Here is a 72,089-nt window from a genome sequence, read left to right as displayed (position 1 = left end):
CTGCAAAGAGGAGTGGGACAAAATCCCTCCTGAGATGTGTACAAACCTGGTGGCCAACTACAAGAAACATCTGACCTCTGTGTTTGCCAACAAGGGTTTTGCCACCAAGTACTAAGTCATGTTTTGCAGAGGGGTCAAATACTTATTTCCCTCATTAAAATGCAAATCATTTTATAACATTTTTGACATGCGTTTTTCTGGATATTTTTGTTGTTATTCTGCCTCTCACTGTTCAAATAAACCCACCATTAAAATTATAGACTGATCCTTTCTTTGTCAGTGGGCAAACGTACAAAATCAGCAGGGGATCAAATACTTTCCCCCCCCACTGTATATACTGTATTTTATACTAACTATTGCATCTTGCCTGTGCCTCTCCGCCACTGCTCATCCATATATTTATATGTACATATTCTTATTCCATCCCTTTACATGTGTGTGTATTATGTAGTTATTGTTAAATTGTAGATTACTTGTTAGATATTACTGCACTGTCGGAACTAGAAGCACAAGCATTTCACTACACTCGCAATAACAGCTGTTAACCATGTGTATGCGACCAATAAAATGTGTTTTGATTTGACCCCAGATCACCCGCACACACAGTTCACTTTCATAGCCGACACTTACAGCATCATCACTTTGCTTGTTGCATAATTTCTTCCCGCATCTACGCGCTCTACTCCTCTCACCTTTTCCCTTTGCTTGTGGACTTCAGTGCACAACGCAACAGTTGTCTGTGACTAGGCGCAAAAACTTATCCAGGACAAACCTTTATACCATAACCGCTAATCGCTACACAGCCTACACCGTTGTCTGCCTATTAATGTTATAGCCAACAATCTAGAACTAACGAGTTAGTAAACCTGCAATCCAATCCATGTGTACAATCACGCAGTACAGTGTACCGCTAGCAGTTAGCACCGGGGGACCCCGGTGGCAATAAATTAATAAAACCAAAAGCTACTTTGACTTGGAAGAGTTGCAGTGTTGGATAGCCCTAGTCAGGTAGCTAACATAAATAGCATTCCTCTCTGTTTCAGTCAGGTTGTTGAGTAGGCTAAATTAGCTGCGTTAGCTAAATAAGTGAAAAGTAAACTAAGAACAAAAAAATACAACAATATATCTCTCACCTCTGCTGCCTCTCCTTTACTTGTTCAAAACTGTTCAACTATTGTATTTCTTTCTCTCTGCTTGAGTCAACTACTTACCACTTTATGCACTGCAGTGCTAGCTAGCTGTAGCTAATGCTAATGTACTACACTACTAAAAAAGGGTTCCAAACGGGTTCTTTGGCTGTCCCCATTGGAGAACCCTTTTTGGTTCCAGGTAGAACTATTTTGGCTTCCATGTAGAACCCTCTGTAAAAAGGGTTCTACCTGCAACCAAAAATAATTGCTCAATGGGTTCTCCTATGGGGACAGCAGAAGAAACCTTTCAAGGTTCTAGATAGCACCTTTTTTCCCCCTAAGAGTGTAGTCATTATCTGATCCTTTGATTGGATGGACAAGATGTTAGTTCATACTGCAAAAGCTTTGATAGGTTGGAGGACATCCTCCGGAAGCTGTCATAATTACTGTATAAGTCTATGGAAGGGGGTGAGAACCATAAGCCTCCTAGGTTTAGTACTAAAGTCAATGTACCCATAGGAGGATGAAAACCTCCCTGTAGCTCAGTTGGTAGAGCATGGTGTTTGCAACGCCAGAGTTGTGGGTTCGATTCCCACGGGGGGCCAGCACAGAAAAAAAAAAAAAATGTATGAAATTGTATGAAATGTATGCATTCACTACTGTAAGTCGCTCTGGATAAGAGCGTCTGCTAAATGACTAAAATGTAAATGTAAATGTAAAAATAGCTGTCCTTCATGGTGCTAACCTAGAGGGTGCTGTTGAGGCTACTGTAGACCTTCATCGCAAAACATTTTGTTTTAATCAGTTATTTGGTGACGAGGGAATATATTTAGTATAGTTTTATATAAAAATGATAACTTTTTAAAAGTTTCACTATTTTCTTTTTTTTTATTAAATTCACTGAGTAGGATGGTCCTCCCCCTCCCACTGGTCTGAATACAGTGACCCTCTTCTCCAACGGATGCTCTTAACTTACTATGAACTATATGGGGATTTGCAAGATAATTTAAATATACAATAAACACTTAAAGACATGTGTTTACTACTCACACAAATAACACAACAGCATTTTTCTGCATTTAGTTGTTATTTTCTGTTCCCAGCTCTATGACATGTTTCCCAGGCTGATGAAGTTTCTTCCAGGGCCACATTATATAACAGGATCATCAGGAACTATCAGGAGCGCTCTGGCTACTTAAGAGAGGAGACCGAGAAACACAGAGAGACCAAAGACCAATCTGAGCCAAGGGATTTGACCTGGAGGAATTCCAAAAAGTACACAATATTATTTTTTTTATACCCCAATCAATTGAGTCTTCTCTCTTAATTATCAGTATTTTTTAATAAAAGAATGTAGGATGTGTGTATCACCTTTACCTATACTGTACATCCTCCATTCATTGATAGTGTATGTTCCCCCAGGGCACAAGAGGAGCCTGCAGCTAGGTTCCAGGAGGCTAACCTGGTCCTCTGTGTAATATTGACTCTCTTTCGCTTCAGTAATAGGTGACTACAAATCAAACCCCATTCCTGAATCCTAGCTCTAAACCTGACTTTAGCCGTAATATCAAGACTTTCAGTTTGATTGACACAAGTTATCCCCACGACTGTGTGGCCACATCATCAAGTCTGCTGAGGACACGACGGTGGTAGGCCTAATCACAGCCTACAGGGAGGTCAGTGACTTCAAGTTCCTCAGACTCCAAATCACTAAGGACTTAAAATGGTCCACACACACAAGCACAGTCGTGAAGAAGGCTCGACAACACCTCTTCCCCCTTAGGAGGTTGAAAAGCTTTGGAATGGGCCCTCAAATCCTCAAAAAGTTCTACAGCTGCACCATTGAGAGCATCTTGACTGGCTACATCACTGCTTGGTATGGCAACAGCCCCGCCCTCGATCCCATGGCCCTGCAGATGGTGGTACATCACTGCGGATGAGATCCCTGACATCTATATAAGATGGTGTGAAAGGAAGGCCCGGAAATTCTTTAAAGACTCCAGCCACCCAAGCCATAGACTGTTCTCTCTGCTTTCTCACGGCAAGCGGTAACAGCAAGCAGCACCGGTCTGACACCAAAAGGTTCCTGAACAGCTTCTATCCCAATGCCATAAGATTGCTAAATAGCTAACAATATGGCTACATTGGCTATCTGAGTTGACCCTTGTATTTTATTTATTCTCTATACACATTCACAGGTGTCTTCACACTCACGCACACTGACACTCCAACACATGATGTCCGGGGGCCACCTAACCAGTGGAGCCATTACCACGAGCACGTCTTTTCCAATTAAGGTGCCGCCAACCTTCTGTGGTACTAATGACACATTTTTATTTGCAAGGACGTTTCCTTGGGACTATCACCCAACATCCTAATGTCTAGTAAAATTAAAGTTCTGAGAACGTCCTCCAAAAATCATGACATGGTTCTGACATGGTCCTCAGTAATGTCCTGGTAACTGAAAGGGAACTAGACAAAGATGCCCTAGAGAACGTTCCCTTGGAACCATTTTTAAATGATTTTTTTTACCTTTATTTAACTAGGCAAGTCATGCGACGTCGCATTGACCATCATGAAACGTCCCCTTGTGGTCATTGAATGTGCTATGGATAACGTCCTATCAGAATGAAAAAGAAACCTATTCATAATGTTCCATAATGCGTGGCGCAGCGGTCTAAGGCACTGCATCTCAGTGCTAGGGGTATCACAACAGACCCTGGTTTGATTCCAGGCTGTATAACACCTGGCTGTGATTAGGAGTCCCATAGGGCGGCGCACAATTGTCCCAGCATCGTCCGGGTTAGGGTTTGGCCGGGGTAGGCCGTCATTGTAAATAAGAATTTGTTCTTAACTGATTTGCAGAGTTAAATAAAAAAAATGATGGACATAAAAAATACCTTATCCTAACATTATACCTCGACCAAACCTAGACGTGTACTGAACGTCCTTTTATGGTCCTGAGGTTAACTTCATGTTTTAATGTTCCTAGACTGGGATAACGTCTCACTGAAACCCTTGAAGGGACCTAATGGGAACGTCACTCAATGTCCTTAGGACATCCCCTGTTTGCAGGGAATTCAGTTGTAGACTGAACTCAAACATACCATAGAGAGGGAGGCGAAGCGAGAGCCATTTCTTTGCCCAAAATCTGTCCACAAGCAGATCATTAATTATTAAGTAGGTGAAGAGTTTTTGTATGGGGGGGCAATGAGAGACTGTCAAATTGAGTCATCTAACAGAAGTTCCTTAATGCTTAGGTTGTTACGATGGTACTGATATAAGCATGATATCCCGGCAACTTTGAGAAAAAACACTTTATATTGGAGTTGTCCACGTTGAAATTCAAGACGGGTTATGCATATTCATGAGGTCGATGAATTTGAAATACTTTCGCCATTGAATTCAGGCGGTTGACAACATCACATATTTAACACCCCTCATCTTTATATCAGAGTTGTGCCTTTTGTTCTGCTAGAATGGTTCCACCTGGTAACTCGACCATCTTGTCAATACAATAGATCATCTTGACCATACCCTTCTGTGATGGTCATAAGGGTAGTGTTGGTTTGGATACATCAGGCAGTGTGGGCGGGGCTATGCACAAGGGTGGGGGGGGGGGGGGGGGGTTGACATTGACATGAGTGTCTGGTTCCATCAGGCTCCTGTTGAATATTTTTGTGATCATTATAATTTGGCTAATCAGATGACTACAAGCTGTGTAGGCCATGTTGGCTCTGAACCTGGGCTGTTAAGGTGACTGTATTACTGCCACACAGGCGGTCACGAGTCATGACAGCAGTCTAATTCCACATGACCGTTTCGTCACGGTAACTAAGCTTCTCCAAGCGCTGATGCTGTTGATGGTCATTAGTAGCCTACAAACATTGCTAACTGCCTGGTACTCAACACTCTATTGTCCTAATCACTCTGGCATCAATGCAAATGTCATCGAAAATATATTCAAACACTTCGTGAGAGCCCATGAGGTTATGTTGCGCAACATTTCTACAGGCTATGCAATAGAGTGAGAAAAAAAGGTTTTATGGCCTCTAATAAAAAGAGGAGGCTCCCATCAGCTTTCTATAGGCTAGGCCTACTATATTTTTTTCTCAACTTTCCTAATATTAAGCACATTGCTTTTCTTTACAACAAGAGTATAGCCTACCAGGCTGGCATGAAAAGGAACCACGGGAAAAGTGTCCCACAAAAAATCTTAATATTAAGCACATTAATCCGCTTTTCATCCGGTGTAGAGCCTAACTGGAATACATAGGCTGCGCTTGAGTTTCAAGTTTGGGGAAGATAATTTTCACCATAAAAATGCACTTTTATAATAATGCATTACATGCATAATCGCATTTGTGGTCACTTTTAGAAATGGTGTTTTCCCACTAATTGATTGCATTTTGAAACATTTGCACTTATAGCCTACTTCCGTGTATGCATTGTTGTGCTTATAATGTGAAGAAATAGCCTAATATTTTAAGCTAAACATTCTGATCTGTTGAATCAGCCTCATTGCTTTTAAACGTTTTTTTGATGCTAGAGGTTGTATTCATTTTAATCTATCGCGTCCCACAACTGTCCCAGACTATGTTTGCAATATTTTTTCTTGCACAGAATAACAAGTTGACCAACAGAATAGGTCAACTTTTGTACAATGGGGGATAGTAGATTGACATAGACTAGTGTCTTTGCTGTTTTTTAGGCCTATTCATCTTGTTGGCTGACGTAAATGCGGACAGTTCTTCTAACATCTTCAATATGCACCTTGAAATTCAATAAGGACTTGCGCAGTTGCGTCCCTGATGTCTCTGTTTTCACTTGTAGCCTGTAAGAAGGACCTGAGATACCTGTGAGAAGGAATCGATCGCGTGACGGCCATTGGCTAATAAGAATTTAGATATCTGAGAGAGCCATGTGAGTGAGAGGGGCTTCGCATGCAGCCGGGAGAAGGGAATTATAATGAATATATTCAGCCCAAGGGCACAACGGCCCCTGGCCGTAAAAGGCATGGATTTCTTTTAGGGGGCATTACGGCCACGCAAAGGGAATGCTTTTGGGAAATTTGAGGCATGATCAAGTGCTTGTCAAATGAGAGACTTATAAAGTGTGTGCAGCCTGACCAAAAGACAAAGCAGACCTCATGCCTTTCATGCTACATTTTTCAACTCATCACTATTGTTTCGTCATGCAGCCTTAGAATGTAAAAAAAAATCTAACATATAGCCCAACGTTTGTATCACAACTAATGTTGCATATATAACTCTAAATTAAGCACATAGGAGGAAGACCTGTTTCTTTGTTAATGCTCAACACAGAATAGGGGTGCACTCCCTCAGAATGTGTGCACTCCCTCAGAATGTGTGCACTCCCTCAGAATGTGTGCACTCCCTCAGAATGTGTGCACTCCCTCAGAATGTGTGCACTCCCTCAGAATGTGTGCGCTCCCTCAAATAATTTGGAGAAAACATCCTTTCTATTTTATTCAGCTATGTTCAATTGTATTCTTCATACTATATAAAATAATGCCACGGAATTCTAAGCAAATCTTGTCTGCTAAATTAACTAGTGTAGCCCACAGCCAAATGCTATAGACAGATCAAGCAGGGACTAACATAAGGACAACTCAGAGTATGCTATTCTGTTCTTCTGAAATAAACTACATTTTCTTCATTTAATTTTTCTTTAGACCGGTCTAAAATATATAATGGATTTATTGTGATGGTGTAGGCTATACAGTTGAAGTCGGAAGTTTACATACACCTTAGCCAAATACATTTAAACTCAGTTTTTCACAATTCCTGACATTTAATCCTAGTAAAAATGCCCTGTCTTAGGTCCGTTAGGAAAATCACTTTATTTTAAGAATGTGAAATGTCAGAAAAATAGTAGAGAGAATGATTTATTTCAGCTTTTCATTCGTCACATTCCCAGTGGGTCAGAAGTTTACATACACTCAATTAGTATTTGGTAGAGTTGCCTTTAAGTTGTTTAACTTGGGTCAAATGTTTAGGGTAGCCATCCACAAGGTTCCCACAATAAGTTGGGGGAATTTTGGCCCATTCGTCCTGACAGAGCTAGTGGTACTGAGTCAGGTTTGTAGGCCTCCTTGCTCACACACACTTTTTCAGTTCTGCCGACAAATGTTCTATAGGATTGAGGTCAGGGCTTTGTGATGGACACTCCAATACCGTGACTTTGTTGTCCTTAAGCCATTTTGCCACAACTTTGGAAGTATGCTTGGGGTCATTGTCCATTTGGTAGACCCATTAGTGACCAAGCTTTAACTTCCTGACTGATGTCTTGAGATGTTGCTTCAATGTATCCACATAATTTTCCTACTTCATGATGCCATCTGTTTTGTGAATTGCACCAGTCCCTCCTGCTGCAAAGCACACCCACAACATGATGCTGCCACCCCGTGCTTCACGGTTGGGATGGTGTTCTTCGGCTTGCAAGCCTACCTCTTTTCCCACCAAACATAACGATGGCCATTATGGCCAAACAGTTCTATTTTTGTTTCATCAGACTAGCGGACATTTCTCCAAAAAGTACGATCTTTGTCCCCATGTGCAGTTGCAAACCGTAGTCTGGCTTTTTTATGGTGGCTTTGGAGCAGTTGCTTCTTCCTTGCTGAGCGGCATTTCAGGTTATGTCGATATAGGACTCGTTTTACTGTGGATATAGATACTTTTGTACCTGTTTCCTCCAGCATCTTCACAAGGTCCTTTGCTGCTGTTCTGGGATTGATTTGCACTTTTCGCACCAAAGTACATTCATCTCTAGGAGACAGAACGCGTCTCCTTCCTGAGCGGCATGATGGCTGCGTGGTCCCATGGTGTTTATACTTGCATACTATTGTTTGTACAGATGAACGTGGTACCTTCAGGCATTTGGAAATTGCTCCCAAGGATGAAACAGTCTTGTGGCGGTCTACAATTTCTTTTCTGAGGTCTTGGCCTATTTCTTTTGATTCTCCCATGATGTCAAGCAAAGAGGCACTGAGTTTGAAGGTAGGCCTTGAAATACATCCACAGGTTCATCTCCAATTGACTCAAATGATGTCAATTAGCCTATCAGAAGCTTCTAAAGCCATGACATAATTTTCTGGAATTTTCCAAGCTGTTTAAAGGCACAGTCAACTTAGTGTATGTAAACTTCTGACCCACTGGAATTATGATATAGTGAGTTATAAGTGAAATAATCTGTCTGTAAACAATTGTTGGAAAAATTACTTGTGTCATGCAGAAAGTAGATGTCCTAACTGACTTGCCAAAACTATAGTTTGTTAACAAGAAATTTGTGGAGTGGTTGAAAAACTAAGTGTATGTAAACTTCCGACTTCAACTGTATATATTAAATGGATTTATCAGACTTTTTAAAATGTAGATTTTCCAAAGGTCTGCATCAGTGGCGAATAGGCTATGTGTGGAAGCCAGGAGATGCGAAATGTGTTTATGTGAATTGTATGGTAAATTCCCGTGAGAGAGTCAGTTATTTGCTTGACAATAACCAGCTGACAAAATGTCATGACCACCACAGCCCTACTCTGAACATGCCCTGTAGGGCATGTTGTCTCTGTCAGCCATGGTGGGCTGGTGCGTCCCCCTCACCATTCTGTCTATCTCCTGTGTAGGGCCTACACTGATGCTGTGGTCCACGAGGACAAGAGGATGGGAAATGTTGCTCCTCTGAGTCTACCACACATGTCCACCAGGGACACAGCGCTGAGAGTGTACTCCGTTCCCAAGGTAGCAAAAAACAATTTTGTTTCCTCTCCTCTGTATTGGCTGATCAGAATTAATAGAAAACACAAGACAGCTTCAACCCTGAGAGCTTCCTGGAGGCTGATGTTCCCTTTTAGTTTTAGCATGAGGAGGCTTTCATTCCCTTTGCTGCAGGTACCTACTGTATACAGTAGGGTCTGGTTTTCCAGACATAAATTAAGCCTTTTTTCTGAACTAAAAACCGTGCTCAATAGAGTTTTTCTTTCTCCAGCGATATGTCCGACCACAAGGCGCTACAGAGGTTTTAGGTTTTATTTATTTGCACCAAAGAAAATAAGTGAAAAACACAAAACAGTACAGATAAAAAGAGGTATAAACAGTGTGCAGTTGAGGTTGGAAGGCCATAACGGCTTATTTGAAAACCACACCATAAATATAAGTTAAAAAAAGTTTGTTCGATCAGTTAAACAAAGCATATGAATTAAAATTGTACATGAAATACTCAGCATACAAGAAGTAGTGTGTATGGCCCAGTACATCACTGGGGCTGAGCTCTATGACATCCAGGACCTCTATACCAGGCGGTGTCAAAGGAAGGCCCTAAAAATGGTCATAGACTGTTTTCTCTGTTAGTCCATGGCAAGTGGTATCGATGCACCAGGTCCGGAACCAACAGGACCATGAACAACTTCTACCCCCAAGCCATAAGACTGATAAGTAGTTAGTCCAGGTAGCTATTGGTTTAACTATCTGCAGTAATCTTTTTTGGACTAACTTTTTTGACTCATCACAGCTGCTGCTACTGTTTATTATCAATTTCCCTACCTATATCTACATATCAACCTCATTTATCTTGTACCCCATGCACATCGACTCGGTACTGGTATCCTGTGTATATAGCCAAGTTATCATTACTCATTGTGTATTTATTCCTTGTGTTATTATTTTTCTATTATTTCTCCTTTTTTCTCTCTGTATTGTTGGCAAGGACCTATAAGTAAGCATTTCACTGTTGGTCTACACCTATTGTTTATGAAGCATGGGGCAAATTCAATTTGATTTGACACACAAACACACACACGCAAGCTGGCTGTAAACTGATAGATTTGTGAAGAAGTGTTGTATTGCTTCTTTTTTCTGTTGCCGCTTTTTTATTAACCCTATTTAAACCCTATTTAAAGGGGTTAGTCAGTGATACATGTTTAATATTACAAATGTGCCATGACCTCATTAGTTTTTTTCCCCTTCCGTCAGATAAAGGTAAAGGAACTTGATTCTTCTTACATCTCCTACTGTAGTTAAAAAAAAGCATTGGATTGGCGTAAACAATTTCCTTCCACCATATTTCTTGCACCAGTCTAGGTGCTTATCCTTTAAATCCAAGTCACATTGATTTATAATTTGAACCTAACCAAACCTATGTCCTGGCCATGGAGTTGAAGCTGCCACCCAAACCTTGGTGTTGTAGTATTGTTGTTTTGTATTGCATATTTTAACATTGTATTATATTAAGTGTTTTGCTAGTTTAGGATTTTACTACTTGATAATTATATATAATTGATGTTGTAAATTGGTGTACAATTCAATCTATGACTGTGAGAAATCGATAAAGCCTACTACTCTTACTACTATTACTACTACTATTACTACTACTATTACTCCTACTACTATTACTACTATTATTACTACTACTCCTACTACTATTACTACTACAGCTACTATTACTACTACTACTACTACTACTACTACTATTACTACTACTACTACTACTCCTACTACTACTCCTACTACTACTCCTACTACAACTACTCCTATTACTACTACTCCTACTACTATTACTACTACTACTACTACTATCACTACTACTATTACTATTACTTCTACTTCTACTACTACTCCTACTACTATTACCACTACTACTACTCCTACTACTATTACTGCTACTATTACTACTACTCCTACTACTATTACTACTACTATCATTATGATGGTTATTTTTTGCAATAGCCTAAAGTTAAACTGTGGCTGCATTCCCATTTTTCTTCTCAGGAACGATTTCTCATGACATACGCCACTTGGCCGTTGAGCAGCGCTTAAACCACAGAGTTTCTAGACTGTAGTCTTTGGTTTTAAAACTCTTCTTTATTAAATGCCCACACCAGTAGAAATCCAATTTTCAAGCTGAAAGACAATGGCCAGAGCTTACCCATGATGCTGCACAACGATGTAAGTCAATAAGTCATCGTTTTAGTCAAAGTATGATATATTTGGGCTTGAAGTGACAAAACCGAACTTCCCGCTTCATGCAAATTTGTGCCAATGATGTGTTTTTTGCTATATTTCATTCCAGGGCTGGGTTTATTTCAATGGTACCACCCACCAGCATGGCATTGTTTATTAATCAGAAACACCTGCAAAGTTTGCGAGTCGCGAAAAAGCTGAGCAATATAATAGATCATATTTGGCTACAGCAAAGATGATGGATAAATGAAGATAGTTCACTCAGGCCGTTTACCATTGAAAAAAAATCTCAGTTCAGTGTACTTTTTATATAACTAGCCAAGTCAGTTAAGAACAAATTCTTATTTACAATGACGGCCTACACCGGCCAAACCCCTACATTTTGTTGAGACATTTTCGTTGACTAAGTTATGTTCTGTCTTTTTAATTTTGTGCTTCGTATTTCATTTACAAACCAGTTCTTTAAATATGCAACAAGTGTTTTATTTAATTCTGTTGAGCCATTTTCTTTGGCCAAATTAAGTTCCAACTGTAATGTTGTGTTTGCCGCAATATAATAGAACTACCGGTAGGCCTAGGGCTACTCTCACTCAAACCATGAAAAGGAAAAACCAAAGAGGGAAACGTGCAAAACTTAATTGAATGCCACAATATAATAACCCGTTTGTATTTTCCCTATAAACAATGACTTGGCTTACTTTTGATATTACCGTAATAAAGTTAATAAACTTTGTGAAGGTTTGGTGTGGTATGGTTATTATTAGGCTTAGCTACTGCAGGCCTATGAAGGCAGTGCACACTAGCGACAGTTGAACTTGTGGTGAGGAAGAATGTTTTTGGCCTACCAGAGTTACTCCTTTAATCTAACAACATAATGCTTAAATATTCGGATCGAAAATTCACGAATTAGCCTCCTTCTGTACATCAATATCTGTATCGCAGTAGTGGCCTATCTGACAACTACAAAGAGGCATGTCGGTGTTGGGAACATGGCGCCAGCATATCTCTGTCTTTCTCTCGCTCTCTCTAGGCTGGCCTAAGCTTCTCTTCCTTTACATTTTTTAAAATATGAATATCATACGGTGGATGCCTGCGCCTATAGGCGTATGCAATGCCCTGCTGCATTAGCGCTCAAATCTCCGACAACTGAACCGTGAGGTGGACAATTATTGTTTTAGGAAAGTAAAAACCAATAAAACAATAGGCTATAAACTTTTGAATATGCTGCACATCGAAACACATTATTATAATAAAAAAAAATGATCAGCAGTTTTTAAGGACACCTAACGGTTGATCATTTAGCTAATATCGCTCTGAACGTGTCTCTCGTATCCAAACCAGCAAGGGTCTGTTTGGGTCTGTTTTTTCACAAACCTTTTTGGAAAGGGTCTGACTGTCCTCTGGTCCATTTGGAACGGGTCTCCGTCATAAGAATGATAATTGATGCATATCAGGTCGGGTTGGAAAGCCATGGATCCATTTCGGAAAAGGTCCAATTTTTTGGACCCGTGAAGACCTCTAGTGGAACCTAAAGGGCATCTTCTGCTTTAGGACAGGAATTAAGTCGAAATAGGGGCGACATTGGCCTCTGGTGGGGGCCTTTAACTCTGTGTCTATCGCAGTCCAGTGGTCATCACTAGTTAACACAACCACAATGTCCGAAGGCCCATCTACTCAACCAATTAGATGAGGGAGAGTGATGAGTGTGATGCCAGTTTACTGTTTGTGGGATACTACCAATCAGATGAGGGAGTGTATGCCGACCAGCTTGCAGGGGCAGATGAGACCCATGCATTTCTTTTATCTATTGATCCATCAATGATTTGGTTACTTATTAGATATAGTGAAACCAACTGTTATAAATACAAAGTGTTAAATCTGATGTCTTATTCAAACTCCGCTTGTAAACTTGTCATGATTTTTGCCCTTACTCATACACAAGTTGCTTTTATTTACATTGTGAAAATAGTCAATGTAACTAGTTAGCTAGAGTTGTGCTAGCTCGTAGCTTATTGACTTCATAAATCTTAGTAAAATAACCAGTGGTGTCTAGTGGAAGCCATATGCAACCCAAATCAACTTTATTACTCGTTATTTCAACTCACAAGATAGAATGAACACACACGTCAACCATCAAGAATTGAACCTCAGTGATTCTTGAGCTTGGACGCTGCCATTGGACGTGACACAATGTGAGCGCAACATGGTCAGTGAAGCAGCTTTCATTGATTTCATAGGAAGCATTTATTCAATGGCTGATGGCAATGCCGGCCGCCCGATGGCTATAGCGTAGCAGGGCCGTTAGGTACTTCATTGTTCAGACCGAACAGCACCTCAGAGAAGTGCTCCGTCAGACAGAGGGGAGACTGGCCTCCAACTGCCTGGTGATGACACACACAAAGGGAGAGAAAGACGTAAACATACAAGGATCCCAAGGGTGAGCACTGACTGCGCTACAGACGGCTATATCGGTCCGCTAACACAGGACTAGTGAATTATAATGAGCATTTTTTCATACTTGACATTGTATATATATTTTTTTCAGATTTTGCTGGGGGTGCTGCAGCACCCCTACTTCCTGTGGCTATGATGTACAGTACATATTGCGATGGAAATTCAGATGCATTTACATTTGTTTATTTATTTGTCATTTTTATTTAACCTTTATTTGACTAGGCAAGTCAGTTAAGAACAAATTCTTATTTACAATGACGGCCTACCAAAAGGCAAAAGGCTTCCTGCGGGGGTTGGGATTAAAAATGAAAATATAGGACAAAACACACATCTCGACAAGAGACAACACAACACTACATAAAGAGAGACCTAAGACAAGAACATAGCATGGCAGCAACACATGAAAACACAGCATGGTAAAAACACAACATGGCAGCAGCACAACCTGGTAGCAGCACAAAACATGGTACAAACATTATTGGGCACAGATAACAGCAAGAAGGTAGAGACAACGATACATCACGCGAAGCAGCCACAACTGTCAGTAAGCGTGTCCATGATTGAGTCTTTGAATGAAGAGATGGAGATAAAACGGTCCAGTTTGAGTGTTTTTTGCAGCTCGTTCCAATCACTAGCTGCAGCGAACTGAAAAGAGGAGTGACCCAGGGATTTGTGTGCTTTGGGGACCTTTAACAGAATGTGACTGGCAGAACGGGTGTTGTATGTGGAGGATGGCAGCTGCAGTAGGTTTTGTAACATTCTCATGCACATAGTGTGTAAAGTACTTACTTTCTGAGTCACTGAGCCACTTACTGAGGATGGTCTCGATCAATGTGAACACCTGCTGTAAGACCAACACCACCTGACAGAGCACAGACAAAGTCAACAAGATGACAATAGTTCTGGGTAGTGAGAGAGGTTCCGAGACAGAGAATGGGAGAAAGTGGGAGAGTGTAAGATAGAGGGCAAAAGAAAGTGAGGAAGACAGAGTTGGGAGGAAACTCACAGGGTTGGGTCTGGCCTGGGCTGGGGTGGTGCCCACTGACCCCTGGTCCTGCCTGCTGATGTCCAGCGTAGTGAACAAACTGGACAGCATGCCCAGCATGCGGATGATACATAGCTTCGTAGTGGGGCTGGGCTACAGAAAGGGCAAAGGAGAGTTGTAGATCAGGACAAAATGAATATAGAGATACAGTGGGAGAAAAGGTTACAGTAAGAGTAGGTGGAAGGATAAAACAGGCAGGGAAGAGACACAGTATGCAACCTATTTGCATTGCATTTTACTGTACTGTAAGTCTGTGTCCAACACATATTTTATGTGGTTGTATGGAAAAAGGGCACTGTATGAGCACCATTTCCTTGTTCTTACCTCCTGATGTGCCAGTGTGTCTAGTCTCTGGATGTGAGGGTTGATGAGGGAGGTCAGGCTGGTCAGGATCTCCTCTACTAGGAGGACAGAGAAGAGGAAGTGCAGGCCCCGCATCTGCACACACACATGGACACACAAATGTTCATGAATTCCATCCCTACACAGTAAATCAACAGTCAATCACCAGCAACAGTCTAACTTGATTATTTTCAAGACAAGGAATTTATACTGACCTTGTGGATTTGTTTGACCAGTACATCCTGTGCAGTGGCGAAATTCCCCCCCAAATTTTAGATGCATGCCAGCAAAGACACTACACAACACAACACTAAACAATACATTCATTGAACTATAACGGCGACAAGCGGTGCCAACAAACTGTTAGGGCCTACATAAAGCTGTCCCAACAGCAGAGATCTCTTTCCAGCACAATGGAGTGAATCCTTACCACCACTACACCTGGCTATCAGCGGAGCCTTGTCTGGCAGCAAAACAGTTAATTCAGCCTCGTTTACTGCCTTTAAAAAAAATATAGCTGATATGGCTGACTTGCTTAAACAAATGTGGTTTCTACTGACAATTGAGATGTACAAACTATGGCATAAGGGAACGATGAGCAGATAAGAGGCATTCCGTAATTTTATTAAGACATTAATGAGCGAGCTACAGTAATACGGATGTAGTCAATATAACTATGTGTTCAGCACTTTGAAATGTACAGCGACAGAATGCAGAACATGGGCTGCTCTTACAGTATTTTCCCTGTAGACCAAGTTAGAATCGTAGGATAAATAAAGGGGGGCATAAAAGCAGAAAATGAAATCACTTACAATATTAGATGATGACATTTCTCAAAAACAGGTTATAGGCAACATGCAGCACCACCGAGTCAGAACAGTAACGTTAGGTGAAATTAAGAGGTGAAAATAGACCAAATTATTAGGGTAAGGCACATGGGCTAGTAACAGTTTACAACACAACATTCACTTAGTATTACTTTCTTAGCTACAGTATACATATCTCCCTTGCATATTACATAATTTATGCAGCAGCATACAAGACATTTGTGGACTCACCTTGGCTTGTGATGTGCTCACTTAAACATGAAGGGGGTGCGGCGGTCCTTTGTGGGCCAATTTTGTCATCAAACTTTTTCATCAAAGTCTGGCATTCTATGGATTTTTGGTGGGAACTTGGGGAAAAAAACACACAGCCAGCCCGGCGGAGCAAAACTATGACATGGGGGACCGGGAGCTGTTGGCTGTCATCAAGGCCTTGAAGGCGTGGAGACATTGGCTTGAGGGGGCTAAACATCCCTTTCTCATCTGGACTGACCACCGCAATCTGGAGTACATCCGGGCAGCGAGGAGACTGAACCCTCGCCAGGCAAGGTGGGCCATGTTTTTCACCCGTTTTGTTTTCACCCTATCGTACAGACCAGGTTCGCAGAATGTTAAGGCAGACGCATTGTCCCAGCAGTATGACACAGAGGAGCGGCCCATGGATTCCACTCCCATACTCCCCGCCTCTTGCTTGGTGGCGCCGGTAGTGTGGGACCTGGACGCGGACATTGAGCAGGCGTCACGTGCAGAGCCCGCTCCCCCTCAGTGTCCAGTTGGGCGTCTGTACGTTCCGTCTGCTGTCCGCGACCGGCTGATCTATTGGGCCCACACGTCATCCTCCTCTGGTCATCCTGGGATTGGTCGGACGGTGCGCTGTCTTAGTGGGAAGTACTGGTGGCCCACTTTGGCTAAGGACGTGAGGGTTTATGTTTCCTCCTGCTCGGTGTGCGCCCAGTGTAAGTTACAACCCTTACCCGTTCCACAACGGCCGTGGTCGCACCTGTCGGTGGATTTTAAAACCGATCTTCCACCTTCACAGGGTAACACCACGATCCTGGTCGTTGTGGATAATTTTTCTAAGTCCTGTCATCTCCTCCCTTTGCCCGGTCTCCCTACGGCCCTACAGACTGCGGAGGCCCTGTTTACTCACGTCTTCCGGCACTATGGGGTGCCTGAGGATATAGTGTCTGATCGGGGTCCCCAGTTCACGTCGTGGGTCTGGAGGGCGTTCATGGAATGTTTGGGGGTCTCGGTCAGCCCTACCCCAGGTTTTCACCCCGAGAGTAACGGGCAGGTGGAGAGAGTTAACCAGGATGTGGGTAGGTTTCTGAGGTCTTATTGCCAGGCCCGGCTGGCGGAGTGGGCAGCGTTCATGCCCTGGGCAGAGATGGCCCAGAACTCGCTCCGCCACTCCTCCACTAACCTCTCTCCTTTCCAGTGTGTATTGGGGTATCAGCCGGTTCTGGCTCCTTGGCATCAGAGTCAGACCGAGGCTCCTGCGGTGGATGACTGGTTCCGGAACGCGGAGGAAACATGGAACGCCGCCCATGCCGTTGATAAGGGAATCTATATGCATAAAGGTAATGATTAAACGTAACTATTAGTGATTATTAGTTTATGTAACATGTGTAATGAATTAGAATGGTAAACTTTAGTGTGACTAAGGAGAGACCGAGAACCATTGAACTATGCATGACCCGACCTGGCTAGAACTCTGAGAAACCTACGATAGGACAGGGAGTCCTTTCAAGGTTCCTCTAATCTCGGGGGAATGAAACTGTCGGCTTGGTAGTGATAAACAGTGGATACAACTCACCTACTGTTCGTGTGTATGTATGTGCATAGGATATCTACTGTTTGTGTGGAGGTATGTGCGTAAGTAGGGAGTGAATTATAAAATGAATGTCTTTGTATAATGGACTTCAGAACATTCTCGTGAATAAACTGTACGAACCTTTTGCATAAGCTGAGTCTTTGCCTAATTATTATTAAACCCAGGGTCTTACAAACCTCGGGGATTGGTCAAAGCTTATTGATTGTTAGTTATTATCATTGGGATTGAAAATTCTCGTGACAGCCGTGCTGCGCCAGAAAGTCACTGCAGTGAGGCCCTGGTGTTCGCACTGGCGGGACCGGGTCTGGCTCTCGACCCGAAACCTGCCCCCCCGGGTCGTCCCCGAGGCCGGTGTCGGCGCGCTGCTGGAGCCGCGCGTCAAGGGGGGGGTACTGTCACGACTTCTGCCGAAGTCGGTTCCTCTCTTTGTTCGGGCGGTGTTCGGCGGTCGACGTCACCGGTCTTCTAGCCATCGCCGATCCATTTTTCATGTTCCATTTGTTTTGTCTTGTTTTCACACACAGCTGGTTTCAATTCCCTAATTACATGTTGTATATTTTCCCTCTGTTTCCCCCATGTTCTTGTTGGGAATTGTTTATTTGTAAGTACTCATGCTATGTGTTACTGGTGCGCTATGGGTTTTGTACCCATGTGTTTGTTGTTTTGTATGCCGTTAGTTTTATATATTAAACTGCTCCGGCTATTCACCAAGTTCTGCTCTCCTGCGTTTGACTTCCCTGCCACCAGTTACGCACCCCTTATAGTTCTATAGAAAGTATTTGACTCTGATGTGTGCCACAGAAAGTACTTGACTCTAGCTACAAAAGTAAGGAAATTAGAAGGGGGGAGGATTTCTGCAAGGCTATTTTCTTGCCTGCCAAAATACCCCCCCCCCCCTTCTATCTTGGGACTGCAAGGCCTGGCACACTTCTGAATCATTTTGGTAGCTCATGTTGACCAGTAGTGTGTACCACAGAAAGTATTTGAATCTAGCCACAAAATTAAGGATATTAGAGGGGGGGGAGGATTTCGGCAAGGCAATTTTGTTGCCTGCTGAAATTCTGGCCCCCCCTTCTATCTTGGGACTGCAAGGCCTAGCACACTTCTGAACAATTTTGGTAGCTCATGTTGACCAGTAGTGTGTGCAACAGAAATTATTTGACTAGCCACAAAATTAAGTCAATTAGAAGGGGGGCGGGGGGGGGGGGAGGATTTCGGCAAGGAGATTTTCTTAGTCTGGTTGAGATATAGTATCTGACGATATATACTGCTCAAAAAAATAAAGGGAACACTTAAACAACACAATGTAACTCCAAGTCAATCACACTTCTGTGAAATCAAACTGTCCACTTAGGAAGCAACACTGATTGACAATACATTTCACATGCTGTTGTGCAAATGGAATAGACAACAGGTGGAAATTATAGGCAATTAGCAAGACACCCCCAATAAAGGAGTGGTTCTGCAGGTGGTAACCACAGACCACTTCTCAGTTCCTATGCTTCCTGGCTGATGTTTTGGTCACTTTTGAATGCTTGCGGTGCTTTCACTCTAGTGGTAGCATGAGACGGAGTCTACAACCCACACAAGTGGCTCAGGTAGTGCAGCTCATCCAGGATGGCACATCAATGCGAGCTGTGGCAAGAAGGTTTGCTGTGTCTGTCAGCGTAGTGTCCAGAGCATGGAGGCGCTACCAGGTGACAGGCCAGTACATCAGGAGACGTGGAGGAGGCCGTAGGAGGGCAACAACCCAGCAGCAGGACCGCTACCTCCACCTTTGTGCAATGAGGAGCAGGAGGAGCACTGTCAGAGCCCTGCAAAATGACCTCCAGCAGGCCACAAATGTGCGTGTGTCTGCTCAAACGGTCAGAAACAGACTCCATGAGGGTGGTATGAGGGCTCGACATCCACAGGTGGGGGTTGTGCTTACAGCCCAACACCGTGCAGGACGTTTGGCATTTGCCAGAGAACACCAAGATTGGCAAATTCGCCACTGGCGCCCTGTGCTCTTCACAGATGAAAGCAGGTTCACAGTGAGCACATGTGACAGACGTGACAGTCTGGAGATGCCGTGGAGAACGTTCTGCTGCCTGCAACATCCTCCAGCATGACTGGTTTGGCGGTGGGTCAGTCATGGTGTGGGGTGGCATTTCTTTGGGGGGCCGCACAGCCCTCCATGTGCTCGCCAGAGGTAGCCTGACTGCCATTAGGTACCGAGATGAGATCCTCAGACCCCTTGTGAGACCATATGCTGGTGCGGTTGGCCCTGGGTTCCTCCTAATGCAAGACAATGCTAGACTTCATGTGGCTGGAGTGTGTCAGCAGTTCCTGCAAGAGGAAGGAATTGATGCTATGGACTGGCCCGCCCGTTCCCCAGACCTGAATCCAATTGAGCACATCTGGGACATCATGTCTCGCTCCATCCACCAACGCCACGTTGCACCACAGACTGTCCAGGAGTTGGCGGATGCTTTAGTCCAGGTCTGGGAGGAGATCCCTCAGGAGACCATCCGCCACCTCATCAGGAGCATGCCCAGGTGTTGTAGGGAGATCATACAGGCACGTGGAGCCTCATTTTGACTTGTTTTAAGGACATTACATCAAAGTTGGATCAGCCTGTAGTGTGGTTTTCCACTTTAATTTTGAGTATGACTCCAAATCCAGACCTCCATGGGTTGATAAATTGGATTTCCATTGATTATTTTTGTGTGATTTTGTTGTCAGCACATTCAACTATGTAAAGAAAAAAGTATTTAATAAGATTATTTCATTCATTCAGATCAAGGATGTGTTATTTTAGTGTTCCCTTTATTTTTTTGAGCAGTGTATATCTCCACAGCCATGTTGAAGAGCTCTGGGTTGGACAGAGTAGCGAAACAGTCCTTCAGCAACCCTCGCTCTACCCATGCAGGGGAACATCCATTCCCACACAGCTGGACAGGCAGCACAGGGCCCGCTCCTTCACCTGGCTGGGGGCCTCCTGCCTCTGGAGCAACTGGTGCAGCAGGGTACACACAGCTGTCCATTCCCCAGCCAGGGCCTCCCTCAGCTGGACACAACAGGCCTTTGGCAGCCGGCAGGAACTCCTCTGGCAGCACAGTAAGGAGCTCCAGCATGGCCAGGCAGTGGGCGTGGGTGTTCACTTCATTTTCCGTCCCACCTCCTCCACCTACAACCCCAGCCCCACCCTGACCTTCTCTGGATGGAAGACCCTGACCATGTCAGCCACAGCCTTGGGCCAGGCCTGAGGCATGGTGTTGAGGGCCAGGGAGGCCAGGGCCATACACAGCTTGGTCAGCACCATCTTGGACCCTGATGAAAAGTGGGAGATGTGGGTGTGGTGCTGGTCTGTGGGGAGGTCAGCCCAGTGGAGGGATATCTTGCTGTTGAGGATGCTGGCACCAAAGAACTGGATTTCGGGAAGCTGTTTTGACAATGGTGGGATAATGAGAAGATTACAGGTTTATACAGGGTTATGAATGGGGTTATGGAGTGCAATACAAGCAGGAAAGAAATGATACTACACAACAGGTTGTGTAGAAAGTACAGGGGAGGTTGTAGGATGGTGCTGGAGCAGACCTTGTCTGGGCTGAGCAGAGGCCAGCAGAACTGCCAGGCCTGAGGAGAGATCTGGACCTGAGTCAGCCACTTCTGGGCCAATGTTCTTATGCTCAATGTCTGGGTCATAGTACAGCTGGTGGAGGACCTAGGGAAGAGGGAAGAGGACATTTTCAATTCAAATTATTTAATTTTCAATAGGGATGGAAATGTAAAAATGACAATGCCACTGATAAAGAATGTAAGCAGGTGTAGCAGCCAATAATGCACACAGGATGGCCAACTGCATGAGTCTGAGTGTTGTTGCTGATGGCAACTAATCCCAAACACATGGTGGTGGTTATAATTAGCACAGTATGTTACATATATAAGGGTTATTCCACCAAATGGGTACAATTCGACTTTGCCTTCAACCCCATTATGGACACAATGTAAGTTGTCTGAATATGATTATAAATTATAGTTGTAATAAAATAAACATTTCCCATTTAATCATATGTCCCTCAAAAGAATTAAAGAACTGCAAGTATAAAATATATATAAAATCTCACACTTGCTATACTAAAGCCTGAAATGGATACTTTGTGTGTCAGTGGCCTTATACATTTTTTGCAAAAGTATGGTTTCACTTCAGAATTTGAACTAAAATCTTTTTTCTCATGATTGCTCTAAACATTTCAGACAGCTCAACAAACATTAAATTCATATTTAATTTCCTTTCCAACATTTTAGCACAAAATTGGCATGTAACAGTTTTGAGACTAGGGCAACAGGGTTGAAGAGACAAATATGGCTTCCATATGAATTGGTTTTGTTTACTCTCAAATTCACTCCAAGATTTACTATAAACATTGTATTTCATAGATATAACTATGAAAATGAGGACAATAGATATCTATTTGAATTAAACTGAGTTTAACTAAACCAACTGCAGTAAAAAATGAAAACATAGTAGACAATAACATTGAATAGGTCATCAGAACAGGTCATCATCTTGTGGCGCATTTTCACTGCAGGACCATGACGGGCCGTGAATATCACGCTTCCTATTTAATTTCCATTTGCCCACGGCCCGCTTAGTTCCAAATAATCATGCAGGCCATGGGTAAATGGAAATGAAATTCAGCCTCGTTTGATATCTGGTACTGACCTCGAACCAAGCAAGCCGGTGGGTGGGGTCACAAATGGCCGTACTCACACAATGATGTCACAGTGTCGCGTATGTTGTTAATACTCATGCATGAGTCACTGACGCTATTTTTATAAGAGAAGGTAAATCTGACTACGAACGGTACAGCTACACTAACGGTAAACTCTGTGCTTTTGTGTGTGTGGACATGGAGACACTCAGGGGAACCATGGAACATGTCTCACAGGTAGATAGATACTTTGGGTGTGTGGGTGCATGCCTCTTGCTTCATGCCGTTCATCCTGAAAGTATGGCCCACACCCCTTTCAAGATCTTAACGTGGCGGGATGTCACGGACTGTGGGGGTGGAATGGTTTCAAGGACATCAATAAACAGGTACCAGTGAATGTCCTCACGAGTAGGCCAGAAGAATCGGTTTGATCCAAAGCGATCCATCCACTTTACATGGACATGCTTTTCATCTGTGTTCAGGATGATGCCTGGACATATAGTAGGTCTTCATTGTATCTCAGCATACACCATTTCCCAAGAACCCCTTTGACTTCCCACTGGATTTCCTTCACTGGCTGTATGTGTGGCTTTCCTTCACTGGCTGGCTGTGGCCCAGCAGTTGGCACCTTGCTGAAACTGAAATGCTGTGTGTTGAATCACTTGCAGTCGAGTAGCTTCTGTGTTGAGCACATGCAGCTGACATCACGATACTGTATATCAGTCCGGTTGGAATATTATCAATTGTTTATGTTAAAAAAAACAAGGTTTTAGTGTAAACAGCGTTTGACATGTTTCTACAAACGGTAATGGAACTTTTGAGCTTTTCGTCTATTGATTTGCGCCCCCGTCTCGTGCCTTTGGAATAGTGTTCTGGACGTGCCAACAAAACGGAGGTATTTGGACATAAATTATGGACTTTATCAAACAAATGAACATTTCTTGTGGAAGTGGGAGTCCTTCCGATTGCATTCCGCCGAAGATCAGCAAAGGTAAGAAAATATTTATAACAGTATTTTAGAGTTTTGACGACACCGTGGCTTGACGGCTAACTGTATAGCTTGCATTGATGGCAGAGCTCTGTACTCAGAATATTGAACAATGTGCTTTCTCCGTAAAGTTATTATAATATATCTATAATTCTTTAAATGATTGTTATATATTTTGTCAACGTTTATGATGAGTATTTGACCCAAGTTAAACAATTTAAAGGCAATGCTATCAAATACTAATTGAGTGTACGTAAACTTCTGACCCACTGGGAATGTGATGAAAGAAATAAAAGCTGAAATAAATCCTTCTCTACTATTATTCTGACATTTCACATTCTTAAAATAAAGTGGTGATCCTAACTGACCTAAGACAGGGAATTTGTACTAGGATTAAATGTCAGGAACTGTGAAAAATTTAGTTTAAATGTATTTGGCTAAGGTGTATGTAAACTTCCAACTTCAACTGTATGTTTACATCAACGGCAAAATGTATGGATTATTTGCACATTTTATTAGTCATATCCGAAGTACAAATTAAGTGAAGGCCATGGAGGACATGACAAAACGCTTGGTGTCAGTTGAAAACAAGATATTTTCTCATATTAAAAATGCAATGAATATAATGTTTCTTGCACTTCATTACATGGGACATTTCAATTTATATAAAAAAAGCTTTTTAAATTAGATTTTGGTGACCCAATACTTAAAATATACTTAAAAAGGTCAGAGGGACTCAAATCGTACTGGTTTCATGGAACGACCCACAATATTACAACAACCTCCTTCCTTCTATACCCCATTGAACTAGTTTACTTGCAGGCCCATTGCCTGTGAAAAATGTATTCAAACAGGATATTCTGTATTTGTTAAAGGTCAAAATTCCATTGTAATTAGTCTGTGCATTTTCCAACTGTAAACCAATAGGCTTTCATTTGTGTAATTAGGCTATTTGGTAAATAATATCATTGTCACATAGCATATAACCACAATGTTGCTGAGATACTTAGAAAGCCTGGGAGAGACACACATATTTGTTCTACAGCTTTACAGACTGAGATGAACAAGTTGCTTTCAGACTGAATGAGAGCTGTGTTTTGGTACTGCATCAAAACCACTTGTTGCGCACTGTATGAGTTTGACAACTTACCCTCTCAACGTTCTCCACGGTTAATTCTAATGACACCGGGTCGGGGCTCTACTGTTGGCTATAGGAGAAAATCAGTTAATGTCCACGCTTATGTTGTTGCGCCTGCCGCCCACAGTCCGTGGGCTTTAAAAAGTCTCCCTCTATCAGTCAATGCTGTTGATGACAGAGGTGGCCCCTGCCAATAGGCTAGCCTTCTCCAGGTCAAGGTCAAAAGTGAGTTGTCTGGAAAGGTTTTCAGCGTTCATTGTCCTGTTGTGATTGACACGTGCTGAGCATGGTACTGACCACAAACCAACAGGTCCAGCAGAGCATGACAGGATCATGTTGAAACACAACCTCTGTTGGTAGATTAGGCAAATGTTAAATGTTTAAGAGGAAATGCTGGTCTATCCAACAGTCTATCACAGGAGGCTGCTGAGAGGAGGACGGCTCATAATAATAGCCGTAAAGGAGCAAATGGAATGGCATCAAACATCCTTTTGATGTGTTTGATACCATTCCACTAATTCTGCTCCAGGCATTACCACAAGCCCATCAACCCCAAATAAGGTGCCACCAATCTCCTGTGTCAGGTCTATATAATTTTCTTACAAGCATTTAAACATAGTGAATCTTTACAACAGATCTATAACTACCTGTGTAGGGCCTATCAGTATTACTGATTAAGGAATGCCCAGAAATGAGTGTTTTACACAGCGTGCACGGAGCAGAGGGCACGCGGTGCAGCAGTGACAGCTGAGGGGTGGCACGCCCCCTCAACGTGAAGGGGGGCCACGGGCATGGCGGTGAGACGGTGACACATTCAGAACACATTGTGGGCTTTGAGTTCCATCGACAGACGTCGTCCTGACGGAGCCGGGCAAAACATTTGACACTGACATTGCGCGACGCGCTTCACATATCAACCCCACCCCTTCTCTCCAAAGCCAGACCCCTGTATGTATTTTTAGCAGTGATGTTCACTGTCAACTAATCTAACGGAAAGAACAGAAAAGAACACGCTCCTGCAAAGAAGATAACTGGCGTTATTGCCGTTGAACGTTTAGTCATCCACGGAAAGCAGCAAGTGAAATGAATATTGAAAATAATCTACTGCTTTGTGCCTTGGTGATCTTTACCAGTTCATCGGAGACAAAGGGTAGGCCTAGGTGTCAACGGTGTGTGTGATGTGTTTAGAGTAGACAGCCCGCTGAGCAGAGCGATATTTTGTGCTCCACATTCAGTCTACCTTGTCATCGCAGTATGTTCTGATGACAGTAGGACAATCTGTATGATGTAGGTTACATTTAGATGTAGCCTAATGTTACATATTTTGTTTGGCAGTGTTTATTGATTGGTTATACACTAGGACTGCGTGTCAGTGCAGGTTATTATCAGTTTATTATAGTGAAGGAAGTTTCTATTGACATAATGGGCCAGTAGGAATACTCTTAGAATTTCTCAACATATAATCAAGCATTATGTATAGAACAATGTCTGACCAGAGGTCACGCATCCCAAATTGTGTTGTTCACATTAATTAGAGAACAATGTTCACTTCTGTTCATCGGCTGCACGTGTCACACAGTTACCCTGGAAACACATGCTGTAGGCCTAATGACATTACTTTCCTACTTATTTCCCAGTCACATTTTGTAATGTCTATTAGCTACTTCATCTATTCACAACAAAATGAAACACCAGAACATTCTATTTCTACAGTGACATCATCATCCTTTTCTTGCAGGTCAGAGCATTTCTTTGCCCCCTGTTGTCACCCCAGGCGCCCTCCAGCATGAGGGCATGTCCATTGCATCACCAGTCCTCCCATTGGTCAATGAAGATGAGGAGGAGCCGCAGCCAGAGCCAAGTCCTGCCAAACAGACCTCTCCAGACCAAACGAATGGAGCCCCAACCAAACCAGCTTTTATTGACGGCGACAGGCTGCTTCAATCAGAGTCTGTTACAGATGCTGGTGACTGGGATGACATGGCTGTGACCAATCAGATGACCACGTCTCTGCCTACACCTGCACCTGCACACACAGTCAACACCGTTACCGCCACCCAAGACAACGCCACTCTCACAGGTACAGTAACCCAAAGGATATTTGACTTATATCAGAGACATTAAGCCTGCCTATATTTCCCATGGTTACCCAGAGGTAGCTGGTACCAGTGGACTGTGTACAGTCTGAAAATAGAGACCCGCATTCTGCAAAAGCTGCTTGTTTGCAAACACAGAAGCTTGCCTCTGGCTCCAACCCACCGCCAGGCAGCATAGCAGGGGTATAGAAAGTTTAGGGGTGTAGAGTGGGATGTGGCAACGTGATGTAGGAACTATCGTTTTACTGGACGGACAAATATAACTCTCTCTGTCGAGGCTGAGCGTGTCTTCTGTGTCTGACACCTCTTCTGCCTGACACTGAAAAAACACACAATGTTACATAACAGCATCCAGATTTCAGTCTCGCTCTCTCCCACTCTCTCTCTCTTGCTCGCATATTTGCTTTCTTTGTCTAATTCCTCTCCTTTTGATTTCAAATAATAAGTCGAGCCTCATTTAGGAGAATCAGGAATGATGGTACATGAAAAAAGGCTTGGCATTGCAGAACCTTTCTCTGTATCTTCCTTAGAGATGCTGTATGTGTACACTATGTAATACAGTTTATATACATAGTGTACAAAACATTAAGAACAGCTTCCTAATATTGGGCTTCGACCCACCTGCCTTTGCCATCAAAACAGCCTCAATTTGTAGAGGCATGTACTCTACAAGATGTCGAAAGCGTTCCACAGGGATGCTGGCCCTTGTTGACTCCAATGCTTCACACAGTTTTGTCAAGTTGGCTGGATGTTCTTTTGGTGGTAGACCATTCTTGATACACACCGGAAACTGTTGAGCGTGAAAAACCCAGCAGCGTTGCAGTTCTTGACACAAACCGGTGCGCCTGGCACCTACCACCATTTCCCGTTCAAAGGTACTTAAATCTTTTGTCTTGCCCATTCAACCTCTGAATGGCACACATACACAATCCATATCACAATTGTCTCAAGGCTTACAAATCCTCCTTAACCTGTCTCCTCCCCTTCATCTACACTGATTGACGTGGATTTAACAACTGTCATCAATAAGTGATCTTTAGCTTTCACCTGTATTCACCTGGTCAGTCTATGTCATGCAAAGAGCAGGTGTTCTTCATGTTTAGTACACTCAATGTACAATACTGTTGTAATTCTATTTCTCTGGGACTTTCTCTCAGACAGCTCCTCCTCCTCGTCCCCTGTAAAAAGCACCTCCCCTGCAGGACTGCCCTCCACCCTAGGGGACACAACCTACCCTGTCCCTGCTGGAGGCCACCTCACCACCTCTACTCCTCCTGTTTTAGATACCACCCCACCTCCATCCCATGTTTTTACACCGATCCAGTCCTCTGTCCAACCCAGCACCCCAGCACTGACCCCTGCCCCAACCCAAACCCTCCCCACGGAAGACCCCAAGACCTCCGGCCCAGTCCATGTCCCTGCCAGCCCGCCTCACCAGGAGGTTCCATCAGAGCTCACCGTTGGAGATGAGGGTAAGGTGATAATTGACCAATTAACCGATCAACTAATTCACTGATTATCCAGATAGCAAATGACACGACAAATTAGCCAATGAATCAATCAAAGCATTTGACATTTTGTTTCAAAGGGCCACAGCTCCAATCTCCTCTGGACCCTTTGCTGGCTAGCCTGGTCTCTATCTTTATCATCACCACAGCCATAGTCTCTGTTGTCCTCTTCCTCAAATTCCGCCAACGGACCGACCACCCTGACTTCCACCGGCTGCAGGATCTGCCCATGGTGAGCATACTCTACTGGACATGTTAGATTCAGGTCTTCTATGGCATGTCATTTGATGTGGGATATATGATTTCCGTGAATTTGAAGTGATATAGTGTTTTTCAACATTAACTCGTCCTAGTCTTGTCTTCCTGTCCAGGATGACTTGATGGAAGGCACACCACTTTCCAGATACACTTACAGTTACTGATGACGGAAAACCTCTCATCATCAACAGTCAACTTTACTTCTAGCCCAGCTACACAGCAGATATCCAATCGGCCACCGTTTTGGATCCTGGCAAAGCCTTTGACTGGACTGGAGGCCCTCGGCCAGCGCCCATGTTGTCTCACTATGATTCCCCCTGCTGAGCAGTTTCCAATTTGATTATATTATATTAACAATTAGAAGGCATTCAATACCCAATCAGGGGTTGCAGTATTAGGACATCAGAGGTTCCGTTTCAACATTAGGCCAGCACCATCATTATTCCCTTTGAAGCTTTCATACGTTTGATCTGCACAGAGTTCTGTTTTGTTCTTTGTAATGTACCCCCCCTCCTCCTTATACAGGTCATACACAGCACAGACTGCACTTTATTGTGTTATAGAAACAGACACAGTGCCCTCTAGGGGATATCAGTGGAAGTGGAGTCCCCAAGTGAGCTGGTAATGTATGAAGAAAACACAATGCCACATTTGATGTTGTTGCCAAGGACCATGATAGGGGGGAAATAGACAGGGAGTGAAAGATGCTTACTGTAGAGGGACTTTAAGTGATTTAAATGTTCACCAGTCTCCATGTTATGGGACTATTCTAATCCATGAACTGGATTAGGCAAGTACGTTATCTAGGCAAGTCAGTTAAGAACAAGTTCTGATTTACAATGACGGCCTAGGGTTAACTGCCTTGTTCAGGGGCAGAAGGACAGATTTTTACCTTGTCAGAAAAGGGATTAGCTCTAGCAACCTTTCGGGTTACTGGCCCAACGCTCTAACCACTAGGCTACCTGCCGCCCCATGAGTGAAGTATTCTTTCAAACCAGAATGCCCAGTGGGTTGTCTTAACAAGGGATTGAGTTTCTTGAAAAACACCCATCCTTGGTCTTACTTGCATGAGAGCCGGTAAAGATTCTGTAATTGTAACCCCAAAACGGCAGGGTAGCCTAGTGGTTAGAGCGTTGGACTAGTAACAAGAAGGTTGCAAGATCAAATTCTCTGAGCAAACAAGGTAAAAATCTGTCGTTCTGCCCCTGAACAAGGCAGTTAACCCACTGTTTCTAGGCCATCATTGAAAATAAGAGTTTGTTCTTAACTGACTTGCCTAGTAAAATAAAAAAAAGATTTAACCAATGTACAGAGAGAAGTTCATTTTTTAGGGGGTAGTGACAGAAAGGGGGTCCCCTCCAATAAGGGTGACTCGATTAAAAACCATATCTAGGCCTCCTGAGTGGGGCAGTGGTTTAATGCACTGCATCACAGTGCTAGAGGCATCACTACAGACCTGGGTTTGATCCCAGGCTGGATCACAACCTGCTGGAATCAGGAGTCCCATAGGGTGGTGCACAACTGGCCCAGTGTTGTCTGGGTTGGGGGAGAGTTTGGCCAGGGGGGGCTTTACTTGGCTCATTGTAGCAGGCTGGTTGTCTGCCGGTAGACTTCGTCATCAGTTGAATGGTGTTTCCTCTGACACGTTGGTGTGGCTGGCTTTTGAGTTAAGCAGGCGGGTGTTAAGAAGCGCTGTTTTGCAGGTCATGTTTCGGAGGACGCATGACTTGACCTTCTCACGAAATTGGGGTAAAAATATCTAAAAATAAAACATATCTACAAGGTTTGATCCAATTTCAAGACTTTACTTTGAGGTGAAATGTTGGGTTCACCAACAGTGGTCACACAATGGTGCTTTCATGTGAAAGTGATCGGTTAAGGAACTTTGTGAAACACAAATTATGCAAAATCTACTTACATATTTATTAACTATTCTGTTGATAGTTATGTCTCACAAAATGATCCTTTAGATTTGTAAATTGGAAATACTAAAATGCAGAAACAGAGCAGTGTATGTCTAAGAACTGAGGTTTTTAATTACATCTAGATTGAAAATTACATGTTTTGTCTTGCACTGCAACAAATCATATTTACAGTGTTTAAGTGTTTCACTTGTGATTTACCTATAAGTGCCTAAAGTGATATAGGATGATATACAGTTGCAGAGTTAACTGTAAGAAATATGTTTTAAGGACTTGTTCCTGTGTTTGATAATAAAACTGAAACCCTTTTAGCTGTGTGCTTTCGACTCTTCAGCTGATGAGTGATTCACAAGTTCAGAGAGTTATTGTATTGTTACTTAGTACAGTCCCCAGCCTTAATCCAAACCTATTCAACAAATCAAGGACAGAAATTGCCTAATGGCTAAGGTAATAATAGTGTGTTCCTTGTGCCTGCATGTAGACTTAGAGGTGGTGTGTGAACTTTGGACAACTATGCAGCTCAGAACAATGAGGACAAACACATCCCTCACACACATTATTAACCTCTTGGCAACCTTTATCTAATACACCTACACACATCTCACACACGCCCATAGATACCAGCATTAAAACACACATTTCACACACGGCCATGGATACCAGCATTAAAGTCCACGACAGAACCAAATACAAATATTTAATATTTCCCATGGTCATTTTATACATTATTATTTCATTAAGAATACAGTTTTGGTAAATATATGTATTAAAACATCACGCTCACAAAGAATAGGTTAATCAACGTGGTGAACCATGAGCCGCCTCTGTCGTTCGTTGCAGAAGGTTCTCTGGGTCTGTCAGTGTTCAGTAGTGGGTCAGGGAGGCGTTGGGGTGGTGTAGTTATGGAATGAGGCACAAACAGCAGTGATTGTCTGTTTCCACGTTTACTGAACTCTGTCTTTCTACATATGCCATACACATGTATGGATGCCCACAAGGGACATTCTACTACTATTAGATTGGGGTTGCAGTACCTCACTGGGGAATGGTAGCAGGAAGGGGAGCTGAGAACCTCATCCCCGGTCTCATCCCTGACCACACCCAGTCACCACAGCCCAACAGGGTTCTGCCAAAGTTGGCTACGATCAGCATCATGCCCAGCAGAGCAATGTTCCCGAACGCCCCGCGCATCCTTTTCTTAGGATCTGGAAGGATAGCATAGAACAAAACCCTTGAGTAATGGCTGCCATATTGTTTTGTTTTCATCAACTATTGTATTATAAGCATATCTATCAGTTGTCTTACCTCCAGTGGAGTATCCGTATGCGTAGATCTCCCTGCTTATAACCCATGTCATTCCAAGACCACTGACTAGGCGCTGTAACACACAAGGCTCCCTGTTAGTATACTACAGAAGACTCTTAATGCCTTAAAACCCCCTCAAGTCGATGTCTGCGCCCCCAAGGAAATCTAGTTAGTATCATAAAAAAATCTCCATCAAAATGTGTCTGTTTAAGCATGGGCTGTATCTCAATCCACCGCATTTGCCAATGGCGGTCTTCCACATCTATGGTGGAAGGTAGCCGAGCTACAGAGGTGTTTGTTTGTCAGACCATGAAACATCCCAAAAATCGGTCTTCTCACAAAAACATCTGTATCGCCCTGAGGTTTGGCCTACTGAGTAATATGACCAGTCTATGGAAACAGGAGACTCTCGTGAACACAATGGTGTTCTCCGTTTTGCTCTACGCCCTCCACAAGTGTCATGGGACTCATCATAGGACTCATCTTATGTCGATACCGCCGAGTTTTGGCTACACACTAATGTAGCCCGGTATCAGTTAAAATAATTAATGGAAGTATACATGGAAGTAGTTTAGTGGCCCCAAAAAAGTGTTAAATATAGGTGAAAACATTTTTACATCATTTTCTGATCTTTCTTATATCGCTCAGATATAGGACAGACACTTTAAAACAAACTTCCTTTTTGATTCATTTTTTACTATTTGTTTTTACATGTATGAATCTGTATTCAATGTGTTTCTATGGGCTAATAGCAGTAAGGCCAAATTCAATGTTTCATCAAATAATCATATTTTATGTTTTATACCCAAAGGGGTCCTAAAATTCCAAATCAAATCGCTAAATGATCCGTGATATGACCATCGTAAAACCACACTTTATAGTCTTAAGGATAAATTAATGGGAATCAAATTTTGCAGAGACACAGATGAGTGTGCTTCTGAATATACTTTGACTAATGCGCTGTACAGTCTGGCATGCACGGTATGTGAATCTAACATAGAGTAAATTAATAAATGGAAGTCAAATTACAGGACTATGCAGGCCACCGATGGTGAGACAGAAGAGGAAGGCAGGGTAGATCTCCAGGCTGTAAAGAAATAATAACTATTAGTGGACCTATTATCACAACAAGAAATGTTAACTTTGTCTGTGAAAACATCTTGGGTTCTCTCTGCTGACTCTGTCAGCTACTTACTACATGTACATACTATAGTATTACTACATACGTGTTCTGATGGGCCCGCTGGATGCAATTGAAGATATTTCCGGTTTCTGGGTCATCGCTGTACATCTGAGGGTACTGTCCAACAGAGAAGAGAAGATTAGGTAAACCATCCAGAGAGGTTTTCTTAGCAAACACACAGTAGGCCTACTAGTGAGGTTAGGATAACTGGGTCCTTCTTTAAGGCTGTAACTTGAGCCCAAATTGTTTCCTGGTCCTGGGAGGCCACATGGTAAGCCGTATCCATTGAGCTGTCCCTGGCCACTCACTTTGATCATGTACTTCTTGCGGGCTTTGCCAACTTTCACGGCGAGGTGGCCGATCATGACTATGCTGGCAACACCAGTGAGAACGACAAACCCATATTCTTTAGACAGCACAACCATCCTGGCACTGATCTGCAAGAGGAAAATACATAGCCTACTATAGGTGAGTTGGTCTATCCCACTTTCACTGTAGATAAGATACTGGTTGAAAGTTCAATCCAATCAGGTAACAGATTAGTTAGTAGGCCCTATGTTTTAAAGGACATTACATGAAAGCTATTCCACTGCCATGGAGCATAGGCTTCTATGCAAATATGAAATGTACTTATTCTGTCTATTTGTAGCCTAGTTTATGGCGTAACTAGGCTACTAAAAACCCTTTACCCTTACCAAAGTTTTACCCCTTGATTCAACCTGGATGCAGAGGTAGACATAGTAAACATACATTCATAAAACAGATTAACCACCCAACTTTTTGCCTTAAGTAACTATACCAAACATAACATATACTATTTTGAGTGTCCCAGATTTACATTTACTATGTTACGTAGTATATGAGACCAGGCTGCTTGATTCAATGTATTTGTGGTACATAAAAGTTACCAGGGAAAACATAAAATGCGCATATGGACGCATTTTCAACCGGGTAAATGCAGTTAAACTTGGTGAGCTAAAATCTCCCAAAATAAGGTCAAGCCAATTGAGAACTAGGAGTGCAGCATTATATCCAGCAACAAGCAACAACACATCATTTTGAATACTACTTGTAAAATAAATTGTATGTACCTGTAAATGATGATCTGAATAATGTTCGCAAATTGTCTGTATTCTTCCTGTCAGTAATCCTGCCTTGTCTGCTCCTGCATAGATGAGTCACATATTAACACACAGGAGAGGCGTGGCGCTTTCACTTAGTGGGGTAGAGTTCATGGTTCATACCATAATAAAGGTGGGGGAGTGTGAAACTTCGTAATGAGTTTAAAACCTCTTGGGGCTAGGGGGCAGTATTTTCACGACCAGATAAAAAACGTACCCAATTTGAACAGGTTACTGGTACTGATTGACTGCATTGTTTATATGGAATGTTGGCATATTGGCAGTTAATTTGAAAAATTATTGGAATCTTTCCACTTAAACTGGTTACCTATCTAGCTAATCAACATAGCCTACTGTGCCGATCATCTTAAAATTCTTTGTTTTACACAATATCTCATCACACCACTGGGTGACCATGGGTGACCAACTCTCTGACCAAAATGCTGACATGTTATACTGTGATAAGACCTTTCATGTCCATTTTAGTATTCTAATTCCTAAGTGTATGCTTAATTATACTCAATATAAAATGTAAGCAACTGAATGCATACATTCAATGTGCATTCTCTCTTGATCAAAGGTCCTATTTTACAAGAGGTAGTGACTTAACAATACTACCACACTAGATGGCACTATATTCTCAGTAAACAGCAGCCAAAGTACACTTTCTGAATGGCAGAAGCTTTGAGACTGGTCTCAAAGAAAGGATTGTGACTATCCCCTTATGAGAAGTGTGAATAAATGCACTAATATTTTTGATGCCTCTTTGTTCTTTTTGAAGCAGGGACATACACTACCGTTCAAAAGTTTGGGGGTCACTTAGAAATGTCCTTGTTTTTGAAAGAAAAGAAGAAAAAAAATGTGTCCATTAAAATAACATCAACTTGATCAGAAATACAGTGTAGACATTGTTAATGTTGTAAATGACTATTGTAGCTGGAAACGGCTGAGTTTTAATGGCATATCTACATAGTCGTACAGAGGCCCATTATCATCAACCATCACTCCTGTGTTCCAATGGCACGTTGTGTTAGCTAATCCAAGTTGATCATTTTAAAATGCTAATTGATCATTAGAAAACCCTTTTGCAATTATGTTAGCACAACTTTCAACAAAACGATTTTGTGGTAAGTTGATGTATTTAAAAAAAACATTTTTTTTTTTTTTTTTTTTTTGTAGATATATTCCAATGAAGTAAGATCTCTATATATATTTTAAATATACAAGTAGGAAAGCCTTAAGAAAAACAATACACTTGTTTTGAGTAAAGTATTAATATGTTGCATGAGTGTTTTGTGGGAAACTCGCCCCCCCCTACTAGGCCCCTGGGGGCAAGTTACCCCTTTATAGTTATGAATGGGTTTCTATTTGTCATTTAGACAATGACTGGCACCGTTAGCGCTAGTTAATGCCTACTTGCTAGCTAGCATCTTCACTAGCAGTAAATGCTAGCCAGCTAACTAGTTAGCATAAGCTGCTAGGAGGGCTAGCTAGCAACCTTATTACCAGATTGTCTGAGGTAAAATACATTCAAAAGATAACGTAACTTAATTGCAGTTGTAAATGTTTCCACTAGTGACTGATAGCTTTACTTTTAGCTATTTTACACAGCATTTTCTGTCATATAGCTAGATAGCTAGCTACGTTTTTAAGAGAGCTTTTCAATTGGCTTCTCTCTGGTGGGGACTAGATTAGGTGTGAGCAGTGGAGGAGGTGGGCTCATGAGTTGTGCTCCAATTTGACTGGAGATGGTTTTATTTGTGACATATTTACAAATTAGAATCGTGCGATAGCAGAGCATAAGAGAGTTGCCACATCAATGTTACACTGATCTAGTTAATTAAGTCATTGTTATTAAATGTTATAGTCCATTGAATACTTATTTTCTTCCTTTATTTAACTAGGCAAGTCAGTTAAGAACAAATTCTCATTTACAATGATGGCCTACACCAGCCAAACACAGATGACACTGGGCCAATTGTGCGCCTCCCTATGGGACTCCCAATCACTGTTACACAGCCTGGATTTGATCCAGGGTGTCTGTAGTGATGCTTCTAGCACTGAGATGCAGTGCCTTAGACCGCTGTGCCACTCAGGAGCAACTATTGAAAACCTTTTGCTTCTGAATGTCATTTTAAAGACTGCTGGGATTTAAAATCTTGTATTATTCAAATAATATTTAGTGCAATTGTACATAATTGATTGTATAGAAAAGGAACAACAAAGAAAATTAATGTGCTGGTGAGTTAAAAAGAGGGACTTTACATCAAATCTCCTCATAGTGCGGATATTAATGGTGACATGTGCAACACCATTTCCCCCCATATTTTATTTAAATAATTAAAACAAGACAAAGAGACTTAGCTTTTAAGTATGACTTACTAAAGAATTTCTAAATAAAACAGATTAAATGGATTTGAACCCTATGCCATAATCTTAAACCCTATGCCATAATCTTAAACCCTATGCCATTTACCCCATGGGGTGTTATAGTTACCCCAGTACTTTAAAAAAATGCCCCTTTTCTAAAAACAACATTTCATGAAATAACTAAAGTGTCAACTGTAGCCATTTATTTATTTATTCTTTATAGTTTAGTCACCTGAGAATGACCTTCATCCACATACCAATTTTTTTCCAAATGTTGCTTTTTTGTGTAAGTAATTAGACATTGCGCTTAGAAGAGCTAGTTACCCCCAGAACCCATTTTTTTGTTGTTGCGCCTTGGGTTTGAGAAAAGCGCTTTACAAATGTAATGAATTATTATTAAACTGAGATAAATAGAGTATTATGTTGGCTCATTATAGTGTCACAATTGGCTACAACTTAGGCATTCTATTTCTAGAATGCTTTGGGTACATTGGTAGAATTAGGTAACCTCTTCTAGTTTTTGTGACAGCTTGACTCCAGTTGTTTATGCTTTCTTGAGCTCCTCTCTCTCCCTACACACTCAATGCAACGCGTGAGCAGTGAGCACACCAAACCGCCCACCTTCTCATTCGTGGCTCAGTTTCAGAGAAGGCAGTCACTCCACCACGCTTGCAGGATACCAAAATACCATTATAACACTTGGCTACGACGGGCCAATGAACTCTCCTGCATAGTGAGTTCAAATGGCAGTTGTTACGCAAAAATTATTGATACTGGAGGAAAAATGTTCTAATCTACCAAATTGAATACCAGAGAATTGAAACTGAGGGGAGACCTCGGGCGTCTTGAGTCCTGCATACCCACTATAATGAATACGCGCGAAAACCCAAACGTAAGGCGACTCTCGGAATGAACTACAATGACAACTTGCGAGGACAAGTGGCCAACAACAAACCTCAATATCAGGTAACAATAATTGGATCATTTTAAATAGGCCTGGTTAATAGCATTAACATTAACTGATAACTGTCAGAGGACATATGCTATCAATGAAGAATGCGACGGCTTGCCCACTGGGCAAAAACTGGTTGAATCAACGTTTTTACAATGTCATTTCAACCATAAAATTATATGTGATGACTTTGAATCAACGTGGAAAACTGACTGGATTTGCCAAAAGTCATCAACATAAAGGGATTTCGTAATCAAATGACATGATGACTTTTTTGTGGATTTCACTTACCAACCAAATGTAAATCAAAACTAGACGTTGAACTGACGTCTGTCCCCAGTGGGTGGTTTGTACAAACGGAATTGATGAAGCCCTTGGCGGTGTCATGTGTCTTGCCCCGCAGCCCAGCGCGCAATCATTGCGGCTCATCATTCTGCTGATCCTCGTCATGGGGGTGGCCCCGTCCCCGGCTCTGACGGCGGGATGCCCGGCCCGCTGCGTGTGCGATGACCAGCTGGTGGTCCAGTGCGCCGGGCAGCACCTCACCACCTTCCCCACCGAAATGCCGCTCTCCACGCGGCAGCTCATCATCTCCAACAACCGCATCATTGAGCTACCACCGCTTCAGCTCAACTACCTGTCGGACTTGGTGTATTTGGACTGTAGCAACAATTCACTGACGGAGATTTCGGAGTCCACTTTCGGGAACCTGCGGAAACTTGCTTACCTGGATTTGTCTTTCAACACCTTGACGCGGATAGAGGACAGGACGTTCGGGCCGCTGTCCAGCCTCGTGATGCTGAGGATGACGGACAACCCCGGCCTGTCGGACATTCACCCAGACGGTTTCGTGGAGAACTCGGCGCTGCAGGTGCTGGACGTGAGTAGAAACAACCTGACAGTGCTCAACATCAGCTCTCTCATCGGGCTGCCCACCCTGCGCTCTGTCGGCCTCAGTGGGAATCCCTGGAGCTGCGACTGCGACAATGAAGACCTCTGTCTTTGGATCCACATTGAGGCATTCAAGTTTCAAGGTAAAACTGTATGCGCTTTCATAGAGAAATCCACATCCAGATAGAATATGGAACTATAACATTTTATCTATTCTTTGTTGTTACATATCTGACCAACATTGACATTGTGCATGTTCATTTACACAGTCATTTTTTTTCAACTTGTCCTTTCCTGGGATTTGAACTCACAACCTCTTAGTTCACAGCAAGCCAATCTTCCTGCTACACCACCATGTCTGTGTCAGTTATCAGTTAATCTGACTATTCTCTCATCATTGATTTGATTTACTTATTTACTTATTTTAGGGTGTTCACACTCCTGAAGTGCTCACTGAAAGCATTTCACTTTCACAACCACATGCTGTGTTTTAAGCTATGAGCTCAGTCCCTTTGATCGCCACCATCAGCCGTCTGGATCTCATCTGTTTTGAGAGGCACCATCTGTCGTTGTCTCAGCAGTTTAGAAATAAGCTGCTGATTTATGGGAAAATCTCAGGTTCTTCAGTGGGTTCTTCTTCAGGACTCTGAGCCTGATCTTCTAGTTTGGTGCACAAAGTGCATTCTGGATCTCCTTAATACGTGTTTCATTATGAGTTCATGAATGAGGTCTACTACACCTCAACATTAAGACATTTAAGACGGTTATAAAATTTAGGGTCATGTATAAAAATGCCCAGTTGCACCTTATTTTGGCTACCATGGCTAGAAAAATAGATCTCAGTGAGTTTGAAAGAGGTGTCTCAAATTAGCATAGGGGGTTTTAAAGTGTGTGTGTGTCTCAGTCACCAGATCTCAACCTAATTTAACACTTGTGGGAGATTCTGGAGCGGTGCCTGAGACAGCATTTTCCACCACCATCAACAAAACACCAAATTATGGAATTTCTCGGGGAAGAAAGGTGTCACATCCCTCCAGTAGAGTTTGCAGACACTTGTAGAATCTATGCCAAGGCACATGGAAGCTGTTCTGGCTCGCGGTGGACCAACACCCTATTAAGACACTTTATGTTGGTGTTTCCTTTATTTTGTCAGTTACCTGTATTTCTTTACTGCATACATTTCATGCGCAGTTGCCTGCATCACGGGGTCTAGGATAAGTTTTGAAACAGGTGACAGTGGAGGCTAAACCTAACAGCAATTGTAGACGATCAAATAACACACGACCGAAATAAGAGACGTACTGAGGAACCTTTCTCTTATTCCTTCATTCACGCATGCAATTAAGGCCTAATCCCAAAACCCACAGTGTCTAGATGTGAAATGACCAGTGAATCTCCACCTGTGTCCACCTGCACATGCCCCACCAACCGGAAACACTTCAATCAACAAACTACACTGAGTGTACAAAACATGAACACCTGCTCTTTCCATGACATAGACTGACCAGATGAATCCAGGAGAAAGCTACGATCCCTTATTGATATCACTTGTTCAATCCATTTCAATCAGTTTAAGCCTTGAGACAATTAAGACATGGATTGTGTATGTGTGTCTTTCAGCGGGTGAATGGTTAAGCCAAAAAATGTAAGTGCCTTTGAACGGGTCATGGTAGTAGGTGCCAGGTGCACCGGTTTGTGTCAAGAACTGCAATGCTGCTGGGTTTTTCCACACTCAACAGTTTCCCGTGTGTATCTAGAATGGTCCACCACCCAAATGACATCCAGCCAACTTGAAAAACTGTGGAAAGCATTGGAGTCAACACGGGCCAGCATCCCTGGGGAACGCTTTTGACACCTTGTAGAGTCATGCCCCGTCCAGTTGAGGCTGTTCTGAGGGCAAAAGGGGGGCGGGAGGTGCAACGCAATATTATGAAGTGTTCTTAATGTTTGGTAAACTCAGTGTATATGCCTATATGTAACGAACGTGCCTCACGGAACCACGCTCATGTGATCAGTAACCTTGCCTTAGACTTGAACACTTCAGTTAGTGCCTTAGGCCTTTAGCTCAATGGACTAACAGTCTTGTTGTGTGCAGTAGACTTGGGTTCAAGTCCAGTCGGTTACACTATGCAACAACATTTGTTTTGAATAAGGCTCGATTCTTTTTCTGTTGTATTCTTGTATCTTGACAGATTAATGTACTGTACATCAGATTTTGGCTTTGTTCAGTTTGGAGTGGTCTTACCTGCTTTTTTGGGATGTGTCAATACACAAAATGGTAGCTACAGTTGAAGTCAGAAGTTCATATACACCTTAGCCAAATACATTTAAACTCAGTTTTTCACAATTGCTGATATTTAATCCCAGTAAAAATGCCCTGTCTTAGGTCAGTTAGGATCACCACTTTATTTTAAGAATCTGAAATGTCAGAATAATAGTAGAGAGAAATATTTATTCCAGCTTTTATTTCTTTCATCACATTCCCAGTAGGTCAGACGTTTACATACACTCAATAGTATTTGGTAGCATTGCCTTTAAATTGTTTAACTTGGGTCAAACATTTGGGTGAATTTTGGCCCATTCCTCCTGACAGAGCTGGTGTAACTGAGTCAGGTTTGTAGGCCTCCTTGCTCGCACATGCTTTTTCAGTTCTGCCCACAAATTATCTATAGGATTGAGGTCAGGGCTTTGTGATGGCCACTCCAATACCTAGACTTTGTTGTCCGCCATTTTGCCACAACTGGAAGTATACTTGGGGTCATTGTCCATTTGGAAGACCCATTTGCGACCAAGCTTTAACTTCCTGACTGATGTCTTTAGATGTTGCTTCAATATATCCACATCATTTTCCTCCTCATGATACCATCTATTTTGTGAGGTGCACCAGTCCCTCCTGCAGCAAAGCACCCCCACAACATGATGCTGCCACCCCCGTGCTTCACGGTTGGTATGGTGTTCTTCGGCTTGCAAGCCTCCCCCTTTTTCCTCCAAACATAATGATGGTCATTATGACCAAACAGTTCTATTTTTGTATCATCAGACCAGAGGACAATTGTAAGAAAAATTACTTGTGTCATGCACAAAGTAGATGTCCTAACCAACTTCCCAAAACTATAGTTTCTTAACAAGAAATTTGTGGAGTGGTTGAAAAACAAGTTTTAATGACTCCAACCTAAGTGAACTTCCGACTTCAACTGTATTTATAGTGCATCTCGCTGAGCAAGAGCCTGTCACACCATGATACACTTACTAACAGGCATCCCCCATCAAACACGCACACAGACCAGCTAATCATGCTCTCCTCTGCAGCTTAGGCAGAATCCTAAACTAGTTCTGTAAGAGCTCTTCTACTTCCTGCTGCTTATTGCCTTTGTCTGCTTTCATTTGGAGCGGAGTCCCTTCCAGTCACAGCTTCCAGAAAGGGAGAACACACACATGCACGCACACAGGGGACTCGATCCAGGGGGGGTACTGTATAAAGCAGATGGACAGAAGGTGTATAGAGATGCCGTGTTTTTGATCGTCACCATCAGCCGTCTGGATCTCACCTGTTCTGAGAGGCACCGCCTGTCGTTCTCTCAGCAGCTTAGAAATAGTGCATTGATAGAAGGAAGAAGGGAAGAAAAACTCACAGAAGGAACTAACAGATTCTCCACTGCTGTCTCGCCTCCTGAAGATTAGCATACTGCCTGTAGTTAGTAGTTATATACGGAGAGACGCTAGGAATAGCGTGGTGTGCGGACGGGACGGGGAGAGGAAGCCTCTCCTTTGATGTCGGCCACAAAGGGGGGTGAGAGGGTGGCCCGGGGGCTCCCATGCCTTGGGGAGAGAATGAACTCTAGCTAAGTAGAGGAAGTGGAAGAAGTACTTCATGTTCACTGGGAAGAGGAGGGTAGCGTGTTGTATTAATGAAAGGAGTGCTACTGTAGTGGTGTCAGGAGGTCTGAGGCTAGCTAGATCAGAGGACAGTTCCAAGTGTCGTGCTGTGTGTGTCACGCATCTGTGTTGCTAAAATTCGTTTCTAAACTCTCAGGGCATCTGAAGACAAAATGGAATGTCTTTGGAGGCAACAGGAAATCTAGGCCTGTCTCTGTTGTTTTTGTCACGGGTGTCCAAGACGCAGCGGGAAAATGTACACTCATCTTCTTTTTTATTTGGTGAAGAAGGGAAACACATAAACGTATACAAACACACAAACGAACTGGACAGTCTTGTCAGGCAAACAGCTAAACAAGAACAATCTCCCACAAAAACCCATGAAAAACAAACTCCTAATTATAGGACCCTCAATCAGAGGCAACAATAACCAGCTGCCTCCAATTGAAGGTCCAACCCCAATTAACTAAACATAGACTAGATAGAACATAGAAAAATACTAACTATAGAACATAGACTAACAAAACCCGGACCACATAAACCAAACACCCCTCTACCTAAATACATAGCCCAAACCACATAAAACAAACACCCCCTGCCACGTCCTGACCAAACTATAATAACAAATTACCCCTATTACTGGTCAGGACGTGACAGTTTATCCCTTATCCCTAACACCATTAGTAGTTATGTACCCCCTTATTTACTGGGTTATGCATCTGCCCTGCCTTTAATTAAATAATCAAAGAAGGAGAGCAAAGGGTCAGTTGTGATGTAGGCTAAGACAAATCATGAATATATGGTGTGGATTTCTACAATGGAACACTAAGTATTAATTTGATGTAAATCGGATACATCATGGCCTTTCCCTTGTGCTATTCTGTTTCAGTACATATCATTGTCTGTAGCTCCATTCAGATTTCTACTTGAGGATTTGAAATGTCTCTAAAGTGACAGTAGCACAACATACTATGTGTCTCCATTTCCTCAAGTCCATACATGCACAATGTATGGACAAAGCCTGCCTGCACAGGTTCTGTTGGGCAAAATAAGCAAGAGCAAAGTCTGCTGGCATGAAATACAGGACAGAGCAGAGCCAGCCAGTCAGCCAGTCAGCCAGCCAGCCAGGCAGCCAGGCAGAAAAAGCAAAAGTTGTTTGATCTCATCCCGAGAGAGATCCCCCCCCCCAACACAAAAAGCTGCGAAAACAAAAGCAAATTAAAGCGTGTCCTTTGAAATTCTCTAACGCTATGGGTATTGCAAGCACATTCCAGGCATTTTTCTTCTTCCGAAATATTACCCCTAACAAACGGGGACTTTTAGATGATACCCAGGCAGCCATACACACAGTATTAGCATCATTAGATCGGTAGCCTCTGTTATTAGACCAACGTACTAAATCAAACTATTTGCATCCCAAAACACATTTCCTCTTCCCCCGCACGATATGTGTCACCTGTCAGTCAGGTGTTTGAAGCTACAGAACAGCAGTTCCCTGTTCTGCCATTCAAAACAAACATCCCCTTTTCTATTGAGATTCATGAATTCTGAGTGAGTGAGGGGCTTAGTCATGATCCAACTAGGAGCCTGCTGGAGCCAGGCAGCTTAGAAAATGAAAAGCCATGCTAACTGTACCGTACGAGTCAGACACAAAAGAGAATTACCCAGTGAAATCCAGAGGGGCTGAAATGTGCTTGAATTATTCAAAAGCCTTGAACTTGGTGTAATGTAATATCAACGTAACAACACGCCAATAGCAGGCTGTCACTCCTATTCGGTTATTTTCTGATAAGGGAAACAAATCAACGTTTATTGGTCGCATACGCAGTTTTGCAGATGCTATCGCAGGGGCAGCAGCTTGATTATGTTTCTATGTCCAACAGTGGAGCAATATCTAGCAATAAAAAATGATTTAGCAGGTACTGTTTTCTTACATGGCAGTTTTTATTATAGCTGCAAATGGGAAGATATTTCAGTAGGGAGTGTGTGTGTGTGTGTGTGTGTGTTATCCATCTCTCATGAAGGTTATGTAAAACTATATAATGTAATGTGTTTGAATTATTCAACAGGCCAGAGATCTCTATTTGATGAAATATAATATTGATATCCCCTTCCCTGGGTGGGTAACCTACGCGCTCCCCAACACTGGCAACACTTCAAAGAACATTTCCATCATTATTATGTGTACGCAGAGTGCTGACTAATGCATCTGACTTAGAATATTTCCCACGTCAGCTTTTATAGAGAAAAACAAACTACTACTGCTGTCTTAACCTTAGCAGGCCTAGTCCTAAGAGTAATGCTCAAGTTAGGGTTAGGGAATTGATTATAATAATGGTGTTAGTTAGTCGTTCTTGTTTTGGTAATACTGTATGGGCTCAGTACTAATTGCAATGACTACTAGGGCCCGCACTCTTTCCTGGACCAGGAAAAACAGTCTGCACTAGTGTAGCCTATAACTAGGACCCAGAGTTTTTACTGGTCAGGTGACATGCTAAAGAAAACCTCTAATCATTACAGCTAGTGATTGGCTTTTACTGCTGTGCCACCAATGCAAGTTCTAGTATGACTTACGTAAGTAATGTCATTAACCCCCACCTGTGCTGTGTTCTCTTTTCCAGACGAGGGCCAGACTGTGTGCGGTGGTCCTCCTGACCTGCGGGGGCAGCGTCTGGGTGAGCTGGGGCTGCAGCTGCGGTCGCGGTGCCACCAGGGCCTGGGATCGTGGGACTACCTGTTCTTCGTCGCCATCGGCTTCATCATCTTCGCGGCGGGCACGGTGTCTGCGTGGGCCATCGGGGTGGTCATGGTGCTGTACGAACGCTACGTCAAGAAGAAGAGCGAGCAGATGGACCCCGAGGATGAGGTGGAGCAGGGCGCAGGACCTGGCACGGGGAGCGGGGGTCGTCACGATGCAAATCCACATGGCAATGGAGGTTTGAAAAACACTGGTCACATGGTGGTTTGACTCCTCCCTGTAGCCCCCCCCTTCCGGCTGTGCCTCGGAACCCACAGAATTACAAAACCTATGATGTCATAGGATGGCAGAGATTAAGAAGAAACTTCAAAGTAGAGCACACTGGGATTTCTATTGACTCCCTTGTAAAAGACAAACGAGAGACAACACAGAGATTTGCCTGACTGTCATTGAGATTGAGAGTTGAATGGTCATAGTCATATACACTGAATGTACAAAACATTAGGAACACCTTCCTGATATTGAGTTGCACCCCCTTTGGCCCTCAGAACAGCCTCAGTTCGTCGGGACATGGACTCTACAAGGTGTCGAAAGCGTTCCATAGGGATGCTGGCCCGTGTTGACTCCAATGCTTTCCACAGTTGTGTCAAGTTGGCTGGATGTCCTTTGGGTGGTAGACCATTATTGATACACACGGGAAACTGTTGAGCGTGAAAAACCCAGCAGCGTTGCAGTTCTTGACACAAACCGCTGCGCCTGGCACCTACTACCATGCCCCGTTCAAAGGCACTTAATGTGTATGTGTGCCATGTCTATGTGTGCCATTCAAGTTCTGAATGGCTCACATACACAATCCGTCTCAATGGTTCAAGTCTTAAAAATCCTTCTTTAACCTGTCTCCTCCCCTTCATCTACACTGATCGAAGTGGATTTAACAGGTGACATCAATAAGGGATCATAGCGTTCACCTGAATTCACCTGGTCAGTCTATGTCATGGAAAGAGCAGGTGTTCCTAATGGTTTTATTATATAGGCCTAATCATAATCATATTGCAGGACATCTCTCCTTTTCTGACATGACTGGTTTATGTCATGACTGGTTTATGACCGCTACACAACAAATACCATTTATCAGGAGTGCGACATCACAGCCTATTTCATCTCAGAGCCTTTGCCAAGGCAGGAGAATCCTGTATTGATGAACAAAATATTGAACAACAATTCGTCTTTTGCATAAAAGTGTGGGCTGTAGCATTTACTTTTAAATTGTTCGAATAGACATTCAATCTTACAGAATGCGCGGCCAGTGTTTGGCACTTGCAATTTTAGTTTGAAAAAGTCACTGCAAAAGATTAATACATTCTGCCCACACCTCTACAGAAATGTGATTAAATTTGCCATTGCACTTTCTTTAAGAAACTATCATGGCCCAGTTCCAACATCTCCAAATCATACAGCAAAGGCATTTTTGTTATCATAAAAGGTGAATGGAGGGCGTTTTCCAGGCAGGGTTGTAACGCTCGTTCACGAGAATACAAATATACAGTGTTGTATGCCTTTGATTTATTTAGGGAGACATTAACTCACGATTGATACATGAGGCCCCTGTTCCTCTCGGGTTCTGTGTGAGTGTGTGTGTGTGTTGGGAGTTTGACCCTTTACTATTACCCAAGTAGAGCCCTGTCTGATGATGGACTTGGCTTTAACCCAGCATGCTGTTGGAGCTTTTCTGGCTGGCCTCTCAGTGGGGCCAGGTAAACACAGAATGTGATAATTGATTCCCAGTGTTCCTGCTGTCCCTGGTTAGAACAATGCACAGAGTCCCATTCACCTTAGCTGTCTCCACATGCGCTGACTGCACCAAAAGCCTTATTGAAGTACGGAACTATTTCTACAGCAATAGCACAAAACACTACTGTGAATCGGAATGATTATTATGAAGCACAGTACTAGGCCTACTTTGGCACAGTTGCTTTAATCTAATCCAAACCCCTGAAAATACTACTGACCATCTATCGTTCACTGGCTTCTTTTTAAAGCTAAATTCAGATCACATGGATCAACACTCACTGCACTCCCTATCTGTCCTGTCGGTCTTCCGGCTGCACTCTGACGGGGATCCTGACTCTTGACTGTTATAAACGTAGGTGAGTCTCCCCTATTCACCCCAACAACAACAGCTGCCTCAAGGAAAGGCTGCGGTGGGATTACACTGGCTCTGAGGGGCTGTCAGAGGACATATCCATTACACAAAGGATTGATCAGCTGGAGTGGTGGTGTGAGAGGGAATAAAGTTATATGACTGACAGAGAAGCCAACATGAGACATACTTGGTGCACCCAAGTCAGTTTGTCACCCCTACCACACACACACACACACACACACACACACACACACACACACACACACACACACACACACACACACACACACACACACACTAGGAGGTGATGCACATGGTTGTTACAGAGATAGACTGGGGTCCAAGGTGCCCCCAAGGTTAATGCACTACATTAATGTACAGCCAGTGTTAATGTCATAACTTCTGTTCTGATGTATCTAACCGACTGGAAGCATGTTCTCTAGGAATAGGAGAGGGAGCGTTGAGTGTTGGGCTGGTGTCCTGATCAAAGCAGAAATGTTATTACAGTTAAATGACTTTTATAGTGACAATGTCTATGACACTCTGTTTCTAGTCAGCACCAGGCAAGTTTGAACCAGGAGATACACTGGCCAAAAGTATGTGGACACCCCTTCAAATTAGTGGATTCGGCTAGGTCAGCCACACACATTGCTGACAGGTGTATACAACCGAGCACACAGCCATGCAATCTCCATAGACAAGCATTGGCAGTAGAATGTCCCATACTGAAGAGCTCAGTGACTTTCAACGTGGCACCGTCATAGGATGCCACCTTTCCAACAAGTCAGTTTGTCAAATTTCTGCCCTGCTCGAGCTGCCCCGGTCAACTGTAAGTGCTGTTATTGTGAAGTGGAAACGTCTAGGAGCAACAACGGCTCAGCTTGAAGTGGCACGCCAGCTTACAGAACGGGACCGCCAAGTGCTGAAATGCGTAGCACGTAAAAATCGTCTGTCCTCGGTTGCAACACTCACTACCGAGTCCCAAACTGCCTCTGGAAGCAACGTCAGCACAAGAACTGTTCATTGGGAGCTTCATGAAATTGGTTTCCATGGCCGAAAAGCCGCAAACAAGCCTAAGGTCACCATGCACAGTGCCAAGCGTTGTGCATGGTGACCTTAGTGTTGTGAACCTCGCCACCATTGGACTCTGGAGCAGTGGAAACGCCTTCTCTGGAGTGATGAATCACGCTTCACCATCTGGCAGTCTGACGGACAAATCTGGGTTTGGTGGATGCCAGGGAAACGCTATCTGCCCGAATGCATAGTGCCAACTGTAAAGTTTGGTGGAGGAGATATAATGGTCTGGGGCTGTTTTCCATGGTTCGGGCTAGGCCCCTTAGTTCCAGTGAAGGGGAATGTTAACACAACACCATACAATGACATTCTGGACGATTCTGTGCTTCCAACTTTGTGGCAACAGTTTGGGGAAGGCCCTTTCCTGTTTCAGCATGACAATGCCCCCATGCACAAATCGAGGTCCATACAGAAATGGTTTCTTGAGATCGGTGTGGAAGAACTTGATTGGCCTGCACACAGCCCTGACCTCAACCCCATCAAACACCTTTGGGATGAATTTGAATGCCGACTGCAAGCCAGGCCTAATCGCCCAACATCAGTGCCCGACCTCACTAATGCTCTTGTGGTTGAATGGAAGCAAGTCTCCGCTGCAATGTTCCAACATCTAGTGGAAAGCCTTCCCAGCAAAGGGGGGACCAACTCCATATTAGTGCCCATGATTTTGGAATGAGATGTTGGACGAGCACATACTTTTGGCCGTGTAGTGTATGTTGGCGGAATGAGCATAGTACTGCTGTACCCCTCAAATAGAATACTCATGAATGTATGTGCAAGCGTGCTTGTTTGTTTGTTTGTGTGTGTGTGTTTGCGTATTTCTTTTGAGGGGGGATGACACACACTTTGTCTGCCTAGTCTTATGCATCTCAGGCCAGGCACCACATATCACAATCAACTTTTACCAGTTGAATGTGGACACAATTTGAATACCTTTATTTATATATATATATATAACAATCTGACATAATTCGTTATTTACCATTATTTTCTATTGGGCACAAAATGATCTGAAACAAACCAAAACAAACAGCAGATACATCCAACAAGTTTGTAGAGTCACATGCTTGACGTAATCATTGCGTGCTAGGAATATGTGACCAAATACTACACTTTTGACAACTTTAATACACATATAAGTGGACTCGTCCCAATACTTTTGGTCCCCTCAAATTGGGGGACTATATACAAAAAAGGCTGTAATTTCAAAACGGTTCACCTGATACGGATTTTTTTACCTTTATTTAACTAGGCAAGTCAGTTAAGAACAAATTTTTACTTTCAATGACAGCCTAGGAACAGTGGGTTAACTGCCTTGTTCAGGGGTAGAACGACAGATTTTTACCTTGTTTGCTCGGGGATTCGATCTAGCAACCTTCTCGGTTACAAGTCCAACTCTCTAACCACTAGGCTACCTGCCTTGAGGGTATGAAAATATCCTCAAATTAAAGCTGACAGTCTGCACGTTAACCTCGTATTCATTGTATCATTTCAAATCCAAAGTGCTGGAGTACAGATCCAAAACAACACAAAATGTGTCAATGTCCCAATATAGTCCAGTTTGTAACATTCTCTATAAAATGGGCATTTAAATTATGTGTGATTCAATGTGGTGAGCTTTGAAATTATGGATGTATGTCCATTTAAAGCGGTTACAATTCGTGACATTTTGATGACGGTAATATATGATATGATACTTTTTGAAAATATTAAACGGACCAATACCAAAAAATGACATTTTAGCCTGTGGCGCCTGGCCTTCATTTAATAATCACCCACACAGGGTCTGTGTGCCAACAGACTAAAGAATAGTGTCAGTCTGTCTAGGTTGGAGGTTGCTCATGTACATACAATACATACTCTACCCTGCTATGCTTGGATGTCTCAATGCACATTTTCAACCACAGGTTGCTGGTTGCTATTATACTTGCATGTCATACAACAGCCATAGTATGTGGCTACAGTACCTATCTGCATGGTCCCTACAGTACAGTGTATATGATATACAGTCACTATGCATGTTCAGTCTAAGGTCTGTGTATGAACTTTAAACCACATACCAGTCAGTATATGCCAGATGCTCACCACAGTATGAGTACATCACATTCTGGTAAGGTATCTGGTTAGGCAATAGGGCGCGCAGGCACGAGGTGCTCTGGAGAGGGGAAGGGTAGGGCGGGGTGCTGCAACAGGATACCTTTCTCTAACCCTCACTCATGTCTCCACGGCGACCCAGCAGGAATGCCAAGGAAAGACCACATGTCTGTCCCTGTCTTAACGAACCACGGAACGACCCCGCTCCCTTTTTAACCACTTTCCCTCCAACACGCACGCAAACACCCACACACACTCTCTGACTCCAATCCAGCTACATTACTATCTTTACTATTCATTGGACAGGGTATTTGTGACTCTTTCAAGATAGCTTCGAGGTAAGTTAATGTTGGATCTGAATATTGCTCTCGCATAAAACATGGGTCCTGTTTGTGGCTTCATTGATTGGGTGGGTGAGGAGTTGGGCAGCATGTGATCCAGGAAGGAGCAGGCTGACCTGGGTTAGTTAGACACAGTCACAGCTGTCTCTCTGAACTAGCTAGTCACATGGGCTGTGACAGTATGACAGGCGGTATGACACAAACCCACGTGTTTGTGTTCTTATATGGGGCCAGCAAGGTCCAAGAGTCACCTTTACACTGCCTTACCCCCCCACCCCCACCCAACACACACACACAGACACCCCTACAGACACCCCTACAGACTACCCAACTAAGTATTGGGTACTTACTATACAATAATTTCGTCGTACCAAGTCCTTGGATAGAATTAAGTCACACTTTACTATAGATTTACGGTAAACTGGGTCGAGACATAAGAAAACTACTGTAGCTTATATTAAGTGAATATCTCTAGTGCTTACAATTGTAAACATATACGACGGTATATTCTGAGTGTTCTGTACCTGTTTTGTACCTTTCTGAAGTTGTTTTTGTCGTTGCTAACTAACCTATTTATTCTGACAGCACAAAAGAATGGTAATCTGAGAAGCACAGGTTGATGAATCAAATGAAATGAATGACTGATGTACAGTATGACTGATTGATTGATTGGTGTAGTAGGGTGGACCATCAGCCCCTGCCTGTACTTGGCAGGGCAGCGGTTGGCTCCTCTGTGTGGTTTAACTGCACAACAGCCTGAGAGGGCTTGCCAACTCTGTACCCTTCCAAAGCAATAAAAGGTCATTGGATCCGAGAGGAGTTGTGGTGTCCTTTTGTGCAACACAGAAGAGCCTGGAGAGGCGTCCTGCTTTGTCTTGTGTGTCCTCTGTCTTCTTTGTGTAACTCCCACTGTATCTGTCTCTCTGACTGTCCTCTGTAGAGGGAGAGGGACACTGGCAGCTTTATTAACACCTAAATAACTTACACACATCTTTGACCCAGGGTATACACATACGCATGCACACAAACACACATATACACATTCTCTATCCCTCTCTGTCAGTGTATTATGGAATATTGGATAGAGTATTCTGGGTGTCCAGACTGATCCACAATTATGTTAATCCAATAGTGTTGTCTGGGAGTGCGAGATAACGAGATGCTAAGCTCCCACAGAGGAGCGAGCAGCACAGTGATATTTCAGACTCGAACAGACAGGCCATCTGCAAATTGCTCCGTGGTATTTCTGTGTGCCATGGTTGGTCGAGGGCCTGAAACATATTTGTGTAGTCTTTCAATTCTTTTCCCGCACTCTGTCTGTTCTGTTTGTCCCAGTTTATCTCCAATCTGTCTCTCTCCTTTATCGTTCTCACTCTCTTTATTCCTTTCTTTTTTGGTGATTTTTCTGGCTCGGGGCCACCGACACCGCTTTTTCACCTGTCACTTTCCCTCCCTTCTGTTTATGTCTCTCTCTCTTGCTCTCTCACCATATGTCCTTGTGTATCTTGCTCCCACATCTATCAGTAAGTTCCCTCACTTACTGTCCTCCTCTTACCGCCCTTCTGTTTTTCTCTCTCCCTCCCTGGGAATGTGACCTTTGACCCCATAAGACTGTCACACCAGGGTCCTGATGACCTCTTTGCACGTTAACTCTATACTACACTACTCCAGGTCACATTTCAAGGTACTGTATATTCCGATCCTTTTTTTCCACTAAGCGGCATCAAGGGAATTTAAACTTTTAGTTCTGAACCCAGCGAGACTTTTCCAATATTAATGTGATCTATTTTAATCTACTTCTTACTCAAGGAATTATTAATAGACCATCTTGGAATAAACGGTAGTCTCTCTTGCAGGTTGGGTTATGTAAAGCCGGAATACATTTACAATGTAGATTAGATGCCTTTCCTAATTGAAGGAAGAGTGTGTGTGTGGTACAGTACATTAGTATATTCAAGGTAAGGATTTTGTGGCTTAATGAGGTAAGAAAGTAATTTAGCTTATATATAATGCAAGTATGAACTGGGATATAAAAAATTACCTGCTTAGCTTGTCAAAGTTCCACAAATTTAAAATAAGGCTCCCGAGTGGCGCAGTGGTCTAAGGCACTGCATCTCAGTGCTAGATGTGTCACTACAGACCCTGGTTCAATTCAAGGCTGTATCACAACCTGCTGTGATTGGGAGTCCCATAGGGGGGTGCACAATTGGCCCAGCGTTGTCTGGGTTTGGCTCTGGTAGGCCATCATTGTAAGTAAGAATTTGTTCTTAACTGACTTGCCTACTTAAATATAATTCTGAGTGGAGACTGGTATAGATGCAGCCCCTCTGGTGACAGTGTTTGGATTTAATCCCCAAACACACAGTAGAATGTTTGTTGTTGCATTCCTTTTGAATTAGGAATGCTCATTATCCTAGTCTCTTTGAAAATTGTTTTCATTGCCTCAGCTAAAACTATATCTGCTTTTCTTTTTTAACAGCAGCAACTATGCAGTTATCTAGGTCACTTATTTCTGGAATCCCACTGGGCACACACTGGTTGAATCAATGTTGTTTCCATGTCATTTCAATGAAATTACGTTGAACCAACGTGGAATAGACATTGAATTGACGTCTGTGCCCTGTGTGATTTCTACAGCTAGGTATTGATGAGTCTGATGTAAAAAAAAAAATGTCTTTCTGTGCAATAATGAAATATATTTTGAAACATGTATTTATGTATTAACCTAAGTCCCACCAATGAAACTAATATAAATGAAAATCCTCTTTATATTTAAACACACCGTTTCCTAATACAACATTTGTTTAATTTTTTATATAATCTTCCTCCCACCTGTGACTAAGGGGTCAAGGGTCACAGATCCATCATGACCTCCCATGATGCCCCTGTTCTGGGTGTGTTTTTATGGGTCGCTTGTGGTTTGTTGGCGCTCCAACATACCCAGGATGCTCTCTGCCAGACCTCTGACGTCGCTGTGGGTGTCAAGGTCAGAGGTCAAGGTCTTCAGGAGGTCCACTGCTCCCTCCTCCTGGAGTATACGGCAGTACTGCACACGTGAGATCAAATAGAATCACCCTTGATTTACAAAACATAAAACACTATAAAAAATAATATACACACAATTAACTAGTAAGAGAACGCCTCCTCAGACGACAGAACACCATGCATCTTCAATCGATAAATCTTTCCAGTTTTCAGAATAAGACGTGTGCGGGCTGTGGTTGTGTACACATGTTCAATTGAATATTGCCCAGGTTTATATTTACTGGCTCAAACAAAGCACACACTCACATCAACAACATGTTGAAACAGAAAGACCCAGCAGAAGACCTGGAAGTTTCTGCTGTATAGAAGATTAATTGAATGGTTCAACTACATTGAACAAAAATATAAACGCAACATGTAAAAGTGTTTGTCCCATGTTTCATGAGCTGAAATAAAAACAATTTGTTTACATCCCTGTTAGTGAGCATTTCTCCTTTGCCAAGATAATCCATCTACCTGATAGGTGTGGCATATCAAGAAGCTGATTAAACAGCATGACCATTACACAGATGTACCTTGTGCTGGGGACAATAAAAGGTCACTCTAAAATGTGCAGTTTTGTAACACAATACAATGCCACAGATGTCTCAAATTTTGAGGGAGCATGGAATTGGTATGCTGACTGCAGGAATGTCCACCAGAGCTCATGCCAGAGATTTGAATGCTAATTTCTCTACCATAAGCCGCTTCCAACGTCATTTCAGAGAATTTGGCAGTACGTCCAACTGGCCTCACAACCGCATACCCGTGTGTATGGCGTCGTGCGGGCGAGTGGATTGCTGATGTCAACATTGTAAAGAGAGTGCCCCATGATGGTGGTGGGGTTATGGTATGGACAGGCATACACTATAAGTGTGTGTGTGTGTTTCTTCTCCTACCTCCAGCACTTCCTCGTACAGCTGCAGGCCCTGAAACTGGAGGAAGTTTCGCAGGGCAGTGAGTGTCTGATGAGTCATGTTCCACAGAGCACTCAGGGCAAACTTCAGAGTGAAGTCCACTACTCCTGCCATTGCCTTCTGCTGCATTATACCCAGCAGCAGTTAGGGGGGAGAGAGGTGAGGTGAGGGAGGAGAAGATAGGGTTGAGAGGGATGTGAAGGGGGAGAGAGGAATAGAGAGATGAGGTGGGGGGGTGAAGAGGGAGATATGAGGTGAGGGGAGAGCGAGAGAGAGAGGAGGAGATAGAAGAGAGGTGAGACGGAGAGGAGGAGGGAGAGATAGAGGTGAGGTTAGGGATGGAGTGATAGAGAGGGACAGAAGAATAGAGTGTAGAGTGTAAGGAGGAATGAAGAGAGAGAGAGTGATAAGAAAATGGAGGGATATGGATATCCTACCTTCATAATAAAGATATCAGCCCCCAGCTGTGTGGTCTGCTCTGTGGACAGCTGCAGAGAGACAAGTCGTTTCAACAAATGGAGTGGCTGAGAATCAGACTTTACTGGACCCTCTTTCTGATAGCTAAAGGTCCTGAAGCTTCCGCGCATGTGCGGGATTCTCAACGTTACGCACAGTCTCTGTTCTACTCGTAGAGAACAGATTTTCAAACAGAAATCTAATTTTATTGATCGCATACACATATTTAGCAGAAGTTAATACTGGTGTTGCGAAATGCTTGTGTTCCTAGCTCCATCAGTGCAGTAATATCTAACAATTCACAACAATACACACAGATCTAAAATAAAAATGATGGAATTAAGAAATCTATAAATATTAGGACGAGAAATGTCGAAGTCCGGAGTATAAATATAAATATATATATATATATACTGTATATATATGTGATGGGATGTATAGACATTATACAGAGTAAGTGGATATAATATAAAGTTTATCTGTAGAATTCGTAGGATAAAATAGTATATACTGTATACAGCAATGGCTGAATAGGCTGGCATTGACTATTCGGCCCCACATTACAGCCATATTCTAAAATGGATTAAAAAACAACATTTTCTTCATTAATATACAAACAATACCCAATAATGACAAAGCGAAATCAGATTTTTTGAATTTTCTACACATTTATTAAATATAAAAACGGAAATATTACATTTACATAAGTATTCAGACCGTTTACTCAGTACTTTGTTGAAGCACGTTTGGCATTGATTACAGCCTTGAGTCTTCTTGGGTATGATGCTACAAGCTTGGCACACCTGTATTTGGAGAGTATCTTACATTCTTCTCTGCAGATCCTCTCAAGCTCTGTCAGGTTGGATGGTGAGTGTCGCTGCACAGCTTTTTTCAGGTCTCTCCAGGGATGTTTGATCGGGTTTAAGTCCGGGCTCTGGCTGGGCCACTCAAGGACATTCAGAGACTTGTCCCGAAGCCACTCCTGTATTGTCTTGGCTGTGTGCTTAGGGTAGTTGTCCTGTTGGAAGGTGAACCTTTGCCCCAGTCTGAGGTCCTGAGCACTCTGGAGCAGGTTTTCATCAAGGATCCCTCTGTACTTTGCTCTGTTTATCTTTCCCTCGATCCTGACTAGTCTCCCAGTCCCTGCCTCTGAAAAAAAAATCCCCACAGCATGATGCTGCCACCACCATGCTTCACCGTAGGGATGGTGCAAGGTTTCCTCCAGACGTGACGATTGGTTTTCAGGCCAAAGAATTCAACCTTGGTTTCATCAGACCAGAGAATCTTGTTTCTCATGGTGTGAGAGTTCTTTAGGTGCCCTTTGGTAAACTCAAAGCTGGCTGTCATGTGTCTATTTGTATTTGTGTATTTATTACGGATCCCCATCAGATGCTGCCAATGCAGCAGTTACTCTGCCTGGGGTCCAGCAAAATTAAGGTAGTTATATAATTTTAAAAACATTACAATACATTCAAAACAAATTTCACAACACATTAACTGAGGAGTGACTTCTGTCCGGCCACTCTACCATAAAGGCCTGAATGGTGGAGTGCTGCAGAGACGGTTGTCCTTCTGGAAGGTTCTCCCATCTCCACAGAGGAACTTCAGAGCTCTATCAGAGTGACCATCGGGTTCTTGGTCACCTCCCTGACCAATGCCCTTCTCCCCCGATTGCTCAGTTTGGCCGGGCGGCCAGCTCTAGGAAGAGTCTTGGTGGTTCCAAACTTCTTCCGTTTAAGAATGATGAAGGTCACTGTGTTCTTGGGGAACTTCAATGCTGCAGAAATGTGTTGGTTTAGAATGTTTTAATTGTATCTGTCCCTTAACAAATACATTCTAGATATATTAATTATTTCAATAGATTTTCTTTAGATCAAATATTGTCCATAATGTTATTTTCTATAATGTTATCAAGTGAATTAAAAAGGAATGTGGACAACTTGTTGTGTCATAAAAGCAGAGGGTAGGGCTGTGGTGGTCACAAAACTTCGTCAGCCGGTTGATTGTCAAGCAAATAGCTGTTGGTCTCACGGTAATTGACTGTTAATTAACATAAACACATTTAGCATCTCCTAACTTCCACACATAGCCTACAAGCCACTGATGCAGACCTACATTTTAAAAAGTCTAATAAATCCATGTAATATACCCTACAGGTCTTTAGACAGGTCTAAAGAAACATGATATGAAGAAAATGTTGTCTGTTTCAGAAGAACAGAAGAGCATACTCTGAGTTGTCCTTATGTTAGGCCCTGATCTGGCTATGCCAAATGGCTGTGGGCTACACTAGTTCATTTAGCAGACAAGATTTGCTTAGAATTCCGTGGCAATATGTTATAGTATGAAGAATACAGTTGAAAAAAGCTGAATAAAATAGGATATTTTCTCCAAACAATTTGAGGGAGTGCGCACATACGGCTATTCTGTGTTGAGCGGTTAACAAAGAAATAGGTACTCCTATATGCTTAATTTAGAGTTATCAATGTAACTTTAGTTGTTCTACAAATGTTGGACTATATGTTTAGATTTTTAATACATTGTAAGGCTGCATGATGCGACTAATGATGATTTCAGAAAAAGTTGCTTGAAAGGCATGAGCTCTGCTTTGTTTTTTTGCGCATGCTGTACACACTACATCAGTCTCTCGTTCACAATTGGACAAGCACTTGATAATGCCTAGAATTTCACTGCGGCATCCCCTTTTGTGTGACTGTAATGCAACCTAAAAAAATCCATGCCTTTTGCGGCTAGTGGCCATTGTGCCGTTCTTCCTGAGTGCTGAGTGCTCAGAATCAGCTCTCACTCACATGGCTCTCCATCATGTGATCGGGTCTTTCTCACAGGCTACAAGTGAAGATAGACACATCGGGGACGCAACTGTGCGCGTCCTTATTCAATTCCGAGGTGCATATTGAAGATATTGGAAGTACTGTCCACATTTACTTTTCATCTACTAAATAATATATGTGTGAAATTTGTTTTGATTTAGAATGGACCATTTTCATGCACCTGTATCAAAAAAGGGGCAGCGTGAAAAAATACATGTAATCTATGCACTTAAATAGTGAATGGAGGACACATGGGTACCTCCTCTTTTTAGTAGAGGCCATCACTCTGTTTCTTCGCGCAATTGCATAGCCTATAGAAATGTTGCGCAACATGAGCTCATGGGCTTTCATGAAGTGTTTGATTAGATTTTCGATTACATTTGCATTGATGTCAGAGTGATTAGAGGGACAATAGAGTACCAGGCAGTTAGCAAGTTTGGTGGGCTACTAGTGACAACATCATCATAGCTTCATCATAGCCTTCCCTGTGGCTCAGTTGGTAGAGCATGGTGTTTGCAACGCCAGCATGGTGTGTGCAATGCCAGGGTAGTGGGTTTGATTCCCATGGGGGGCCAGTACAATAAAAAATTAAAAAATGTGTGAAATGAAATATATGCATTCACTACTGTAAGTTGCTCTGGATAAGAGCATCTGCTAAATGACTAAAATGTAAATGTAAATAGCTTGGAAAAGCCTAATTACTGTGACTAAAAGGTCACGTGGAATTTGACTGCCTTCATGACTCGTGTCCACCGGTGTGGCGGTAATAAGCTCACCGCAACAGACCTAGCAGAGGGTTCACCCAAAAGAGTTAATGTTATTGTACTGGAGAAACAACACCCCTGGAGAGATGACCCCAGGAATCGGGGACCATCACCACCCAGTTGGTTTCTGACTGAGCTTTCTAGTCTGAGTACCAACGTGCATGGAATAATATTTCAGTTATAAAGATACAGTGCCTTCAGAAAGTATTCACACCCTTTGACTTTTTACATATTTTGTTGTGTTACAGTCTGCATTTAAAATGGATTAAATTGAGATTTTGTGTCACTGGCCTATACACAATACCCATAATATCAAAGTGGAATTATGTTTTTAAATCATTTTTATTATAAAAAATGGCAAGCCTAAATAAGTTCAGGAGTACAAATGTGCTTAACAAGTCACATAATAAGTTGCATGGATTTACTATGTCTGCAATAATAGTGTTTAACATGAATTTTTTATTTTAGTACCCCACACATACATGTATCTGTAAGGTCCCTCAGTCGAGAAGTGAATTTGAAAAACAGATTCAACCACAAAGACCAGGGAGGTCGCAAAGAAGGGCATCTATTGGTAGATGGGTAAAAAAAAAGTCGACCTTGAATATCCCTTTGAGCATGGTGAAGTTATTAATTACACTTTGGATGGTGTATCAATACACCCAGTCACTACAACGATACAGGCGTCCTTCCTAACTCAGTTGCCGGAGAGGTAGGAAACCGCTCAGGGATTTCAAGGACAAGGGAGTTTTTTGGGGGGATAAAAATAAATGGAATAAAGCTAATCAAAGGCAAAATCCTAAAGGAAAACCTAGTTCAGTCTTCTATCCAACAGACACTGGGAGATAAATTCACCTTTCAGCAGGACAGTAACCTAAAACACAAGGCCAAAGATACACTGGAGTTGCTTACCAAGATGACATTGAATGTTCCTTAGTGGCCTAGTTACAGTTTTGACTTAAATTGAAAATGGCTGTCGAGCAATGATCAACCAACTTGACAGAGCTTGAAGAATTTTGTGCAAAGCTCTTAAAGACTTACACAGAAAGACTTACAGCTGTAATAGCTGTGAGTCTTTCTGGGTAAGTCTTTAAGAGCTATTCACACCTGGATTGTACAATATTTGTACATTATTCTTTAAAAAATTCTTCAAGCTCTGTCAAGTTGGTTACATGTTAGATTATTCTAACATGTGACTCAGGTGTGTGAATAATTATGTAAATGAGATATTTCTGTAATTAATTTTCAATACATTTGCAAAAATCTGTTCATTTTGTCAATATGGGGTATTGTGTGTAGATGGGTTAGAAAAAACTTTCTGAAGACACTGTATGTCATAATTGGCCGCAGGACTAGCTCTAAAGCTGTGCTCTTATCAATGTAACAATGATGTTTCAACTGACGTGATGAAAACCAGAGGTTAAATCAAGTGTAGGAATCAGTCTACCGTCAACAAGCTAACGGCTACTAATTTGGTCTATGAAACTTTATGCAGCACTTAGTTTACATGGTCTTGTTACTATTGTGCATTTTGCGGTCATTTAAAGTAATTTATTACTCACTTCAGTTTTTTTTTTCGCCAGCTCATTGCTACACATTTTTGGAGCCATTTCAGATGCAGCCATATTCCGACCACTTTCTTGAGGATGTCTGTTCTGGTCTGGTAGATATGGACCAGGGCCTCGCGTGTGAAACAGTCTCTCTATCTCTCTCTCTCTCTCTCTCTCTCTCTCTCTCTCTCTCTCTCTCTCTCTCTCTCTCTCTCTCTCTTGTGTGTACCTCCTCAGAAACTCACATATCTGCCTCTCATTGGCCTCGCCGGTTACCTGGAACACAAACACAAGAACATTATCCCTCACTCACTCCTCTGAACAGATCTGATAGGACTGGATAGGTCATTGGTGTAAGCAATATGGCTGAAACCAGGTGGAGCTACTGCTTTACATCTTCACAGATGTCTCAGATCCACCAAGGCAATCAATGACAGCAGAAAGGATGAGACAATGTTTTGTAATATACAATAAGTCACCTCACCTTTAAGTTGTCCTTCCCAGACAGAATGTCACAGGAGCCAACAACAGTAGCCAGCAGCCCCAAAAACACCAGCCCACTCCTCCTCGAAGACCTTGACCGCCCCTTCAGTCATCCTCTTCCTTCCAGAAACATCCAGAGACACAAGCAGTGGGAGAACCCCAGAACCCCCCTCCAGAAGCAGCCTAACCGCCTCATCCCCCTCCCTTTCTTCGTCATCCTCTGCGGAGGACAGTGCAGAGGCAAAGCAGTCATCAGAGAGATCCAGGTGCCCGATGGTGTGGAGCTGGTTGAGGATGGAGATCACCCTGGCAAGGGAAATGTCCAGCTGCCTCAGCTTGTGCAGTCAGGGATCTCAGTGTAACCCGGCACCCCAGCAGGGTACTCAGCTCAGTGACGGGGTTGCTGGAGATGTACAGGCCCTCAAGCTGTGGGAGAGTACAGAGGTCCTCCAGGAAGGGGTCTGTGAGGTCTGTGTATGCCAGGTTTAGTGTCCTCAGGCCCAGCAGAGAGCTGAAGCCCACCTGGGCCCCTTCCTAAACCTCGAGGGACTCCCAGCCCATCTGGTCCCCACTCAGAGTGAGCCTCTGCAGGCTGACTCTGCACTCCGATTTGGAGGCCAGGCCTGATAGGATGGGGGCACCAATGAGGCCCCCAGGGACCCAGGAAGCGTCCAGCTCCTGCAGCCGGTGAGGGCAGAGGGCCAAGCAGAAGGCCACCTGAAAGAGGGGGTTGGAGTGGCTACACCCTCGGCGCAGACGGAGTTGTTCACAGCTGCGGAAGTGGCAGACCATTCGGTCGTTGTAAGGTAAAGCTGAAATGTGGATGAGAACAGTGATGACCAGGATGCAGACCTAGCTTTAAGCAGCAAGATCGATTTCTAAAAATGACCTAAAAGCAACCTATTGAATAGAAATGAACTTTTTGAAACCCATAGAATATTTGTTAACTATTACATTTATTTAATTTGTCACGTCCTGGCCAGTATATAAGGTTAATTGTTTTGTAGTTTGGTCAGGGCGTGGCAGGGGGTATTTGTTTTATGTGGTTCGGGGTGGTGTGTTTGTGTAAAGGGTGTTTGATTTAGTATTTTCGGGTTTTGGTTTATGTCTAGGTAGTTCTATGTGGAGTCTAGTGAGTGTATGTCTATGTTTGGTTAATTGGGGTTGGGACTCTCAGTTGAAGGCAGGTGTTGTCTATCTGCCTTTGATTGAGAGTCCCATATATTAGGGTGTGTTTGTGTGTGTGATTTGTGGGTGATTGTTCTGTGTTGAGCTTTGCTTTGCCAGACTGTTTGTTAGTTGTTCGTTTTTCGTTTTAGTTATTTTGTATGTTCCTTTTTTGAAGATAATTAAAAATCAAGATGAGTATTCACGTACCTGCTGCGTTTTGGTCCTCATTCACCGACAACAACTGTGACAGAATCACCCACCACTCAAGGACCAAGCAGCAGAGGAAGGAGCAGACGGAGTTCGAGTTGGACTGGCGGGAGAAGTGGACTTGGGAGGAAGTTCTGGACGGGGCCGGACCTTGGCACCAGGCTGGGGATTATCGACGCCCGCAGTGGGAAATTGAGGCAGCCAAGGCAGAGAGGCGGTGGTACGAGGCCAAGTACGCGCTGAAGGAGAAGCACGAGAGGCACCCCCAAGAAAATTTTGGGGGGGGGCACACGGGTAGTTTGGCTAGGCGTAAGAAGAGCCGGAAGCCAGCTACTCGTGGTTATATGGAGGAGCGTATGGGGTGGAGAGCGCTATGTTTCGCTGAGGAGCGCACTATCTCACCCATACGCACGCACAGTCCGGTGCGCGTTATTCCAGCCCCTCGCAGGTGCCGTGCTAGAGCGGGCATCCAGCCTGGTAGGAGGATGCCTGCGCAGCGCATCTGGTCGCCGGTACGCCTCCGAGGACCAGGCTACCCAACTCCCGCTCTACGCACGGCTACCATCAGGCCCCTGCACAGCCCAGTCTGCCCTGTACGGGCACCCCGCTCGTACAGGGCTACTAGTTCCATCCAGCCAAGACGGGTTGTGCAGGAGGTAAGATCGAGACCGACTGTGCGCCTCCATAGCCCTGGGTTTCCAGCTCCTGTCTCTCGTGCGGACCCGGAAGTGCGTCAACCCAGTCCGACTCGTCCTGTTCCCGCTCCCCGCACTAGCCTGGAGGTGCGTGTACATAATCTGGTAAGCCCAGTACCAGCACCACGCACCAGGCTACAAGTGCGTCAACCCAGCCTCGCCAGTCAACAGTCATCATCAGAGCTGCCCGCCAGTCAACAGTCATCATCAGAGCTGCCCGCCAGTCAACAGTCATCGTCAGAGCTGCCCGCCAGTCAACAGTCATCGTCAGAGCTGCCCGCCAGTCAACAGTCATCGTCAGAGCTGGCCGCCAGTCAACAGTCATCGTCAGAGCTGCCCGCCAGTCAACAGTCATCGTCAGAGCTGCCCGCCAGTCAACAGTCATCGTCAGAGCTGCCCGCCAGTCAACAGTCATCGTCAGAGCTGCCCGCCAGTCAACAGTCGTCAGAGCTGCCCGCCAGTCAACAGTCGTCAGAGCTGCCCGCCAGTCAACAGTCGTCAGAGCTGCCCGCCAGTCAACAGTCGCCAGAGAGGTCAGACTGCGCTGAACTGCCGGAGTGGCCAGACTGCGCTGAACTGCCGGAGTGGCCAGACTGCGCTGAACTGCCGGAGTGGCCAGACTGCGCTGAACTGCCGGAGTGGCCAGACTGCGCTGAACTGCCGGAGTGGCCAGACTGCGCTGAACTGCCGGAGTGGCCAGACTGCCCTGAACTGCCGGAGTGGCCAGACTGCCCTGAACTGCCGGAGTGGCCAGACTGCCCTGAACTGCCGGAGTGGCCAGACTGCCCTGAACTGCCGGAGTGGCCCGAGTGGCCAGACTGCCCAGACTGTCCCGAATTGCCAGACTGCCCAGACTGTCCCGAATTGCCAGACTGCCCAGACTCTCCCGAATTGCCAGACTGCCCAGACTGTCCCGAATTGCCAGACTGCCCCGACTGCCCCCCGGCGATGCCAGACTGGCCCGACTGCCCCCCGGCGATGCCAGACTGGCCCGACTGCCCCTCGGCGATGCCAGAGTGGCCCGACAGCCTGGAACGGCCGGAACCAGAGCCACCTCCAGAAATAGGTGGGTTGGGGAGGGGGGGTGTAGCACAGTGCCATCGTTGACGGCAGCCACCCTCCCTTCCCTCCCTTTAGAAAAGGGGACTTTTTGTTGGTGTTGCTTGGGGTTATTTTTTGTTAAGGTGCTTCTGGGGTAGCACCTTTAAGGGGGGGGGGTACTGTCACGTCCTGGCCAGTATATAAGGTTAATTGTTTTGTAGTTTGGTCAGGGCGTGGCAGGGGGTATTTGTTTTATGTGGTTCGGGGTGGTGTGTTTGTGTAAAGGGTGTTTGATTTAGTATTTTCGGGTTTTGGTTTATGTCTAGGTAGTTCTATGTGGAGTTTAGTGAGTGTATGTCTATGTTTGGTTAATTGGGGTTGGGACTCTCAGTTGAAGGCAGGTGTTGTCTATCTGCCTTTGATTGAGAGTCCCATATATTAGGGTGTGTTTGTGTGTGTGATTTGTGGGTGATTGTTCTGTGTTGAGCTTTGCTTTGCCAGACTGTTTGTTACTTGTTCGTTTTTCGGTTTTGTTATTTTGTATGTTCATTTTTTGAAGATAATTAAAAATCAAGATGAGCATTCACGTACCTGCTGCGTTTTGGTCCTCATTCACCGACAACAACCGTGACATAATTCCATTTGTGTGTGTCTGTTGAACGTTCTCTGGTGCCCTCCCTCCCTCCCTCCTACTCACCCTGTGCATCCATCTTGTGCAGTGTCTGATTAGCCATCTCCTGTGGGAGCAGTGGGGCCCAGCTGAGCCTCCGGGACACATCTGGTTGCATGCTGCAGAAGGAGTCCAGGCTGAGACACACCTGGGCCAGACAAAGCTCCGACAGGGCCACGAGACAGGACTCCTCAGCCTGCAGTCAGACACACAGCTGGCTTTGGTTCTGCAGTGCATTACATTACAGTTGATGCAACCACATTTGACATGAATGTACACTTGGTATGTGTAATTTCATTACAGCAGGGACATGAGCATTTTATGCTCAGGCAGCCTGAATTTGCCACTCTGTATTTTAAGTATTTGGAATAAACCTTTTCCTTTATTGATGACACAAAACTTGTTCAACTGGTAAGCAATGTACATTAGTGGGCGGCATCGCGCGGTGACACACTGCATCCCATTCATTTTCAATGTAAGGAAAGAGGTGAGGAGCGGAGTGGGAGGCAGTGGGAGCATTTACCAACTTTTGCAAATCACAAGCGACGAACGCTGGGCGATCATATCGAGTGCTCCCCATGATGAACATGATGTTCTGAGACCCAACACTGGAGACTTTCTTCAGCAAAGATGGCTGACAAAAATACTAGGATTTAAGCAAATGTAAGTAATTATAACGTCACAACGAATCATCCAAAAAATGTACAGTTGAGAGAAATATGTTAATTAATGTAGAGGCAAACGATTATGCATATTTTTTTGGTCATAAGGTTAAAACCTCTTACATCTAGACGTTCCGCTAGCGGAACACCTGCTCCAATATCCAATGATAGGCGTGGCACGAAATACAAACTCCTCGAAAATCCGAAAACTTCAATTTTTCAAACATATGACTATTTTACACCATTTTAAAGACAAGACTCTCCTTTATCTAACCACACTGTCCGATTTCAAAAAGGCTTTACAGCGAAAGCAAAACATTAGATTATGTCAGCAGAGTACCCAGCCAGAAATAATCAGACACCCATTTTTCAAGCTAGCATATAATGTCACAAAAAACAAAACCACAGCTAAATGCAGCACTAACCTTTGATGATCTTCATCAGATGACACTCCTAGGACATTATGTTATACAATACATGCATGTTTTGTTCAATCAAGTTCATATTTATATCAAAAACCAGCTTTTTACATTAGCATGTGACGTTCAGAACTAGCATTCCCACCGAACACTTCCGGTGAATTTACTAAATTACTCACAATAAACGTTCACAAAAAACATAACAATTATTTTAAGAATTATAGATACAGAACTCCTTTATGCAATCGCGGTGTCCGATTTTAAAATAGCTTTTCGGTGAAAGCACATTTTGCAATATTCTGAGTAGATAGCCCGGCCATCATGGCTAGCTATTTTGACACCCACCAAGTTTGGTACTCACCAAACTCAGATTTACTATAAGAAAAATTGGATTACCTTTGCTGTTCTTCGTCAGAATGCACTTCCAGGACTTCTACTTCAATAGCAAATGTTGGTTTGGTTCCAAATAATCCATAGTTATATCCAAATAGCGGCGTTTTGTTGTGCGTTCAAGACACTATCCGAAGGGTAAAGAAGGGTGACGCGCCCGGTGCGTTTCGTGACAAAATATTTCAAAATATTCCATTACCGTACTTCGAAGCATGTCAAACGCTGTTTAAAATCAATTTTTATGCGATTTTTCTCGTAAAAAAGCGATAATATTCCGACCGGGAAACCCTGTTTTCAGTCTCATTGTTCTCAGATCGACCACTTACCAAATGCGCTACTGTTTTTCAGCCATGGCCTGCAAAGTCATCATTCAACGTTCTGGCGCCTTCCGAGAGCCTATGGGAGCGTTAGAAAATGTCACGTTATAGCAGAGATCCCCTGTTTTGGATAGAGATGATCAAGAAGGCCAAGAAATAGTCAGAGAGGGCGCTTCCTGTTTGGAATCTTTTCAGGTTTTGGCCTGCCAAATGAGTTCTGTTATACTCACAGACACCATTCAAACAGTTTTAGAAACGTTGGAGTGTTTTCTATCCAAATCTAATAATTATATGCATATTCTAGTTTCTGGGCAGGAGTAATAATCAGATTAAATCGGGTACGTTTTTTATCCGGCCGTGAAAATACTGCCCCCTATCCATAACAAGTTAATTTAGCAAGCTAGCTGATTAGCTTTATGGGCGTTTTGACATGAGTATGACATTTTAATTAGTGTGTTTAATATTTTAGGGACTCCTGAGAAAACCATCAATCCAGGCTGTCATCTTGTGAAACAGTGGATTTAATGAATCTAGCTAGCTAAAGCATTTACTGCAAATTTGAATGTACAATTTTGTAAGCTTGCCTTGCCAATATTTGCCATGCAACTTAGCTCACTAACTCTTTTCTTGCTTATTATGTTGTGGAGGATAAAAATCCTATGCCTATGGATGTGTAGCTAGCTATGTAGACGATCTGTGTATGGACCGTTTAAAACGTTTGGTATAAATATTAGTTCAGAACAGTCTTTTTAATTATTTCCACCAGTTAATCATGAATCCCCAAGAAATTGCAGAAAATGACTGTTACATGTCGATATTCTAATGTCAATATTAGCTAGCTAGCTTTGAACCTAGCTATGAAGCTCAGCTATCATAGCCGGTTGTATTGACTTCAAGACACTCTAAATGGCAATGAAGCCTCTGGATTAAGTAGAATATAATATAACTTTAAGTCGTATATATATGTAGTTATTACCAAGCATGAGTTTCCCACATTGTAGCCTGTACATTGAATATATTCACTGATCATGTACAGTACTCTACCTTGACAAATAAAGGTACGGTTTATATATGAATGTCTGTTAGACATTCTTTTTCAGTCATATCCAATAGCAGGAGTATCAAACTCCAGTCTTTAAATGAAACTGTGTCTGCATGTATGTATTACAATTATACACTTCAACAGTGTTTACCAATCCTGGTCTTGGGACATCAGTAGATGAGAACACATTATTCAACTAGTTAAAGGCTGATTTGTAATTCAGGACCATAATTTAAAAAAACTGTGCACACACTACACCTCCTTTGCATCATGTAAGTACTCTAAAACAGGTTCATCTCACCATCTAATTACTTTCATCTGCACTGATCTGAGGACACAGGATAGGTGTAGTATTTCATCAAATGAGACTTCATTTCAACCAGTAGAGAATGTGAAAAGCTTTATTCAAAGTTAATTATCCAACTGTTATAATTATATAATACATGCATTATAAATATTATAGTTAGAGTTTTAAACATGTATTTTTCCATATATAGACACACCCTATGTGTTGTAATAAAATCAACTACATGCATTGAGCTTGTCTGATGCTTTAAGTTTATGGTTTGATGCCTCATGAGGGCGCCAGATATCTAGAAAACCAGAAGTAGAAAACCAAACCCAACAATTTTCCTCCCGCTCCTGCTGGCTTTCGCAGATTCTGCCATTACTCTCCTGAAGTTGACGGTAATAGGCTATATGTGGAGTCAGCAACCTTTCTCATGTGGAATGCCAATTTAACTTAGCATTTCTACTGATCTGTGTGCCAGTTATGGTTTTCATATGCAAATGTTTGTGAAACAATTTAATTTAACTTATAATAACGTCTTCATATCTCAAAATCAGTGTCATGTGGTTAATCAAAATTACATCCAAATCTAAATGAAAATTATACAAACCTAAAAAGTAACTGCTATTGCCATTGCCAACTATGTAAATAGCCTACATAAAGCCAACAAATAAAAACATTGCATATCCTGATAAAAGTAAATATTATATAAATCACATTGGCTGCACATGGCCTGTCTGCAATGAACTTGAAACACTGTATCAACTATTAACTTGGGTCAGACCCGAAGCTTGCGCTAGTGTAACTGCTCTCATATGGCTCATTGACAAAGGACACAGTGCTGTTCTCTTTCAAGGTTTATTCAGCAAATACGTACTGTACACAACACTGTGTAAACTTCAGAACTGCAAACCCACCAAGCAATCTCCATCAAAGTTGATTAACTCTTTGGCTGGATCTGTAATTTTAGAAAAGTTCAAATGTGTATTCATAATATACAGTACCAGTCAAAAGTTTGGACACACCTTCTCATTCAAGGGTTTTTCTCAATTTTTACTATTTTCCACATTGTAGAATAATGCAAACATCGAAACTATGAAATAACACATATGGAATCATGTAGTAACCCAAAAAAGTGTTAAACAAAGCAAAACATATTTTATATTTGAGATTCTTCAAAGTAGCCACTCTTCGCCTTGATGACAGCTTTGCACTCTTGGCATTCTCTCAACCAGCTTCATGAGATAGTCACCTGGAATGCATTTCAATTAACAGGTGTGCCTTCTTAGAAGTTAATTTGTGGAATTTATTTCCTTCTTAACTCTGGGACATCTGGGACGCTAGCGTCCCACACGCGGTACACACTATCAACAGCCAGTGAAATAGCAGGGCGGCAAATTCCAAACAACAAAAATCTCATAATTCAAATTTCTCAAACATACAAGTATTATACACCATTTTAAAGATAAGATTCTTCTTAAGGTCTCCTCCTGGTCCTCGTGTCCATCCTCATGAAGTTATGTAGGACACAGGTAGCCTTCACACACACCTGAATTCCCTCAGGAGGCAGTCCCAGGTGGCCCTGGTCACACTCGCAACCATGCAGTGCCCTACACTGTAACTGTAGGCAATCATTTTGAAAGAATCTCCAGTTGCAAGGTACCTGTAGGAATATGGAAGATAATGTCATTATTAGACTTTTGCATCACCAGGTCATTGTGGATTATTAAAGTATAATATATCTTATAACAAATCATGAGAACATTGGATAGATGGATGCATGTGACAACAGCAGGATCACATCAAGGATAGCATCACAAATGCATACATAAATGCCAGTTGAAGCTTGATGAGTTGATAATTTGAATCAGCTGTGCAGTGCTAAGGCAAAAACTAAAATGTGCACCCCTTTAAGACCCCAGGACTAAGAACCACTGCACTTCATTGAGACCTTTTCATCTGCAGACAGGCTTTCACAGCTCTTTGTATCTGAGGATAGAAAACATCACAAAAAACAGGCTTCATACTCATATTAGACAGCACTGAATATTATGTTACTATTATTTACATTTACATTTAAGTCATTTAGCAGACGCTCTTATCCAGAGCGACTTACAAATTGGTGCATTCACCTTATAATATCCAGTGGAACAACCACTTTACAATAGTGCATCTACATCTTTTAAGGGGGGGGTTAGAAGGATTACTTTATCCTATCCCAGGTATTCCTTGAAGAGGTGGGGTTTCAGGTGTCTCCGGAAGGTGGTGATTGACTCCGCTGTCCTGGCGTCGTGAGGGAGCTTGTTCCACCATTGGGGTGCCAGAGCAGCGAACAGTTTTGACTGGGCTGAGCGGGAACTGTGCTTCCTCAGAGGTAGGGAGGCGAGCAGGCCAGAGGTGGATGAACGGAGTGCCCTTGTTTGGCTGTAGGGCCTGATCAGAGCCTGAAGGTACGGAGGTGCCGTTCCCCTCACAGCTCCATAGGCAAGCACCATGGTCTTGTAGCGGATGCGAGCTTCGACTGGAAGCCAGTGGAGAGAGCGGAGGAGCGGGGTGACGTGAGAGAACTTGGGAAGGTTGAACACCAGACGGGCTGCGGCGTTCTGGATGAGTTGTAGGGGTTTAATGGCACAGGCAGGGAGCCCAGCCAACAGCGAGTTGCAATAATCCAGACGGGAGATGACAAGTGCCTGGATTAGGACCTGCGCCGCTTCCTGTGTGAGGCAGGGTCGTACTCTACGAATGTTGTAGAGCATGAACCTACAGGATCGGGTCACCGCCTTGATGTTGGTGGAGAACGACAGGGTGTTGTCCAGGGTCACGCCAAGGATCTTAGCACTCTGGGAGGAGGACACAAGGGAGTTGTCAACCGTGATGGCGAGATCATGGAACGGGCAGTCCTTCCCCGGGAGGAAGAGCAGCTCCGTCTTGCCGAGGTTCAGCTTGAGGTGGTGATCCGTCTTCCACACTGATATGTCTGCCAGACATGCAGAGATGCGATTCGCCACCTGGTTGTCAGAAGGGGGAAAGGAGAAGATTAATTGTGTGTCATCTGCATAGCAATGATATGAGAGACCATGTGAGGATATGACAGAGCCAAGTGACTTGGTGTATAGCGAGAATAGGAGTGGGCCAAGAACAGAGCCCTGGGGGACACCAGTGGTGAGAGCACGTGGTGCGGAGACAGATTCTCGCCACGCCACCTGGTAGGAGCGACCTGTCAGGTAGGACGCAATCCAAGCGTGGGCGGCGCCGGAGATGCCCAGCTCGGAGAGGGTGGAGAGGAGGATCTGATGGTTCACGGTATCAAAGGCAGCAGATAGGTCTAGAAGGATGAGAGCAGATGAGAGAGAGTTAGCTTTAGCAGTGCGGAGAGCCTCCGTGACACAGAGAAGAGCAGTCTCAGTTGAATGCCCAGTCTTGAAACCTGACTGATTAGGATCAAGAAGGTCATTCTGAGAGAGATAGCAAGAGAGCTGGACGGCACGTTCAAGAGTTTTGGAGAGAAAGGAAAGAAGGGATACTGGTCTGTAGTTGTTGACATCGGAGGGATCGAGTGTAGGTTTTTTCAGAAGGGGTGCAACTCTCGCTCTCTTGAAGACGGAAGGGACGTAGCCAGCGGTCAAGGATGAGTTGTTGAGCGAGGTGAGGTAGGGGAGAAGGTCTCCGGAAATGGTCTGGAGAAGAGAGGAGGGGATAGGGTCAAGTGGGCAGGTTGTTGGGCGGCCGGCCGTCACAAGACGCGAGATTTCATCTGGGGAGAGAGGGGAGAAAGAGGTCAAAGCACAGGGTAGGGCAGTGTGAGCAGGACCAGCAGTGTCGTTTGACTTAGCAAACGAGGATCGGATGTCGTCAACCTTCTTTTCAAAATGGTTGACGAAGTCATCCGCAGAGAGGGAGGAGGGGGGGAGGGGGAGGAGGATTCAGGAGGGAGGAGAAGGTAGCAAAGAGCTTCCTAGGGTTAGAGGCAGATGCTTGGAGTTTAGAGTGGTAGAAAGTGGCTTTAGCAGCAGAGACAGAAGAGGAAAATGTAGAGAGGAGGGAGTGAAAGGATGCCAGGTCCGCAGGGAGGCAAGTTTTCCTCCATTTCCGCTCGGCTGCCCGGAGCCCTGTTCTGTGAGCTCGCAGTGAGTCGTCGAGCCACGGAGCAGGAGGGGAGGACCGAGCCGGCCTGGAGGATAGGGGACAGAGGAAATCAAACGATGCAGAGAGGGAGGAGAGGAGGGTTGAGGAGGCAGAATCAGGAGATAGGTTGGAGAAGGTTTGAGCAGAGGGAAGAGATGATAGGATGGAAGAGGAGAGAGTAGCGGGAGAGAGAGAGCGAAATTTGGGACGGCGCAATACCATCCGAGTAGGGGCAGAGTGAGAAGTGTTGGATGAGAGCGAGAGGGAAAAGGATACAAGGTAGTGGTCGGAGACTTGGAGGGGAGTTGCAATGAGATTAGTGGAAGAACAGCATCTAGTAAAGATGAGGTCAAGCGTATTGCCTGCCTTGTGAGTAGGGGGGGAAGGTGAGAGGGTGAGGTCGAAAGAGGAGAGGAGTGGAAAGAAGGAGGCAGAGAGGAATGAGTCGAAGGTAGACGTGGGGAGGTTAAAGTCACCCACAACTGTGAGAGGTGAGCCATCCTCAGGAAAGGAACTTATCAAGGCGTCAAGCTCATTGATGAACTCTCCAAGGGAACCTGGAGGGCGATAAATGATAAGGATGTTATGCTTGAAAGGGCTGGTAACTGTGACAGCATGGAATTCAAATGAGGAGATAGACAGATGGGTCAGGGGAGAAAGAGAGAATGTCCACTTGGGAGAGATGAGGATTCCAGTGCCACCACCCCGCTGGCTCGATGCTCTAGGGGTATGCGAGAACACGTAGTCAGACGAGGAGAGAGCAGTAGGAGTAGCAGTGTTATCTG

General features: G+C 43.5%; 3 protein-coding genes across 7 annotated transcripts; 2 read left to right on the top strand and 1 right to left on the bottom strand.

Annotated features, from left to right (window-relative positions):
• The first annotated feature begins 22,919 nt into the window (after positions 1–22,919).
• On the top strand, positions 22,920–30,521 carry LOC106600406 (proline-rich receptor-like protein kinase PERK8). 4 transcript variants are annotated; one of them, XM_045714772.1, is made up of 5 exons: positions 22,920–23,195; positions 26,165–26,506; positions 27,680–27,994; positions 28,111–28,262; positions 28,384–30,521. In XM_045714772.1, the coding sequence occupies exons 2-5, from the start codon at positions 26,221–26,223 to the stop codon at positions 28,450–28,452; spliced, it is 822 nt and encodes a 273-aa protein (XP_045570728.1). In that variant the 5' UTR covers positions 22,920–23,195; positions 26,165–26,220; the 3' UTR covers positions 28,453–30,521. The 4 variants fall into 4 exon arrangements, with proteins under 4 accessions (XP_045570728.1, XP_014047199.1, XP_014047197.1 ...); XM_014191724.2 differs by lacking the exon at positions 22,920–23,195 and adding an exon at positions 24,905–25,576 and having other exon boundaries at positions 27,806–27,994; XM_014191722.2 differs by lacking the exon at positions 22,920–23,195 and adding an exon at positions 24,918–25,576.
• A 372-nt stretch (positions 30,522–30,893) lies between these two features.
• Positions 30,894–33,927, bottom strand: LOC106600407 (microsomal glutathione S-transferase 3). Of its 2 annotated transcripts, none has more exons than XM_014191725.2 (6): positions 33,790–33,927; positions 33,007–33,135; positions 32,742–32,815; positions 32,545–32,602; positions 31,516–31,588; positions 30,894–31,415 (listed from the first exon to the last, which is right to left on the bottom strand). In XM_014191725.2, the coding sequence occupies exons 2-6, from the start codon at positions 33,121–33,123 to the stop codon at positions 31,246–31,248; spliced, it is 492 nt and encodes a 163-aa protein (XP_014047200.1). In that variant the 5' UTR covers positions 33,124–33,135; positions 33,790–33,927; the 3' UTR covers positions 30,894–31,245. The 2 variants fall into 2 exon arrangements, with proteins under 2 accessions (XP_014047200.1, XP_014047201.1); XM_014191726.2 differs by having other exon boundaries at positions 33,007–33,157; positions 33,790–33,863.
• A 2,840-nt stretch (positions 33,928–36,767) lies between these two features.
• Positions 36,768–47,558, top strand: LOC106600409 (leucine-rich repeat-containing protein 52). Its single transcript, XM_014191727.2, has 3 exons — positions 36,768–37,155; positions 37,545–38,175; positions 44,530–47,558. Exons 1-3 carry the CDS (start codon positions 37,099–37,101, stop codon positions 44,874–44,876), a joined length of 1,035 nt encoding a protein of 344 aa, XP_014047202.1. The 5' UTR covers positions 36,768–37,098; the 3' UTR covers positions 44,877–47,558.
• Positions 47,559–72,089: the final 24,531 nt, after the last annotated feature.

This window comes from Salmo salar, chromosome ssa03 (genome assembly GCF_905237065.1).
Source record: "Salmo salar chromosome ssa03, Ssal_v3.1, whole genome shotgun sequence".
Lineage (NCBI taxonomy): Eukaryota > Metazoa > Chordata > Actinopteri > Salmoniformes > Salmonidae > Salmo > Salmo salar.
Note: the sequence above shows the minus strand (reverse complement) of the source record. Positions and strands in the feature narration are given on the sequence as shown.

Excerpts from the sequence above, each read along its gene's own strand:
- LOC106600406 (XM_014191722.2), top strand. The coding sequence starts at position 25,510 with ATGAATATTGAAAATAATCTACTGCTTTGTGCCTTGGTGATCTTTACC. Across the intron at positions 25,577-26,164 it reads CAGTTCATCGGAGACAAAGG|GTCAGAGCATTTCTTTGCCC; the intron begins GTAGGCCTAGGT and ends CTTTTCTTGCAG. Across the intron at positions 28,263-28,383 it reads GGCTGCAGGATCTGCCCATG|TCTTGTCTTCCTGTCCAGGA; the intron begins GTGAGCATACTC and ends AACTCGTCCTAG.
- LOC106600407 (XM_014191725.2), bottom strand. The coding sequence starts at position 33,123 with ATGGTTGTGCTGTCTAAAGAATATGGGTTTGTCGTTCTCACTGGTGTT. Across the intron at positions 32,603-32,741 it reads CAGCGGGCCCATCAGAACAC|CCTGGAGATCTACCCTGCCT; the intron begins GTATGTAGTAAT and ends ATTTCTTTACAG. Across the intron at positions 31,416-31,515 it reads ATACGGATACTCCACTGGAG|ATCCTAAGAAAAGGATGCGC; the intron begins GTAAGACAACTG and ends CTATCCTTCCAG.
- LOC106600409 (XM_014191727.2), top strand. The coding sequence starts at position 37,099 with ATGAACTACAATGACAACTTGCGAGGACAAGTGGCCAACAACAAACCT. Across the intron at positions 37,156-37,544 it reads ACAACAAACCTCAATATCAG|CCCAGCGCGCAATCATTGCG; the intron begins GTAACAATAATT and ends CTTGCCCCGCAG. Across the intron at positions 38,176-44,529 it reads TGAGGCATTCAAGTTTCAAG|ACGAGGGCCAGACTGTGTGC; the intron begins GTAAAACTGTAT and ends TCTCTTTTCCAG.